The sequence below is a fragment of the Arvicanthis niloticus genome, chromosome 8, assembly GCF_011762505.2.
Source record: "Arvicanthis niloticus isolate mArvNil1 chromosome 8, mArvNil1.pat.X, whole genome shotgun sequence".
Taxonomy (NCBI): domain Eukaryota; kingdom Metazoa; phylum Chordata; class Mammalia; order Rodentia; family Muridae; genus Arvicanthis; species Arvicanthis niloticus.
The window spans coordinates 39,351,730-39,423,818 of record NC_047665.1 but is presented as its reverse complement, the minus strand read 5'-3'; the positions used below and the strand labels follow the sequence as shown (position 1 = coordinate 39,423,818).

General features: G+C 39.1%; 3 protein-coding genes across 4 annotated transcripts; all 3 read left to right on the top strand.

Moving 5' to 3' along the window:
• The first annotated feature begins 17,831 nt into the window (after positions 1 to 17,831).
• On the top strand, positions 17,832 to 24,267 carry LOC117714157 (putative vomeronasal receptor-like protein 4). 2 transcript variants are annotated; one of them, XM_034510822.1, is made up of 2 exons: positions 17,832 to 17,858; positions 23,377 to 24,267. In XM_034510822.1, exon 2 carries the CDS (start codon positions 23,377 to 23,379, stop codon positions 24,265 to 24,267), a length of 891 nt encoding a protein of 296 aa, XP_034366713.1. In that variant the 5' UTR covers positions 17,832 to 17,858. The 2 variants fall into 2 exon arrangements, with proteins under 2 accessions (XP_034366713.1, XP_076794940.1); XM_076938825.1 differs by lacking the exon at positions 17,832 to 17,858.
• A 26,667-nt stretch (positions 24,268 to 50,934) lies between these two features.
• Positions 50,935 to 51,894, top strand: LOC117714158 (putative vomeronasal receptor-like protein 4). The gene has a single exon (XM_034510823.1). The coding sequence runs from the start codon at positions 50,968 to 50,970 to the stop codon at positions 51,892 to 51,894; it is 927 nt and encodes a 308-aa protein (XP_034366714.1). The 5' UTR covers positions 50,935 to 50,967.
• Positions 51,895 to 61,851: 9,957 nt separating this feature from the next.
• On the top strand, positions 61,852 to 62,757 carry LOC117714255 (vomeronasal type-1 receptor 4-like). Its single transcript, XM_034510950.1, has one exon. It carries the CDS (start codon positions 61,852 to 61,854, stop codon positions 62,755 to 62,757), a length of 906 nt encoding a protein of 301 aa, XP_034366841.1.
• The last annotated feature ends 9,332 nt before the right edge of the window (positions 62,758 to 72,089 follow it).

The following is a 72,089-nucleotide window of genomic DNA, read 5'->3' as shown; positions in this document are numbered from 1 at the left end:
TAGCCTCTCTGGGCCTCTGATTAGCAGTTTAATTATCCTTAACAGCTAATATCCCTTTATAACTGACTATGTATCCTGTTTGTTTTTCTGTGTCTGGGCTATCTTAGTCAGGATTATTGTTTTCTAGTTCTATCCATTTGTCTGCAAATCTCATCATCTCATTTTTTTTCCTACCAGCTTGAAAAGGAGGAAGAAGAATTGTAAGAGGCAGTGAAGTCAAGGACACCAAGAAAGAACATGAGGCCCACAGAAATAAGTGGGGCTCATAGGATCTTGTAGAAACTGAAGCAGCAGTCATAGATCCTGCATGGATCCATGGTAAGTCCTCTGCATACACGCTATGGTTGTTTAATGTGGGACATTCAAGGGACTCCTTGCTGTGGCAGTGAGGATGTCTCTGACTCTTGCCTGCTCTTGGGACCCTTTTACTTCTACTGGGTTGCATCAGTTAGCCATCATATAAGGATTTGTGCCTAGTCTTACTGCATCTTTTATGGTAGGTTTGGTTGGTATCACTGGGATGCCTGCTCTTTCCTGAAGGGGAATGGAGGTGGAATGGATTTGTGGATGACAGGATGTAGAAGGGAATAGAAGGAGTGAAGGAGGGGAGGCTGGGGCCAGGATGTACTGCATGAGAGTAGAAAAAAATGTACTTTTGAAAATGTGCATAGATGTATATTTTGCCTACATAAATGTCTGTGCACTACTTGCATGCAGTGCCTGCAGATCCCTGGATCTGGAGTTAGAGACAATAACAGTTAGCTGCTATGTGGATGCTGGAAGAAACACCAGGGTTCTCTGCAAGAGCTACAAGTCTTCTTTACTCCTTAATCATCTCTCTAGCAGTTCTAGCTAGAAGGTCACTTGATAATGTCATTGAATAAGGAGGAAAGATTATCCATGGCAGGAAATTGGAGGTAATTAAACAAGGTTCATATTGCTCTTATGCCAATGTCCACATGGAACAGCCCAGAGAGTGAAGGAGAGATACTAGGAGAAAGTTGTACTAGGGTTCAAGATTACCAAGTAATTTTCTAGAAGAACTTTTACTTTCTCCTGAGCTTTGGAGTCCTCAGGAAAACACACCAGAAACACAGATGTCTTTTTCTATAGAAGAGGAATAAAAATAAGTAAATATATATAGAAGGCAAATTGTTCAATGTCAATACTCTCTACTTAATTCTTTTTCTTATGTACATCTCACTCCATATGTTAAAATGCAATAAGTTATCCACATTCACATTATTATTATAGTGATAATTATTTTTCATTATAGTGGTTTGGAAACAGAGATGAATTAGAACAAATTGGAGCCAGAGATACTGGATTCAAATTTCACCTCTGCACTTTCTATTTGTCTGAGTTGTGTGTGTGTGTGTGTGTGTGTGTGTGTGTGTGTATCTGTGTCTGTGTGTGGTGTGTATATGTGATGCTTAGGTAAATGCAGATTCTCATACATGCTAAATGCAAAATAGGATTGTTTTCTGTTGTCAGTTTTCTCCTAACATGTGGGTTCCAGGCAAAGGTTCAGGTGCCTCTACTTTCAGAGCCTTCTTGCTGGACCTCATGTTCTTTCTTATCCTGAAAAGCTTATTGGAAATTATGTCAAAAATTTAACAGTACTCAATTTATATTAATAAAATAAGATAATGCTGTATAAAATGATAATTCTTAATTATAAGATATACAAATTTGAAATCTTAAAGTGAAATGGATTTTATTTTAAATTATGCCAATTACACCATAACCAACATCACAGGAAGATCTGAAATATGATTGACAAATGTGGATGTGTGATTATAAAACTGTGTATGTCCAATTTGCCTAGTGAAGTTTTGAAGCAACCATTGCCCACTGCAAAGAGAAGATTCTGTTACTAAAACTTATAGCAAGTTTTTAAAACTTATTTTGTAATTTGACATGTGCATCATTGTGCACTTAACAAAACAATAGCTGTAGCCTTCATACTAGGACTATGAACATCCCACCTTTGCCACAGACTTCTGAGCAGGTTTATGGGATCAGATGTGAATTCCATCCTATATATTGGTTTCAAATCCAATCAGAAAGCATCTGCTTGCTTCAAAGTTTTGGTTTCATCAGAACAATAATACTCTGTTCTCTTATTGAACCTGAGATCAATCCTAGAAAAGATTCTAGTGTTTGCAAGATATGTATAGACATTGTCAATTGTGCTGAGGAAAAAAATAAAGATTATATTCTCTCTCAATTGACTTTCGGAAAAAAATTATCAAGTGTAGACTGACTGCAGAGCAACACAGGTTTACTATTTTCTATTTTCTTTTTAACTAGTAGACAGGGACATTAATTGTTACTTTGAGATACAAAATACAAAGGCGTCTGCTCATCATTGTCAGAATATATGACTGCAAGGCATTTTAAAAGATAAGTTTTTTTAAGGAGCACCAGAGAGTCAAGAAATGCTCTAAACACAGTCTTCTGTGTCTGCTGTGAGGATCAGGATGTCCTGGATTAAACTAGTGCCACAATATAACATCTAGAGCTCCTGGAGGATGCTTTTGATTGAAGACCTTCAGGAAGGAGCAAATTCTCCCCTTATACATCATTTTGCCTCCAACCTAATGCTAGAGTCTATGTTTTCTTACCAGAAATGTAAATTTCTGATTTCCACCTGACTTCTCATCACCTACTCTTTACTGTAACACACTAGTGCCTTTCCCTACCACACACCTTTCCTTTCAGTAAGAGAGTCTCATATTTTATTTCAGAATTCTGGAGATACCAGCAAGAGCTGAGTGTTTCCATTCTACCATCTTCCCCAGGATCGATGTTACCCTCATGACCAGTGAAGCCTTTGCTGTCCTAGCATCACACAGAGAGGGAACTCCACCCAGCACACTGAGGAGGAATGGCAGCAGAGGTAGTGTTTTCTTGCAGATTCCCTGCTCTTTTGTATAGATGCTTTCCTGGTATCTGCATTTGGGAAGCAATCAATATTTGATGTTCCTTCAGTAACATGCTAGAGTACATTTAAGAGAATCTAACTAAAGATGGAATAAAGACAAAGAATGTTTTTAGTAAGTAGACAGCTGTATTATTCCTGAGACCTGGCTATCACTGGAGGGTTCCACTGAAGACGTCATGTCAGGGTATGCTGTAAGTAATCATAGCAATTCTGCTTCAAGACGATAAATGGTAGAGACTGGAGAGGATGCACAGTGGTTAAGAGTCATGGCTATACTTGCAGAGGACCTGGGCTAGTTCTCTGCATTCACTATTGACTCACAATCATCTGCAACTTCAATTCTAGGGTATCTGATGCTCTCTTCTGGCCTCTTCAGGCACTGCATACATGTGGTACACTGACAAACATTTGGAGACACACATACACATACACATAAACATAAAATAAATAAATGAGTAGATATTTTAAAGAAGGTAAGAGGTAATGCCATGTAGAGGAAGTAGCTGTATAAGATCACTATGAAAATAGCAAACAAAGGTCATTTTGTAAATCATCTAAGGCTCCTTCAGGACTTCAAGGCCAGTCATGTCCAGTATTGCATAAGAGATACTGGGTCTCATGCAGCAGAACTTAGAGGTCAGCTATGTCATTAAGTGTTGGTCACTGTGAATCTCTGGATTTAAAATGACTGAGGAATCATGTGCATCAAAAGTGTGGCAGTTCAAATGATGACTTTGGGGTGAGCCCAGCAGGAGCATGGACACAAGTGTTCAAGCTTTCTCCTCAACCTTAGCCTGGTTTTCATGTTCTTGGCAGGATTTAATGTGAAAAACAGAGGCTTGTTGAGAATGGGGTGTGTCTAACTATCAGTTTCTCTTCATTGAGTCAAGTACTCACTTATGGACATTACATTGCTCAGAAAGACTATCTTAAAAAGCACAGTTGGGTCTATTGTTAGTGAAGGGACTCTAGACTTGAGCATAGTAAACAGGGGCTCTGGCAGCTCTTTCCCTTCTCCCATATTCTATCTGCCTTGGTAAAAAACCATTAGGTTACAGTCTTAATGCTAGTATTCAAAGTCTATTCTCTTATTCATCCACTTCCTCTTTCTGAGGCTGACCACCCAGGACCACCTATCAAAGTATTCAAAAGTACCCTTTGGTTCACCTAATTGACAAGCTCAATTAAAACAAAACACCTCATCCCAACACTGGGATATTAATCTTTACAAACTGCCATTTGCCTGTGTGCTATATCTCTATCCAAAAGCAGTCTTTTGTCCCTGTGATATAAACACTCTTTCCCCCTCTTCCATACATCTTTTCTCCCATCTCCCTTGTTCCTTTCCCCCCACTTTCCTGCTATGTCCTGTCTTTGTCCATTATCCCTACCCTTTGTTCTTCTAGGACAAAAAACATTCTCTTTGCTGAGAAGTTGGTCTTGGGGTGTTGTGACTCTGAGGCTCCCTACAGTAAGTAAAAATTCAGAGGATGGCTATCTCTGTACTTCATTGTATATGTGGACACTACATGGCCCTTCTAGAATCACTCTACATACTTAAAGCCAAGAACGTAATTATCTATCTATCTATCTATCTATCTATCAATCATCTATCTATTAAGAGATTAGAACCATATGGTCATCATTAAAAATATTCAGAAAAACAGATTGAGACCTTATTAAATACACCAACCTAAAGTACAAACGACTCAACTGGACCCTATAAAGAGGAAGATAGCAAATATTGTGATAGCAGTGGTCTACACCAACCTGTCATTTGACTACTTACTTAGGGACAAACATATTAAGAACTCTTCACTAACACTGGACTTCAGTCAGTTTGGTCACTGCTGCAGCCCTCCAAGCATTCATGTTTGGAGCCCTTGTCTTGCACCTTGCCTCTGCAGCACTTTTGGTCATATATCTTGCCTCTCTACAACTCACTTTAACCCTAAGGTCAGTCATGATCCTGAAGCTCCTCTAGGCTGGCACTTAATTCTTATATTAGTCAGGGCTCTTTAGAGTAACAGCACTTACAGAATCAATGAATCTCTCTCTCTCTCTCTCTCTCTCTCTCTCTCTCTCTCTCTCTCTCTCATATATATATATATATATATATATATATATATATATATATATATATATTCTACTATATAAAGTGAATTTATTAAAATGATATACAGTCTGGAGTACACCTCATCCAACAATGATTGACTGTGAGCAGAAAGTCCAAGAATCTTTTAGTTTCTCAGTCCACAAGGCTGGATGTCTCAGGTAGTCTTGAGTGTATCCTGAAATACCAAAGTAGGCTCTAATTCCAGGAATGAATTGTCTTGGTAGCCAGATTAGAGCAAGCAGGCAGGAATCAAAGGTTCTTTCTTCCTTCTTATATGCTTTCAGCAGAAAGTGTGGCCCAGATTAAAGGTGGGCTTTTCCAGCTTAAATTATCTGGATTAAAGGTATATTTTGCAATTCCACATGCTATGAAGGAGTTTTCCTCTTTTTCCACATCATCTTTAGCATGTGTGTCACTTGAGTTTTTTATCTTAGCCATTCTGATTGGCAAATGGTGGAAGGTGGGATCTCAGATTCATTTCCATTTATATTTCCCTTATGGCTAGAGATACTGAACATTTCTTTAAGTGCTTCTCAGCCTTTTGAAATTCTTCTGTTGAGAATTCTCTGTTTAGGTCTTTACCCCATGTTTTTTAAAAATTGGGCTATTTGTTTTTTGGTTTAGGTTTTTTTTTTTTTTTACTCTAATTCCTTTTGTTCTTTATATGTTTTGAATATTTGCCTTCTATCACAAGTAGGGTTAGTGAAGTTCTTTTCCATATCTGTAGGTTGCCATTTTTTAGTCCCATTGACAGTGTCCTTTGTCTTACAGAAGCTTTTCAGTTTCATGAAGTCTCATTTATCAATTATTGATCTTAATCATAGAGCCTGAGCCATTGATGTTCTGTTCAGAAAAATTTCCCCTGTGCCAATGTGTTCGATGCTATTTCCCACTTTCTCTTCTATTAGATTCAGTTTGTCTTGTTTTATGTTAAAGTCTTTGATCCACTTGGACTTTAGCTTTGTGCAGTATAATAAATAGTGATCAATTTGCATTCTCTTACATGCAGACTGCCAGTTAGACCAACACATTTGTTGAAGATGCATTCTTTTTCCACTGTATGGTTTTGGCTTCTTTGTCAAAGATCACGTTTGTAGGTGTGTGGGTTTATTTCTGGGTCTTCAATTCTATTCCAGTGATTAACCTGTCTGTTTCAGTACCAATACTGGTGCCTCAGAAAATTGGAAATAGTTCTACCTAAAAGTCCAGCTATACCATTCCTGGGCATATACCCAAAAGATGCGCTACCATGTTCCACTATGTTCATAGCAGCCTGATTTGTGATAGCAAAAAACTGGAAGAAACCCAGATGTCCCTCAATCAAAGAATGGATACAGAAAATACAGTTCATTTATGCAAAGGGAATACTATTCAGCTATTAAAAACAAGGATATAAAAAACCCAAGAAACAAACAAACAAACAAAAACCCCAAAACAACAACAACAACAACAACAACAACAACAACAACAAGAAGGATATCCTGAACTTTGCAGGCAAATGGGTAGAGCTAAAAAATATCATACTGAATGAGGTAGACCAGACCCCAAAGGACATGCACAGCATGTACTCACTGATAAGTGGATACTAGACAAACTACAGAATATCCATAATACACCCCACAGACCCTAAGAAGTTAAACAAGAAGGAAGGCCCAAGTCAGGATGCCTCAATCTCACTAAGAAGGAGGAACAAAATCATCATGGGAGGCAGAGAGAGGGAGAAATATGGGTGAGAGAGTGATTGGGGAAGGAAAAGGGGGAGCAGGACCAGGTATAGGGAGAGACAGGAGAGAATTCTTCACAGGGCCAGAAGAATGAATGGAGATATTCAGCTGTGGGGAGTTGGAGTGAAGGAGTAGGGGATGCTCTAGAAAGTCCCAGAAACCTGGCATGTGGGAGGCTCCAAGGACACAATGTGGGTTAGCCAAAATATCCAACAGTGGGGAGATAGAACCTAAAGAAACCACCTCCATTGGTTATAGAGGGCCCCAGTCGAGGAATGGGGATACTAACATACCTTCAAATTTTTGACCCAGAATCGTTTTTGTCTAAAAGAAATTCAGGGACAAAAATGGAGCAAAGATTGAAGGAATGGCAGACCAGTGACCTACTCAACTTGGGATCCATCCTATGGACAGGTACCAAACCCTGACACTATCACAGATGCTATGATGTTCTTGCAGTGGTCTTCTGATATGCTGTACAAGCAGCTGACTGAGACAAATGTGCATACTCAAAACCAATCATTGGACTGAGGTCCAGTGCCCTTATGAAGGTGTTAGAGGAACTGAAAGGGACGGCAACCCCAAAGGAAGACCAACAGTGTCAACTACCCTAGACCCCTGGGCGATCCCAGACACTAAGCCACCAACCAAAGTGCATACATGGGCAGGCACAGGGCTCCCAGCACACATGTAGCAGAGGATTGTGTTGAGGTTTTGTCTTTTACTATCTATTGTAATGCTAAGTGCAGAAAGCAGGAGGCAGAGGGCAAGACCTGGAGTCTGCATGTAACCCCTGTGACCCTGCCTCCACTTAATTCTGATTGGAAAACAAAGATGCCAACAGCCAATAGGTGGGCAGAAGAGACATAAATGGGGTTTATAAGGAAGAGGAGTACCACAAGGAAGAATGTGCAGGGGAGGAGGAAGGAGAAGCTGCCATGGGTTAAAGGTCAAGAGAGCATGGCCCTGAGTGCTGCCCAATTGGAGCTAAGAGCAGCCCAGATGGAGCATAGTAAATAGTAAGTAATAACTCAGGATTATCGATAGAAAAGTTGATTTTTTGAGAGGATTTTTTATGTATTTACATTTCAAATGTTATCCACTTTCTCAGGTTCACCTCAAGATCACCCCTTTCCCATCCCCTCTCCAAACCACTCACTCCCACTTCACTACCCTTGTATTCCCCTACACTGTGGAATGAAGCCTTTACAGGACCAAGGGCTTCTCCTCCTAGTAATACCAGACAATGACATCCTCTGCCACATATGTGACTGGAGCCATGGGTCCCTCCATGTATACTATTTGGTTGGTGGTTTAGTCTCTGTGAGATCTGGGGAACAGGGAGTCTGGTTGATTGATATTATTGTTCTTCTTATGGACTTCCAAACCTCTTTGGATCCTTCATTCCTTTTTCTAACTCTTCCATTGAGAACACAGTGCTAGGTCCAATGGTTTGTTGCAAACATTTGCCTCTGTATTTGTCAGGCTCTGGCAGATCTTCTCAGGAGACAGCTATAACAGGCTGCTGCAAGCAAGCACTTCTTGGCATCCACAATAGTGTATGGTTTTGGTGTCTGTATATGGGATGGATCCCTAGGTGGGGCAGTCTCTTGATGGCCTCTCCTTTAGTCTTTGCTCCACACTTTTTTCCCATATCTCCTTTAGACAGGAACAATTTTGGGTTAAGAATTTGGAGATGAGTGGGTGGCCCCATCCCCCAATGGGGGGCCTTGCCTAATCTCTGGATATGGTCACTTCAGGTTCTCTCTTCCCTTTGTTGGGGATTTCAGCTAATTTAATCCCCACTGGGTCCTGGGAGACTCTTGCTTTCCTGGCATCTTGGACTTTCTGGTGACTACCCAAAGTTCCCCTTCTCCCATTGCTACACACCTTTGTTCAAATTCCTGACCCTCTGTATATCATCCCAGTCTTCGCTGATTCCTGATCCTGGCCCCATTTTCACCCTCACCCTCTTTTCTTTCTTCCAAGTTTCTCCCACCCTCTACCCCATGTGTATTTTGTTCTCCCTTCTAAGAAGTACTGAAGCATCCACATTTTGGTCTTCCCTCTTCTCGAGTTTCATATAGTCGGTGAATTGTATCTCGGGTAATCTGAACTTTGGAGCTAATATCCACTTATCAGTGAGTACATACCATGTGTGTTCTTTTGTGACTGGGTTACCTCACACTGGATGATATTTTCTAGTTCTATCCATTTGCCTAAGAATTTCATGAAGTCATTGTTTTTAATAGCCGAGTAGTACTCCATTGTGTAAATGTTCCACATTGTCTGTATCCATTTCTCTGTTGAAAGACATCTGGGCTCTTTCCAGCTTCTGGCTATTATAAATAAGGCTGTTATGAACATAGTGGAGCATGTGTCTTTGTTATATGTTGGAGAATCTTCTGGGTATATGCCCAGAAGTGGTATAGCTGGGTCCTCAGGTAATGCTATGTCCAATTTTCTGAGGAACCACCAGATTGATTTCCAGAGTAGTTGTACCAGCTTGCAATACCACCAACAATGGAGGAGTGTTCCTCTTTCTCCAAATCTTAGCCAGCATCTGCTATTACCTTTTTCGATCTTAGCCATTCTGACTGGTGTGAGGTGGAATCTCAGGATTGTTTTGATTTGTTCATTTTCCTGATAACTAAGGATGATGAACATTTCTTTAGGTGCTTCTTAGCCATTTGATATTCGTCAGTTGAAAATTTTTTATTTAGCCCTCTACCTCAATTTTTAATAGGGTTATTTGGTTCTCTGGAGTCTAACATCTTGAGTTCTTTGTATATTTTGGACATTAGCCCTCTATCAGATGCAGAATTGGTAAAAATTTGTTCCCAATCTGTTGGTTGCCATTTTGTCCTATTGACAATGTCCTTTGCTTTACAGAAGCTTTGCAATTTTATGAGGTCCCATTTGTCTATTGTTGATCATAGATCATAAGCCATTGGTGTTCTGTTCAGGAATTTTTTCCCCCGTGCCCATGTGTTCAAGGCTCTTTCCCATTTTCTCTTCTATTAGTTTCAGTCTATCTGGTTTTATGTGGAGGTCCTTGATTCCCTTGAACTTGAGCTTTGTACAAGAAGATAAGAATGAATCAATGTGCATTTTTCTACATGTTGACCACCAGTTGAACCAGCACCATTTGTTAAAAATGCTGTCTTTTTTCCCATTGGATGGTTTTAGCTCTTTTGTCAAAGATTAAGTGACCATAGGTGTGTGGGTTCATTTGTAGGTCTTCAGTGCTATTCCATTAATCTATCTGCCTGTCACTGCACCAATATCATGCAGTTATTATCACTATTACTCTGTAATACAGCTTGAGATCAGGGATGATGATTTTCTGGCAGTTCTTTTATTATTGAGAATAGTTTTCACAATCCTGTATTTTTGACTATTCTATATGAATTTGCAAGTTGCTCTTTCTAACTTTATGAAGAATTCAGTTGGAATTTTGATGAATATTACACTGAATCTGTATATTGCTTTTGGCAAGATGTCCATTTTTACTATACTAATCCTGCCAATCCATGAGCATGGAAGACTTTTTTCATCTTCTGAGATGTTCTTCAATTTCTTTCTTCAGGCAATTGAAGTTCTTGTCATACAACTCTTTCACTTGCTTGGTTAGTGTCACACCAAGGTATTTTCTATTATTTGTGACTATTGTGCAGGGTGTCTTTTCCCTAATTTCTTTTTCAGCCTGTTTATCCTTTGCATAGGGGAAAGTTACTGATTTGTTTGAGTTAATTTTATATCCAGCCACTTTGCTGAAGTCGTTTATCAGGTTTAGGAGTTTTCTGGTGGAATTTTTGGGGTCACTTAAGTATACTATCATATCATCTGCAAATAGTGAAATTTTGACTTCTTCCTTTCCAATTTGTATCCCTTTGACTGCCTTTTGTTGCCTAATTGGTCTAGCTAGGACTTTGAGTACTGTATTGAATAAATAGGGAGAGAGTAGGCAGCCTTGGGTAGTCCTTGATTTTAGTAGGATTGCTTCAACTTTCTCTCCATTTAGTTTGATGTTAGCTACTGGTTTGCTGTATATTGCTTTATTTAATATTTAGGTATGGGCCTTGAATTCCTGATCTTTCCAAGACTTTTATCATGAAATGGTGTTGAATTTTCTCAAATGCTTTCTCAGCATCTAATGAGATGATTATAAGTTTTTTCTTTGAGTTTGTTTATGTAGTGGATTATGTTGATGGATTTCTGTATATTGAACCATCCCTGCATCCCTGAGATGAAGCCTACTTGATCATGGTGAATACTCATCAAAGGAAATATCTACCAAGATGAACTCTCACTTCTGAACATCTGTGCTACAAATGCAAGGGGACCCACATTCATAAAAGAAACTTTACTCAAGCCCAAAGGACACATTGTATGTCACACAATAATAGGGGGAGAGTTCAACACCCTACTCTCATCAACCACAATATCACGGAAACAGGAACTAAATTGAGACACAGTGAAATTGTTATCATTCTGTCTAAACTCCATACCCACAGTTACCTGGCAACAACCAGTTAGGTCTGGCCCACTATAAAAGGAACTGCTTGCCCCTCCTTCCTCTTTTGCACTCTTGATTGTTACGGGCACCTCTTTTGTGTCCCCTTCGCCCGCGAATAAGGACACGGAGGCAGTAATCGGGTATCACTACAGACGAGGCTTTACTTCTTGTAACAGCAAAAGCGGAAAAGACGGAAGAAACCGGAAGAGGCTCCTTAAATACACCCTAGAGTGACGTATTCACTTCTGATTGGCTGTTCGCTCACCACCCAATATTATGCCTCGGGATTGGCAGTGACTAAGGCACACCTATCTGCCTAGCAACTGCGCAGATAATTGTTTACATCTGGAGAAGACACACGGCCAGTGCCATCTTGGAAATGCAAATGTGTAGCCACTGAAACAGCGGCTCACTACACTTGATGACTTGATCTCCTGATCTTTTGCCTTCTTGCTCCCCCTCTGTTCATTCACCCCTTCCTCTTCCCCCTCTCTCCATGTGCTCATGGCCAGCCTCTACCTCTCTCTCTCTCTCTCTCTCTCTCTCTCTCTCTCTCTCTCTCTCTCTGTGTGTGTGTGTGTTTCTCTGTCTGTGCTCTACCTTCTATACCTTCTTAACTCCTCTCTACATGTTCTGAATAAACTCTATTCTATACTATACTGTTGTGTGGCTGGTCCATCATTGGGAAGGGATGTCTTGGCATGGGCCCGCTGAGACATCCCCTTCCCCATACCTCACCACACATCCATAGAACATATTCTATATCTCTTTATTATTATATAAATACATCATTGGTGCCATGACTCAGACTTAGAAACTCTACAGGTTTGCATCCCACCTCAGCTACCACAAGAGATCCACACTCTCTAGCCCAGAACTCGTAAGTAAGCCCCAATCCTCCACTTGTCAGAGTAACCTGATCCTGGTTCTAGGACTTATTCCCTTAGGTGAGACTTTTCCTCTTTCCTTTTGAGACAATTTCTTTCTCATGGCCGAGAACCCCAGGCCAGGCCTGGACAAACTACTCTCTCAGGAGCACCAGCTTTGAGCTTTAGTCCCCAGCCCTCACATGTCTTGCCCATGGGTCAGTCTTTTGCTTCACTTGCTATCAACCCTTAGTGTAGGCCTCTCCCTGTCCTTCCTCATTTGCTGCCTGCTGCATCCACTAGTTCAGTTGGTTTGCCTGAAGAGCAGGGTTTGGCCCCAAGCCCTGCCAGGGACCCTGCTTGTTCCTCCCCTCCCACCCCCCTGCCCCTCCATCTCTTAGCTCTGCTCTGGGTCTGGCCCTACTCCTGTGTCTTTTAAGGGACCCTGTCTAAGACTTGCTTCGCCATCTTCTCTTAATAATTTTTCTTTTTTTAATTAAACCCAGAAGGAAGAATGTTATCATTCTATCTAAACTCCACTCCCACAGTTACCTGGCAATAGCCAGGTAGGCATGACCCTCTATAAAAGGGGTAAGAAATTAGTCTTCTCACAACAAACCTAAAAGAAGAGAACCACACAAACATAATTCAACCTTTAATAACCCAAATAACAGGAAGCAACAATCATTGGTCCTTATGATCTCTCAACATCAATGGACTCAACTCCATAATAAAAAGACATAGATTAACAGACTGGATACCTAAACAAGACCCAGCATTTTACTGAATACAGTAAACAAATGTCAGTGACAAAGACAGCCAGTACCTCAAATAATAGGGTGGAAAAACAATTTCTAAGCAAATACTCCCAAGAAATAAATAGGAGTAGCAATTCTAGTGTCCAATATAATAGACTTTCAACCCAAAGTTATAAAAAAGATGGAGAAGAAAAATACATACTTATCAAAGAAAGAATCTACCAAGATGAACTGTCAATTCTGAACATCTATGCTCCCGATGCTAGGGCACCCACATTTGTAAAAGAAACATTACTGAAGCTCAAAGCACACATTGAGCCTCACACAATAATAGTAAGAGACTTCAACACTCCACTCTCACCAATGGGCAGACTATGTAAACAGAAACTAACCAGAGAAACAATAAAACTAACAGAAGTTGTGAGCCAAATATATTTAACAAATATCTGCAGAACATTTCACCTTAATACAAAAGATTATACCTCCTTATCAGCACCTCATGGTACTTTCTCCAAAATTGACCTTATAATCAGCCAAAAACAAGCCTCAACAGATACTAGAAGATTGAAATAATCTCATTCATCCTATCAGATCAACACAGACTAAGGCTGTTCTTCAATAGCAACAAAAATAACAAAAAGCCCAAATACACATGGAAGCTGAACTACTCAATGATAACTTGGTCACGGAATAAAGAAAGAAAGAAATTAAAGACATTTTAGAATTTAATGAAAATGAAGGCATAACATACCCAAACTTATGGGACACAATGAAAGAATATAAGGAACAAAATGTAAAACAATATCATGGATAAATGCAATCATGGAAACCAAGCCTAGGTGTGCATGTGTGAGTGTGATAAAGTTGAAGTGAGATAAATGCAAATTGAAGTAATGTATGAACACCTTAATTGTGATTGGCTAAAAGGTACCCATGGAAACTGAGCCTAAGTATGTGTGTATGTAAGTGTGATAAGGTAAACACCTTAGTTGTGATTGGCTAAGAGTAGCTTAAATATCCTATTCTGGTCACCACAATTCACTCATTCTTGGAGTCCCAAGGAGATTCCTACATGCTGAGAAATTGAGTCCACTGACCCTGACACTCTTCTCCAAACAGAGGAGCCCACACCCTGGACCAAGCTCCAGCTGAGTCGGAAAGCAGAAGGACACATCTCGAACCATACCTGATGAATCACCATCACATCAGGCTATGACATTGGGCCAGACCGGAGGTTAGCGAAGTGTGTGTGTTTGTCTGTGTGTGTGTCTGTGTGTGAATGAATATGATCCCATTTCTCTGTTTATTGCTATTTTATGAATAAATACCTTGTTATAACCTAACTTCCGAGTCTGAGGCTCTCTTCTTGCCTCTGTCCTCAACCACAATTCACTACAAAGCAGTACTAAGAGGAAAATTCATAGCTCTGAGTGCCTCCAGAAAGAAACTGGGGAGAGTATACACTAGCAGCTTGACAGTACACCTGAAAGATATAGAACAAATAGAAGCAAATACACCCAAGAGGAGTAGATGGCAGAAAATAATCAAACTCAGGGCTGAAATCAACCAAGTAGAAACAGAAAGAACTATACAAAATATCAACAAAACTGGGACCTGGTTCTTTGAGAAAAAACAACAAGATAGATAAACCCTTAGCCAGACTAACCAGAGGGCCCAGAGACAATTTCTAAATTAACAAAATCAGAAACAAAAAGGGAGATGTAACAATAGAAACTAGGGAAATTAAAAAATCATCAGATCCTACTACAAAAGCCTAATTTCAACAAAACTGGAAAATCTGGATAAAAGGGACAATTTTCTAGACAGAAACCAGGTTCCAAAGTTAAATCAGGATCAGATAAACCATGTAAACTGTTCCATAACCCCTAAAAAAATAGAAGCAGTCATTAAAAGTCTCCCAATCAAAAAAAGCCCAGGATCAGATGGGTTTAGTGCAGAATTCTATCAGACCTTCAAAGAAGATCTAATACCAATACTCTTCAAACTACTCCACAAAATAGAAACAGAAGGGACACTACCCAATTCGTTTTATGAATCCACAATTATGCTTATACCTAAACCACACAAAGACCCTACAAAAAAGAGAACTCCAGACCAATTTTCCTCATGAATATTAATGCAAAAATACTCAATAATATTCTTGCAAACTGAATACAAGAACACAGTAAACTGATCGTTCACCAGGAAAGTAGATTCCAATAGCATGGAAAGTAGGCAGCTGCTCAGTTATTGTGCTGCTTAAGGCTTATTAAAAATATAAAGCCTGTGTGTGTGTGTGTGTGTGTGTGTTTTATCCAGGAACTCAGTAACCAAAGGAGGGTTAGAAACCCTGGAGTGGAATTTTAAATACTTTTAACAACAGGACTGCCTTGTGTGGACTCAGTGGGAGAGGATTACCTAATGCTGTAGAGACTTGATGCCCCAGGGAAGGGGTTTGCTCAAGGCTGTGTACCCTCTCAGAGGTGAAGAGGCAAGGGTGAAAAACTCAGAGTGGGGGAGAGTCAGATGATGAGACAACATTTGGGATATAAGTAAATAAATAATAATAAATAAATAAATGTGTGTTTTGCCACCTAAAGATCTGAATTAAAGGTATTTCTTTTCAGCGCTCAAAAGATCTGGATTAAATCCAAATCTTCCCACCTCAATGATCTGGATTTGAAGTAGATCTTTCTACTTCAATTAAACAAAAATTCATCAAGATTATACCCTCTATTTAGGCGATTAGTTAATTCCAGATGTAGTCAATTTGACAACCAAGAACAGCCACCACAATCTCTAATCCTCACTCTCCTTTCTATTTTATTCAAACACTGCTGGGACTCTCATCTGCATCAGCTTTTTCTGACTTTTCTTTCTTTCTTTTTTTTTTTCTTTTACCACATTTTTTTATTAGATATTTTATTTACACTTCAGATGGCATCCCCTATACCCATTCCCCCCCCACCCCCCTTAGGAAACCCCTATCCCATGCCCCCTTTTCCTTTTTGCATTTATACATTTTTTTAAAAATAATGTTAATCATAGGCTTTATAAGTTTGGAATTGTTCAATCAGAGGTGTAACCCACTGACCAACCTAGATATAACGGCTATCTTTGACTGGTGGAGATACATGAATATCTGCCTCCCTGTCTCCCCCCTCTTTCTCTCTTTCATCACCTAGCTTCTCCTCTCCTTCTTCTTCTCCTCTTCTTACTCCTTTTCTTCCTCTCAGTACTACTCCTACCTTAGCTCCTCCTACACATCACCCTTCCTGTTAAAATGAAACTTTTCTCTCAAAATACAATTAGAGCATAATTATGCCAATTTGTACCAGTGAGGTACAGGATAGTCCTAATACCCAGTCCATCCTTTTGTTGACTAACCAGCTCCTCTGTCATCTATTCTAACTAAAACATTTAGTTCCGAACCTGGCTTTAGGATGAATGTCAGCTGATGACCATCCATTCAAATCTTTTCTCTTAAGGTCAATAGCTATATGTTTTCAACCCCATTCTTTCTTTAAGAGCCGTGAACTCTTGGAACCTCTTTAACCCTTTTGTTACCATTCTGAAACACATATGCACATAAAATTATATAAAATTTATAAAACATTATATAATAACTATAATGTATAAATTGTGATCTGAGTGTTAATATTAGTAATTAAGGTTTGATTAAAAAATTCATGCTTCCTAATGGCCAACTATTAAAAGAAATCAGAACTACTTGCTTAATTGCAGCCATCAACATTAAAATCTCTTGTAAATTTATTATTTTAGCATATACTTCATAATTATTTCAACATTTAGAAAAAGATATTGGCAAATTCATCTTTGATAAAAGTGACCTTTGTTTTAAGGCAATCAGGGGTAGGGAAAGTGGTTCAAAGAGCTGGCTTCATTGAACATCCTTTTTATTGCATAAAGAAGTGTCTAAATGGAAACCATGGGCTGATTAATTAGTTGTAGGACTGGGTTAAGTTCATAAGGCAGCTGTATTGATCTCATAGATTTATCAGATGTACAGAAAAATCCACACAGTTTAGCCCCACCCAAACCCTCTATGGAGACCAATTGGCAACTCTGAGTCATAGGGCTCAAGAATGCACATGTGGTCATCTGCATAAGCCACCATGTCTTACCTAAGCATAAATTTAAAACATGCCTTGACTATTACCTCATATAGTGGTATGAATGAGAATGGCTCCCATAGGGACAAATATTTGATTGTACTTTTCCTGGTTGGTGGATTTGTTTAGGAAGGATTAGGAGGTGTGGCCTTGTTGGAAGAAGTGTGCCACTGAAAGTGAGCTTTGAGGTTTTAAAAACCCATACCAGATTCAGCCTCTGTATTTCTTTCTGCTCTGATTGCTGATCAGGGTGTAAACTATCAGCTACTACTCCAGCTCCACGCTCTCTTATAAGTTCCCTTAGTCAGGGTATATCTTCACAACAGTAGAACAGTAAGACAATTTGCAACTGTTTCCTTCACAAAACTCTGAAATGGGGCTATGATTCTTTGCCATTTTAAACAGACAGACCAAAAGACTAATCAAATGATTCTCCTCAAAGCAAGTAGATAAATAAACACCTAATTTCTTTATGTTTCATTAGTACTTGAAGCCAGGTGCCCAGAAAGGATGCATACCTCTACCTCCACAGGCCCAGGGAGATACAACACTATCTTCTTCAATGAATATGAGTCAAAAGAAGAATTCAGAGATATAAGAAAACTGTCCCTGGGTTTTAAAATGTCAAGATCATGGCTTAGCTTTTAGAGCTATTTCCACTCATCTTGAAAGTAAAAGAAACAAACGTAGATTATATGATTTCTAGAGAAAATATCTTTAGACAAAATGGAGAGTAAACCACACCTTTGGTCAAACATGTGATTTTTAAAATTTTATTTGTGCTTATCCTTGAAAGTGTCATTGGATAACTTAATCTCACTGTGCCTGGATTTCCTCAAACAAAATTGGGTATGAAAATAGCAAAATATATGCATGTTTCACACACTTTGAAAATCAAGAGACCTTTTTTGGTACAAGAATACCTTTGTGCTAGGACAGAAGCATCTCTTAAAGGGGAAGCCGTGTGGTCTTGGAACAAATTAAGGAGTCATAAGGCAGACCCTGGATTGGAATGTGCCTCGGTACAGCAACGTCTTATCCTGCTTGGGTGTTCAGTTGGGATATGCTCAGAAGCAGAATATCCAATGTTGTGATGTCCCCAGATAAAAGGAAGGACCTGAAAAAGGAAAGTGTGGCTTACTCTGTTGTGTAAGGGTACTGGCTGGTTTTGTGTGCCAACTTGACACAAGCTGGAGTTATCACAGAGAAAGAAGCTTAAGCTGAGGAAATGCTTCCATGAGATCCAGCTCTAAGGCATTTTCTCAATTAGTGATCAAGGGGGGAGGGCCCATTGTGGGTGGTGCCATCCTTGGGCTGGTAGTCTTGGATTTTATAAGAAAGTAAGCTGGGCAAGCCAGGGGAAGCAAGTCAGTAAGTAACATCCCTCCATGGCCTCTGCATCACCTTCTACTTCCTGACCTGCTTGAGTTCCAGCCCTGACTTTCTTTGGTGATGAACAGCAATGTGGAAGTGTAAGCTGAATAAGCCCTTTCCTCACCAACTTGCTTCTTGATCATGATGTTTGTGCAGGAATAGAAATCCTGACTAAGACAGTAAGTATGTCTCTGATTTGCTGCTTTGGTATTTTAGAAAGGTTAACAGGCAACCAGAGACATGAAGATCACTAGACAAAGAAATATGTTTATATTCTCACAGAACTTTCTTTTGTTAAAATAACTAAACCCCAGAATCCACTCAGCTGCTCAGCTATCAGCCACTTCTTCTACTGCATAGCTATTGGAGAACTGAATTCTAATCTAATAGTCTAGCTAGAAACTTGGAGAGCCAGTCTGCATGTTTGTCTAGTTATCAGCCACCCATCCACATGGCTGATACAGGGCTGACCAGCTTCAGTTCCTGGTAGGAATCCCAGACCCAGTTTATCCTCTAAATAGCCTGTGCTGTACTTAAGGTCGGAGACTGAATAGGATCTTGTGTCCTGGACTTCAGATAACGAACCCCATGTGGCCTACAACTTACCCACCTCCACTTATAGTTGTTGTATCCTATGCCCTGTCCCATAACACCACCCACTCTCACTGTGATCCAAGCCCCTGCCAACCAAGTACAACCTATAGAATCTAGTGGGCCCCCCATAGACTTGTGAACTTGGCCAGAAATTTCTTCTATACTGTAGAAAGTTTTCTTCTAGTTTTTGCCTTAAGTTACACCTGCCCTAGCTGAGCTGAGACAATGCCTGATACCCCATTCACATATCAACACTATGTAGGCCCTAGACTGAAAACTAACACTGTTCAGCTGGCCCACAACCTGACACATGGAGGTAACAACAACCATATATCTAATACCCACTCAACAATGGAGAGAGCAGATATCTATTCCAAGAAACATCATCCATGACCTAAATCCATATGCTCATGTTCCATACAAAAGCATTAACTTGGGTAACTGAGACATGTCGCCTCCAGGAATCAGTGATTAACTATGACACCAGCACTTGGTCATCTTTTATTATAGGTATTACTATACTTGAAAACATTTAGAAATTCATTCCCTTGGGCTCTACAATGTTTCTTTGAAATCAGTTCCTAGCTTTAGCATAAAAGGAGAAGAGAAAAGAACTGGGACAGTCTGAGATACCAGCACGCTGAAGTCACTGCTTACTGTCAGTCCCTGTCTCATTACCCACAGGCTCTGTAATTACAATAATAATGATTTTAGATCACCAAATGTCAGGGAATCAGGGAGAGGGCTGGCCTTGGGGATGGAGATGGGCAGAAGGAGCCCTTTTCCCCTGGTGAAGCCAAATTCCTACAGCAGTATGAGCTGCTATGAACATGGGGACTAAGGAATCATAAACAGGGTCTGGCTGTGCTGGGAGGACACCCACCCTGAGCCCTGCACAGACTGAGCAGGTGAGTGCTGACTTGTAGCTGTGGATTGAGGCTGCCTTTGACTTTGGAAGGAGAGCTGTGAAGTAGGAGGCTCTAGGTAGGAAAAAGGAGGGTCTCAGCCATCTGTCACTGTGCAAAAGGAATCAGGATGTAGAAAGAAAACAGTTTATCACTTCCCACCTGTCATCCAGGACCTGGATTAGGGAATGTTTGCAGAAGTTTGTGGTGCACCATACCAGAACTGCTCGTTATATGGGACAGGCAGGGACAGGACACAGGGGCCTGATGGTATTTCAGTCTGAGTGTGAAGGAAGACTCACTTTCTCCAAAGCCTTACACATCTGACCCTCAACAGAATTAAAAATTTGATCTGAGCTGTGTATCCTATTTCTTATGTTCTTTAGTCTGTTGCAGATGAGTCTCTCTTGCTTTCTGATTCTGATTGCACTTTTTCTGAACTTTATAAACTATAATACAGTGTGTGATTGTACAATATTGGGAGAACATACCTGAAGACAGGTAAGAAGAGAGAAAATGATTTCTATACTAAAACTAATTCAATTTCTTGACACCTCACCGTATGCTTGCTTGGGACAAAGCACCATCCCTAGCTTACAGATGAGAACACTGGACATGCATGAGAAAGCTAAATAACATAATTGATGTGATACATGCAGAAACTGGGGGAGCTGGGTTCGTAGTGGCTGATTGTAAAGAACACTCTTGTGCATACAGAACTTTATACATGAATGTGTGTGTGTGTGTGTGTGTGTATGTGTGTGTGTGTGTGTGTGTGTGTGTGTTTGTATGAGAGGGGGAGTGGGAGAGAGCATGTTGGTATGTGCAGGTACGTGTGTGTGTGTGTGTGTGTGTGTGTGTGTGTGTGTATACTAGAGGTCAATTCCAGGTGTCTGAAGCTCAGTTTCTCCCCTGGCTGGCTAAAGACTTCTAGAGATCTTCCTGTCTCTGCATCCCCAGTGCTAAAATTAAAAGCATGATTTTTATATCTTGCATTTATATCAAGGTTATGGGCATGAAACTTGGGTCCTCAAGCCTGTTATTGAAACATTTTTCAAACTGAGGCATCTTCTCTGCACCTGAACTTTATACTCCTAAAGTTCGTGGACTTCTCAAGCATTTGGTATAGTTGTAACCCACTCCCACATTTCTTTATTCTTTCTTTATTTTTTGTTACAGGAAACCTTGACTTTATTAGATTCATACAGACTAAATTTATTCTTACATGCTTGAGGTGAAAACCTGTGAAAGCTATTAAAATATGCAATTAGCATCTCTGTGTTAGACATGTATTAATAGACATTAAACTTACAGTTCTTTTAGTCGAGGCCTTGCTAAGAAAAGCAAGGACTACTTTGTTATTACAAATTCTAATATTGGTGGCTCTAAGAACAGAGCAGTAACCGAAAACTTCGTCAAATTATAAACTAATTAATACAAAGATATTACAAGTAAAATTAAATCTTAATTTATTAAGGACTTATACATGCACTTCACAAGATTGGTGGAAGCCTGGAAGTCATTTGCCAAATGTGTCACCCAAACTAAGTTGACTTTTTCAAGTTATTCTGTTTTCTTATATCACACAAAAAAGACTCCCTCAAGTGTCTATGCAAGTTGGTTGCCAGCTTTCCTCTGTGTTTAGTGTGAGATTTTGAGAAGAGCCTCATTTAAGAACGTATTCAAACACTATTTTTGAGTATGCATTAGCAGCAATGTAAATCACTGAAACTCTGCAAACAAAAGCAGTTTCTCCGAGGTGTGCTCACTATCTAGGGAGGAGGGAAGCAGATATATAGACAAATAGCCCAGAGGTCAAAGAAAGCTGATATATGAAAGATGGATAGTAGGTAGACCTGACTCATGGTGATGTGGCAAAGATCAACCAGGGTATATGTGTGTAATCCTGTGGCAAGGTAAGCACCAAAGTTATATTTGAGGCAGGGACTGGGCTAAAGGTAATTCAGAAAAAGCTTTGATAAGAAAAGGACAGTAATTATGAAGGAGAAAGTCAGTTAAGGTTGACATGTTTCTGAGTGTTTTGTTAGATGTGAAGCAAATGGAAGAGTTTTCTGCTTCAAACAGATTATATGTGCTGTGTTAAGGGGAGTTTACATGCATGTGTGTACATTTAATCTTGCACATATATATGTGTAAGCAGAGGAGAGACAGCATTGCTATCTGTTTCAGTTGCCCTTGGCCTTAAATATTCAGTTAGGGCCTTTCTCTGAACATAGTGCTCATTGAATCTGCTAGGCTAGAAAGCCAGTGGGTTCCAAGAAACTGCTTCCCTCTACACCAAACCCCTTACCAACCACACTGGGGTTACCACCCTGCACTTCTTTGACCAGCACTTATTTGGGTGCTGGGCATTAGAAATTAGGTCCTAACACTTGTACAGCAATACTTTTATGTAGTGTGCCATATCCCCAGCCTCTAAAGGAGTATCTTAACTTAAACATAATATATAAGAATAAACATTAAACAGGATACAACTGATAAGTTTTTACATATTAATGTTGAATATTAGGGAGAATTTATTCATAAGTTGGTGCATTTCTGACTGAGGAATCATTACACTCAACAAACCTTAAAACATATAATCAGCTGCATGTATCTTTGGTTAGAATTTATAAGGCCAGTGCATGAGCTAGAAAATGTTTCCCTGGTGTTTTGTTTGGAGCAGAATCCTCAGTAGAAACAGACAGGGAGAACAAGGTAGTTGGGAGGAAAATTAAATCACTTTCAATGAGATTGGACACATGTAGAAAATTGATAATGCAACACAAATTTTATTAGAGTTACTGCTACCTTGATGTGAAAGGACTATGTTTTGCTTCCTAATTCCTAAAAAATACTAGCTTTTGTGCCTATTATAGAAAAATTATATAGGAAGTAGAGTATATCATAATATTCTGGGAGAGATGAATCCATTTGGCCAAGAACAATTTTCTGGAGAAGCTGCAAGTGTTTTATTAGTTCGACATCATTTAGTGATGGTTGCATCAGTGGAGAAGAGGATCAGAGATGAAGCAAAAACATAGCCCAGTAGCCTGAGGTCATATTGGGTGACATGAGGGAAAAGAAAGGAGCACACTCAGGACTGTGTTGATATGAATACTGACAAAATGATGTCAGTATTTTGTCTGGGAATTTCATGATCATATGGATGTGAGGGATGAATGATCGTCGTGAAAAGCAGGAAACTATCAAGTCTATTCCTGATTATAGCTATTATCATTTTTGTGTAAATAAAAAAAATACAAAGCAAAACAAACAAACAACAATGAAAATCAAGTATCTGGTCAGGAATCATTAAAGAAAGAACTGTATGTGTTTATATCCTTGAAAACATCCCCCCCCCATAGGCATAAACAGAGAAAAATCTTACATATGTTTCTCAAATGACTTTTTCCCAGTGCCATGTGTGAAGTGAAAAGATGAACTTGAATAACATTATCCAGACAATAGCCTTCCTTTCTCTTACTGGACCCGGAATTGTGGGCAATATCATAATGTTTGTGAGACTTGTGTACACTTCTGCCTTCTGGACTGAGAAAAAGCCTATCAACCTTATTCTCATCCACTTGGTATTTTCTAATATGATCATTATTTGTAGCACAGGGATCAGAGATGTAGCCACAGTGTTTTACTTCAGAAACTTTCTAGGACACATTGGATGTAAAGCTGTGGTTTATCTGGCAAGGTTGGCACGAGGCCTTTCTATCTGCACCACCTGTCACCTCAGTATGGTCCAGGCTGTCACCATCGGTCTCAGGACATCCATTTGGAAAAAGCTCAAACCACAGACCTCGTGGCAAGTTCTTACCTATGTCTTCTTCTTTTGGATCCTTAATATTCTGACAAGTTCCAACCTGTTGTACTATATAACAACAAGCAGTAGCATGAACAGATCTGAAGTTACTGGGTACATTGGGTATTGCTATATGCTGCCATCCAGGCAAGTAGTTAAGTGGCTTTTCCTCTTGCTCATGGCTGTTCGTGATCTCATCTTCCAGAGTCTCATGGGCTGGAGCAGTGGATACATTTCTTTTCAACTGTATAAACATCACAAGCATGTCCTCTATCTTCATAGCTGCAGATTTATAAAGAGTTTCAGTCCAGAGATCAAAGCTGCACAAAGTGTTGTCATTCTCATGATCTGTTTTCTTTTCTTTTATTGGGGAGACTTCATTTTCTCTGTTTATACAGGTTCTACGGTGACTCATGATTCCATTATACTAAATATTAAAACATATCTAATACTTGGTTATGCTGTTCTCAGCCCCTTTGTCTTGATAAGCAGAGATGTTCCTGTTGCTAAATCCTAGAGTTTTCACTGAGAAATGCTAGGATTATATTCTTCCCTGAGCTTAAGATACACACTATCATTTATTTCCCTTAATATTTTGGAGACTATGTGGAGGACATGTAGCTTTGCTATATACAACTAGCTGTCCTGGATACCAATTAATAGCCCAGGCCTTGGCCTGGTAATTGATCTGCCTGGGCATTTCCAACATTTTCCACCTCATCATACTTTGCCCTGATATTCTAATATAGCCAAGCATTAAATCAGTTAAGCATTATAATAATTTGCATTAATAAATCAGACTAGTACAAAACCACCTAAGGCTAGTTCAAGGTTTCTAGGAAGGCAGGAAATGGATTTTTACCAACTTCCTATTCCACCATGCTTATCATGTGACTTGTGGCTTCTCATTAGCACTGGGAAAAATGCTGATATCCCCTCAAAAGCCAGAGAAGGAGAACAAGATAGGGTAGGTAGAGGTGAGGACATCATCATTTTCTGGGGTGGCTTGCACAGCAGAGTAGAGTTGATACTGAGACAAGTGATGTAATCACAACTCAGCAGACTTTGCTACCAACTGATTGATGTTGCCAGATTCCATAAGACAATAATGTGGACAATTCTAACCATGTCAGATCTTAATTAATCACCATGGGAAGCTCTGGCAAATAAGCTTTCTCAAATGATGCCATCTCAGGGCTGGACAGCCGTCAGGAGCCAACATAGGACAAGCTAATAAGTAGCAGGTGATCTTCCTGAGATTGTCTGCTTTGGATTAAATTTCCAACACAGATTTTCTCTAATAGGCAAGGCCCAAGAGAAATTCATTTCAGGATAGATTCCTGCTATTAATATGCTTCTCCTGGTATTATTAAGTATATTTAGTAATCACCAGGTATTATCCCACTCTTATAAGAAGATCTCTTCAGAACTACAAGGGTATACTTTCTTGTAGTGATGCTATATAGACAAATAGATGACTTTTTAATTCTTAATGATGATTCTATAAGAGTTCTTAAAATTATGTCAGTATTTTTAAAGCTGTTTTATAGTGGGACTGCTATTAGTTCCTTTCTGACAGTCAAAACTGGAATGAGAACTCTGCCAGTTCCTGAGTGTCACCAGTTAATTGCTTCTGAGCTAGTAAGCAGTTATTCTATTACTCGGAGCATATTCCATAAGATTGTAAAACCATTAACCAAAGGTCCTAAAAGGGGAACTAATGATTTATAATAGGTGGTAGGACAGAAGATAGATTGTTTACTGGATTTATCTATACAAAACTTCACTAATAACTTAGTTATGATTTTTAACTTTCCATGAACCTGTGGAGCTGTGACAGATAATGAGTGATTAATCAGATAATTGCTCCTCATGGACATGCATGTAAACATTCTTTGTTGTAAACTTCTTGTTTATTTTATGATTTGAATTTATGTGTAAACCTGTGCCAAACTTTTTACCATGTGATCATGTATTCTGAAAGATGTAAAAGTGCTGAGGACAAATTTCTCTTTCTTAGCAATTCTCTTTGTTCCCACTTTTCTTAGCATTATTCTCCTTATCTCTCTGTTCTTAGCAGTCCTTATCCTGCTTTTCTTAGATCCCACTTTCCTCTTTTTTCTAGATTCCTTATCCCCCTTTTCTTACAAGCCTGTTTCCTGTTTTTTTCTTAGAGAGCTGTAATAGGAAACTTTTTACAATTTAGAAATAAACACCAAAATCCCTTTTCAAAGTGTTCCTTTTTCTTCCCAAGACTTCTAGCAAGGTAAAAGAGCCACACAATCCTATGAAAATAGAACAAAAGCTACTTTATTTAATCTTCTGCTGTTTTAAAATGAAATGCTAAATAGTATCTCTCCTTATAGAATCTCTGAAGGCAGGCCATAGTGCCTCAGCATATGTGACTCAGAATTGAGGTAGGAAAATGTTTTATTATTTATACAGCAACCCTAAGTTTCGAATAAGACTAAGTCTTACCACTGCCAACAATCACCCCGCTCTGCTGCCTCAAGGAGAACCAAGCAAAAAAGAAGACCCACCTGGGCTGGCCTCTGGCAGAGAGCATGTGTGCTCCAGAAAAGGACCTCACCAGCACACTGATGCTTAAAGACCTCACTAATAGATTGTTAATACTAGAACTTCTACCTCTCAGGATTTGTCACTCACAATGACTGACACTGAACATCTGGTGTTTGTTAAGCCATTTGGCTTGAAATTCCAGGCTCTATCTTTCCTGCTTAGCTATGGGCTAGGAGACCTGGGTACTGAGGATGCACAGAAGATCATCTTGATGCAATCCAAGGAGTGAGGCCTTGTCAATTGGAAGGATATTGGTGTTGTTGAGAACTCACAGAGTTGGGCCCAATAGGACAAAGACAGTCCAGAAAGAGCTATGACCTGGTTTCTTTCAGGATCACTGTGCTCCAGCCTTCCCCTGGAGCCTCTGTCAGTACAGTATATGCATTGCATTGGACAATACTGTCCACCAACTGACTACAGTTCCTACTAGAAGAGAAATGAAAACACCTGAATAGTTCTTGAGGGAACTCTCTGCAGCTGAGTAATGAACAAGAAACTGGCAGGAAAGAACAGTCCTTCCCATGTCTCTCCCAGGTCTAGGAGTTGATATTCTCCAGAGCAAAGCAAGAGAAAGGCCAGGCCATGAGTCTCTGAAATACTGCTCTTAGCTAAGGTTTTAAATATTCTCTAACTAGGTTAAAGACCACCTTCAGAGTATTACCAAGTAGATGCATGGCTAAAAAGGAGAGTTCTTTTTCCAAAGAATTTGTATTTATAGGATATATCTATAGTCTTTCTTATGAGTGAACAGTATGAACCAGAATAAGCAATCTCTTCTTCACCTAGCATCTCTATCCGGATCTGTACATTATTGCACGGGTTTCTTTTTTGTGTTAACATGACACAAGCTAGAGTCATCACAAAGAAAGGAGCCTCAGTTGAGGAAATGCCTCCATGAGATCTAGCTGTAGGACATTTTCTCTATTGGTGATTAATGGAGAAGGGCCAAGCCCACTGTGAGTGGTGCCATCCTGGTGTAGTGGTCCTGAATTTTATAAGAAGGCAGGCTGAGCAAACCAGCAGAAGCAAGCCAGTAAGCAGCACCCCTCCATAGCTTCTGTATCAGCTCCTGTCTCCAGGTTCCTGTTCTACTTGAGTTCCTGTCCTGATTTCTTCCAATGATGGATTATGGTAAGCCAAATGAACCATTTTCTCTCCAACTTGCTTTTTTAGTTATGGCACTATGTTGCAGCAATAGAAACCATAATTAAGACAACTGTCTATATTTTCACATGCATTTTTAAAAGTAAAAGTGATACATCTCTAATCTTCAGTAAATGTACCTTAAACACACATTGTGTAACGGTTCTCATAAGATAAAAAATTAACATATTCATTTATTCCTGAGGTATCAGTTTGTGATGATTATTATGGGGTTCACTTAAATCCTGTAGAAATCCAACAGAACTCTAATACCAGGTCAATGCAGATTAATCAGGGATGTAGAACTGACCCAGAGACTGAACTACAACTCTAAAAAAACACTTTACAGCATATGTGAAGGATGAAACCATGAAGCAAGAAGGAGTTAAGTGGGTTGTAGCACTGTCTAATCATATTTTGACATAAAGTATTGAACAAGGAAGATTCTATCAATCAGGATAAGAGTAGGTTTCTGGGCCTGGGAACATAATCTAAGTTTGACCCTAGTGGCAAGGTAAATAAGTTGTCCTTTAGATGTCTGGACTCAGATAACTGTTTCCTTATAATAGAAGCTATTCAGCTATTGAGAAGTTTTCAGCTTCCCTAGGGTCTGGGACTGTGAATTTAGTTTCTCCTCATGATTAAATGGAGCCTGAAAATGAAGTGGTAGTATTTAAAATGAATTTATTTTTCCAGCAGGTATAGTAAGAGCACTTGAATATTCTCTTAGCAAATTCTAGTGTACACTACTATAGAAACAGTTTTTCTCTTGCTCTGCACTAGGTCTTTTAAAATAAAGAACATGGTTGTCTATGTTTTGATCTCCACAATAGGCTTCAATAATTATGTTAAGTAAGTTACTGGAATACTTCCTACTTGGCCATAGGTTCTCCTAGGAGTCATGAGCATGAGACCAACAGGGAAAGAAGTGTTGGGAGAGCAAATATTTTAAAGAGAAATATTTGTCCCCTCTGTTTAACTATCAGAGTACTGATACAAGAAATTCAAGGAATTAACATTTACCTAGGAGTCAGTCCCACACCTTGGGAGGAGAAAGGCTGAAGCCCTGGCACTGTCACAGGAGGAAATCACCTCCCCACAGAGGCATCATGCAACTCTAATGACATGCACACATTTTTCATGCATTTTCTTTCTTTGTTATAAAACTGTGACATTGCTACAGAGAAGAGGGGAAGGAAGGAGGAGTCTTTCATTCCCTGGTTTAGCCAAACAATAAATAAATCTGTTTTGTCAATTTGCTTCCTAATTTCCTTAAACAAGTAAAGGAAAATTATTTTTTGTTTCAATTTTCATGTCTGTATGTTTTGAATCTGTGTGTGTCTGCTTGCATGTGGGTGGGCACATGTGTATGTGAGGTGGTACACATGCACATTAGTACACATCAGCATGCATAGAAGTAGACGTTAGGAAAAGGCCAAACCTAAGAATAATAGGAGTAGAAGAGGAAGATTCCCAGATCAAAGGCCCAGAAAACATCTTCAACAACATCCTAAAAGAAAACTTCCCTAACATAAAGAAACAGACACCTATAAACATACAAGAAACTTCCAAAACACCAAACAGATTGGACCAGAAAAGAAACCTCCTCCACCCACATAATAATCAAAGCACTAAATGTACAGAACAAAGAAATATTAAAAGCTGCAAGGAAAAAGGCCAAGTAACATATAAAGGCAGACATATAAGAACTTGACTTCTCAACAAAGACTCTAATAGCTAGAAGGGCCTGGGCAGAGGTCTTGCAGACCCTAAGAGCACACAGATGTCAGTACAGACTACTAACTATACCCAGTATAACTTTCAATTGTTATAGATGGAGAAAAAAGATATTTCATGACAAAACCAAATTTAAACAATAACTTTCCATTAACTCAGCCCTCCAGAGAATACTGGAAGGCAAACTCCAACACAATGAGACTAACTACACTCAAGAAAAAATAAAAAATAAATATTTCCACATCATTCAGATCAATAGAAGAGAAACACACACACACACAGAGAGAGAGAGAGAGAGAGAGAGAGAGAGAGAGAGAGAGAGAGAGAGAGAGAGAGAGACAGGCACTATCAATTTCAAAATAACAGGAAGTAGCAATGGTTGGTCCTTAATATTTTTCAGTATCAATGGACTCAATTCCTCAATTAAAAGTCACTGGCTAACAGAATGGATAACATAAACAGAATCCATCATTATACAGTATACAAGAAACACATATCAACAACAAACATAAATATTACCTCAGAGTAAAGGACTGGAAAATGGTTTCTAAGCAAACAGACCCAAGAAACAAGTTGAAGTAGCCATTCTAATATCTAAAAACCTAGACTTTCAACCAAAAAGCATCAAAAAACATGGATGGGTAAGGACACTTCATACTCTTCAAAGGAAAGTTTCAAGAGGACATCTAAAATCTGAACATCTATCTCCAAATTTAATGGCATCCCCAATCATAAAAGAAACATCACTAAATACTAAATCACATATTAAACACCACACATTAATAGTGTGAGACTTCAACACCCTACTCTCAGCAATGGACAGGTCATCAAGACAAAACTAAACAGGAATAATAAACCTTACGTAGGCTATGATTCAAATGGACCTAATATGTATCTACCAAACATTTCACTCAAACACAAAAGAATATATCTTCTTCTCAGAGTCTTAGAGAACCTTCTCCAAAACTGACCATATAATTGGTCACAATGCAAACCTCAACAGACAAAAGATGATTGAAATTACTCTTTGCATCTTCTCAGATCACCATAGATTAAAGAGAGACTTCAACAACAACAGAAAGACTACATACTCATGGAAAGTGAGCAACTCACTACTCAATGATCACTGTGTCAGAAAAGAAATAAAGATAGAAATTAGAGACTTTCTAGAATTCAATGAAAATGAGAGGACAACATGCCCAAACTTATGGGACATAATGAAAGCAGTGCTAAGAGGAAAGTTTATAACACTAAGTGCCTCCATAAAGAAATTGAAGGGTTCTCATGTAATTTGAAACTACACCTGAAAGCTCTAGAAAATAAAAGAAGCAAAAACATTTAAGAGGAGTAGATGTCAGGATATATTCAAACTTCAAGCTGAAATCAATCAATTAGACACAGAGAACAATACAAAGGAAACCAGGAGCTGATTCTTTGAAAAAACAAGTAAGACAGACAGACCCTTAATGAAGCTAACTAAAAGGCAGAGAAACACAGTATCCAAATTAACAAAATTAGAAATGGAATGAAAGAGATAACAACAGATCAGGAGAAAATTAAAACAACCATTAGGTCTTACTTCAAAAGCCTGTACTACACAAAATTGGAAAATCAAAATGAAACTAATGATTTTCTAGATAGATGCCAATTACCAAAGTTAAATCAAGATCACATAAACTATATAGATGGCCTATAACTCCTAAGGAAATAGAAACACTCATTAAAGTCTCACAACCCCCAAAAAGCCAAGGGCCAGATGGTTTTAGGGCAGAAATATACCAGACTTTCAAAGAAGAGCAAAGATTCCTCAGACTAGTCCACAAAAATAGAAACAGAAGGAATATTGCCAAACTGATTCTATGAGTTCACAGTTACCCTGATACCTAAACCACACAAGGACTCAACAGAAAAAGAGGATTTCAGGCCAATTTCCCTTATGAACAGTGATGCAAAAATAATAAAATGCCTGAAAACCAAATCCAAGAACACATTAAAGGCATAATCCATCATGATCAAGTAGGCTTCATTCTAGGGATGGTTCACTATATAATAACCCATCAATGTAATCACAATATAAACAATCTGAAAGAAAAAAAAGACAACACAGGAACATTAGATGCTGAAGAAAAAAAAACATTGACCAAATCCAACTCCCTTTTATGTTAAAAGTCTTGGACAAATCAGGGATAAAAAGCACATGCCTAAACACAATATAGGTAATATACAGCAAGTCAATAGCCAACATTAAATTAAATGTAGAGAAACTTATAGCAATTCCACTAAAATCAGGGACAAGACAAGGCTGCACACTCTCCCCCTATGTATTCAATATAGTATTTTAAGTTCTAGGCAGAGCAATAAGACATCCAAATGAGATTGAGAGGATACAAATTGGAACAATTTGGAAAGAAGTCAAAGTATCACTATTTGCAGATGATATGATAGTATACATGAGTGATCCCAAAATTTCTACCAGAAAATTTCTATGACTGATAAACACATTCAGCAAAGTGGCTGCATACAAAATTAACTCAGAAGATCAGTAGTCCTTCTTTATACAAACAATAATTAGGCTGACAAAGAAGTTAGGAAGACAACATCCTTTAAAATAGCCATAAATAATATAAAATATCTTGGTGTAACTCTAGCCAGGAAAGTGAAAGACCTGTATGACAAGAACTTCTTATTTCTGCAGAAAGAAACTGAGATAGATATCAGAAAGAAACATCATCCATGCTCATGGGTTGATAGGATTAACATAGTGGAAATGGGCATTTTACAAAACAATCTACAGATTCAATGAAATTCCCATCAAAATTCCAATACAATTCTTAAAAATCTTGAAAGAACAATTTGCAATTTCTGTGGAAAAATAAAAAACCCAGGATAGCTAGACAACTCTGAGCAATAAAAGAACTTTGGGAGGTATCAACCATTCCTGACTTCAAGCTATACTACAGAGTAATAGTAATAAAAACTACATGGTGTTGGTATAGAAACCAACAGGTTGATCAATGGAATCGAACTGGAGATCTAGAAATGAAGCACATACCTAAGGATACTTGAATTTTGATAAAGAAACCAAAAGCATACAATGGAAAAGAGAGCACATCTTCCACAAATGGTCTTGGTGTAACTGGCAGTCTGCATGTAGAAGAATGCAAATAGATTCATGTTTATCATCCTGAACAAAACTCAAGTCCAAGAGGATCAAAGACCTCAACATACCACTGGATGCATTAAATCTAGTAGAATAGAAAGTGGGAGATAAAGCAGGGCAGTGGTGACACACGCCTTTAATCCCAGTACTTGGGAGGCAGAGGCAGGAGGATTTCTGAGTTCAAGGACAGCCAGGGCTACACAGAGAAACCCTGTCTCAAAAAACAAAAAACGACAACAAAAAAAGAAAGAAAGAAGGAAAGAAAGAAAGAAAGAAAGAAAGAAAGAAAGAAAGAAAGAGATAGGGAGATAGTCTTTAACTCATTGGTACAGGAGACAACTTCCTGAAGAGAACACCAATGGCTCAGGCACTATGATAAACAATTAATAGATGGGACTTCATGAACCTGAAAAGCTTCTATAAGACAAAGGGTACTGTCAATAGGACAAAACAACTTACAGGTTGGGAAAAGAGCTTCACCAACTCTACATCTGACAGTGGGAATAATATCCAATGTATATAAAGAACTCAAGAATTTAGACACCAGCAACCCCAAAGAGAAGAAACACTTAAAGAAATGTTGAAAGTCCTTAATCATCAGGGAAATATAAATCAAAATGACTCTGAGATTCTATCAATACCTATAAGAATGGCTAACAGCAAGAACTTAAGGGACAGCACATTTTGACAAGGGTATAGAGCAAGGGTAACATTCCTACATTGCTGGTGGGACTGCAAACTTGTACAAGTATTCTGGAAATCAATTTGGGAGTTTCTCATAAAATTAGGAATAATTTTACTTCAAGTCCCAGCTACAACTTCCTGGGCATATACCCAAAAGATGTTCCATCATACCACAAAGACACTTGCTGAATCATGTTTATAGCAGCTTTATTTGTAATACCACAAACTGGAAACCTATATGTTCCTCAACTTAAGAATGGATGAAGTAAATGTGGTTCATTCACACATTGAACACTACATAGTTATTAAAAACAATGACAGTATGAATTTTTCAGGCAAATGGATGGAACTAGAAAACATCATCCTGAGTAAGATAACCCAGATCCAAAAATATATTCATGATATGTACTCATTTGTAAGCAGGTATCAGTCATAAAGTATAGGATAACCGTGCTATATAATCAACAGACCCAGTGAAGCCAATTAACAAAGAAGACTAATGGGAGGATAGTTTTTCTCAGAAGGGGAAATAAAATAGCTATCTGGGGTAGATGGAAGGAGAGAACTGGATTGAAGAAAGGATTGTGAGGAGAGTGGGATGGGGAGACAGGATCAGATGTAGGGATTGTAGAGGAGAGAAAATAGAAATTGGTGGTGGTGGGAGTAATCTCTAGGATGTGGGGAAGTGGTCCCAAGGTGTCTATGGGGGTGACTCTATCCAAGACTCCGCAGTGTGGAGGATATGTCCACTTTCTTTAATCAGGCAGGATTCTCAGTGAAGGGATAAGGACAGCAACCCACCCATACAACCTTTAACCCAAAATGTCTCCTACCTATAAGCTGTGCAGGGATAAAGAGCAGAGATGGATGGAATGGCCAACCAATGACTAGTCCAAACTGAGACCCATCCCACAGGCAAGAACCAATCCCTGAGGCTATTAATGATACTCTGTTATGCTTGCAGGCAGGAGCCTAGCATAGCTGTCCTCTGAGAAGTTTCACCCTGTAGTCAATGGAAAGAGATGTAGAGACCTCACCCCTCAGCCAAACATGTGATGAAGCTTACGAAATCTTATGGAAGAGTTGGGGTAGGGATTGAGGGGCCTGAAGAGGACAAGAATTCCATGGGAAGACCAACAGAGTCAACTAATCTGAATCTTGGGGCCTCCCAGAAAGTGAAGCACCAACCAAAAAGTGAGCATGGGGTGGACCTAGGCAGCTGACACATATGTAGCAGATGTTAAGCTTAGTCTTCATGTGGGCCTCCCAACAACTGGAGTGGGGTCTACCCATGAATGTGTTGGCTGACTGCCTGTGGGTTCCGTCCCCCTAACTGGGCTACCTTGTCTGGCCTAAGTGGGAGAGGAAGCACCTCATCCTGAAGTGACTTGATGTAAGGACTGGGGGTAATGGGGTGATATTTAGAGAGGGATTTCCATTCTCAAAGGAGAAGGGGAAGGATGTATGGGGCAGGATCAGTATGAGGGGGTACAAGGAGGAAAGGGGGAGCTGATATTGAGATGTAAATGAATAAATAAATTAATTAAAATAAATCATGTGACTGCAATCATACAGGTATTTGGCAAATGACTCTATCCTTTATTCTGTGGAGTTTTTGTGGGCTATTCTGCAATCTCATATGTTTTCTAGATTACTACTACTCAAACATCTATTTTCTTTTCAATTCAAAATGTTCATTAGCTTCATGCCACCTAGAGGAATATACTTATTCAAGTCCTCATACAGATAATTGTGAGAGTCATGTCCTTGAACTACAAGCTAAATAATCTTTTTTTCTTTATGAAATTAACTCTTCTCAAATGTTGTCATAACAAATGTAGACTAATAAACACCAGGATTATAGACTTTTTCTCTAGCACATTCCTTTTCTTTTTTTAGATCATTGTCTATATTTGTTGATAAAGAAATTAACAAACACATGGTTAAGTGAAAATTAGTAGGTTAAAAATTAAAGAGAGTTGTTAAGAGTTTTGGTTTAGAAGAAATGAATGTTCCAGCAAGCTAGGGACTAAGACATTAAAAAATACACCAGTAGTATGAATATATCAAATATTAATAAAAATGAAAATAATTGTGATTTCTATCAGAAAGCTACATAATAAAAGAACTTTTAGCCAGCTAGTGGTGGCGCATGCCTTTAATTCCAGCACTTGGGAGGCAGAAGCAGGCAGATTTCTGAGTTCCAGGCCAGCCTGATCTACAGAATGAGTTCCAGGACAGCCAGGGCTATACAGAGAAACCCTGTCTCAAAAACAAACAAACAAACAAACAAACAAACAAACAACCCTTTCTTATAGTGATTCTGAGAGATGCCTGTGGCTCTTTGGCTATGTGGTATTTCTGCTCCAAGAATGCTACCAGTGTGTCCTCTGTCTACAGACAATTAATTCTGTCTACAGAACTCAGCCCAAATGGAAGCTGCATGAAGGTCTCTCTTTCTGATATGTTCTTGTGTTTTACTCAATAAACCAGTCAGAGTACTACAAGCTTTAAACTGTTTTATTGGTTTTTATATTTCAAAGGTAAACAAGATATTTAGAAAATTTCTAAACAAATAAAGACAACAGAGGTTAATCATTGTTACACCAGAGATAATTATTTTATTTTTCAATTTTTATCAACCTTGACATATGTAATGTATAACTAGTTTCTCTGCACTTGGATTCTCCATTCAGTCGAGAGTACAGAAATCCTGGTTTACTCAAAAGCTGTCCTCTCGTATACAGAAGAAGCATTTTCAGCTTTTGTCATGTGTTAGTTGCACCTGGATGTATGGAGACACCATCACACAGGGCACAGAGGGAGACAAGTGATCTTGAACTCATCTCTCAAGATAACTAATAGTGCTTTCTCTTCAAGAACAAAATGACAATTTTATCACTTCTAATCTCAGGCCTGCACATTTATTTACATCACCTTGTATCTGGGATAGGAAGAACTTCCTAGGAACCAGAATGAAAAGTACATAGGACCATTCTTTGATACACACAAATTTTGGAAGTATACTTGATGTTATAATAAGTAAAGATTGCTTTAGAAATAAGGCCAAGATGGGGTTGGGGGTGGTGAGAGGACATTGATATTTAGAGCACAAAAAGATACTTAATGTACAGGAATGAAAAGTCAGATAAAGCAAAGACCTTCACTACTGATAGGCACAGGTTGAATAAGCTTATCCTGGTCCATGGGACTTGTGCAGGAAGCAGAATTCCCAGGGCTGCACATCATTTATTCTACTTCTGTCTAACAAGGAATTTAAGAAAGAGAAGGAAGAGACTTAGTCTGTCTGTAAGAAGCTGGTCCCCTGCCAGTTCAGAATCTGGCACTTTGGGAAGGTGAAAATAAGTCAGGAGATGTGGGAAGCTCAGTACACAGAACTTGGTTAGTTGTTCATTTTCTCACTTCACATCTTTCCTCTCAAAATAATTAACCCCCAATTAAGCTGTAAATAACTTCTGAGCAAAACAGATGCTGTAACTGTGGGAGAGAGGAAAGCTATACGTCAGAGATTGAGGTCCTGTAGTGGCCTTCCTTCCCCCTGACACTGTGACAATATGAAACCTGAAGTCTGCAGACAAAATGGATGCTAAGAGTCCCACAGATCCAAAAAGTACAAATATGACCTGGCAAGTGTCACCTTCCCAGTGCTGTTCCAGAGCCTGTCTGCATCCCAGAGGTCCAGACACTGCTTACACACAGCTGTGTCATGGAGAGATTCATTAAAGCTGAAGTCTTTCTCTGACTAAGCCAGGGAGTTGTTGAGAGGCTCTTTGGGACTTAGGTCCTCCCATTTACTTTTGACTCTGACAAGGCTAGTCCCTGGCTCCAGAAAGATCAAAGGATTTAAGTTCCTGGAAGTACAACATTAATTGTCCCGGTAATATCGAGGTTTTACTTTAGTAGTTCTGCTGTCTTGTTAATCACAGCTGAGTCTTCTGTCCTACCTAACAAGAACAACAGAATCTTAAATCACAATGGCAAATGGCCCTTATAGTCTTTCAACTTTGCTCTGAAAATTGACAAGCCAGGCATCTTCTGCACTGCTCTCAACATTTTTATCATCCAAACTCCTAAGGAACATCCTACAGAGGTCTCAAACTCAATGGCTTTTCTAGTCCAAAGTTTCAAAGTCCTTCCACAATCCTTCCCAAAATATAGCCAGGTCTGTCACAGCAATACTTTACCACACTCAGTACCAAATTGTCTTGGTGATGGTGTTTCGTTAGAGCAATAAACCCTGACTAAGACATCTAATTTTAAAGCTTTTTAAAATTATTATTAAAGGCCTTAAAGTATCTAACATAAAAAACTAGATCAAACAAAACTTTTCTAAGACAATAATTGAAATCTGACTTAAAAGAAAGTGATGTAAGAACCTGGGATGGTGTGAAGAGCAATATGTTCAATCTGAACTACCAGAGATGATTTCTCAGCATTACGAATAGAAAGGACATACATGATCATTGATAAAATGTGAGAAAGGACAGACTGGAATTTGGTAGCTTAAATTGGTGCTATTCTGGACTTTCCTCTGGAAAGTCAGAATTGAATCTAAGTTAAAATGGATTTAAAGTTATCATCTAAAAATAAATGAAACTAAGGAAATATATTAATGCTGTTGTAAATCTAAATGAGTATAAGCAACAGAATTTTAAAATATAGAATTCTTAGTAGTTTTATCAACTGACTTTTATTTCCTTCTCTTGGTAGATTTTGTTGTCAGTAAAATAAGAATATAAATACAACTCCTACAGTAACTTTTGCATGCAAAATATTTCATAACATTTGATGACTGAAAAAAGTTTGAAATTTGGGGTATGAACCTACAAATCTAGCCATTCTGGCACATGTGGATGTGCATACCTGCAATTCCAGGATTGACAGGTTAAAGAAAGAGAGGAAGGGAAGGGTGTAGGATAAAGAAGGAAGAAGAGAAGGAGGAGCTAGGAAGATGACTCTACCAGTAATGTGCCTGCTGTGCATGCATGAGAAACTAGGACCCATGTAAAATAAAACTAGCCAGGCATAGTGACCTATGGAACTCTAGCAGAGTAAAGATAGAGAATGATAGATCCTGGCAGATCACTTACTGGCCAGTCTACCCAATCTATGAACTCTGAGACAGACCCTGTCTCAAAAGTCAAGACGTAGATGTCAGGTGAGACGTCTCATCAGGTAATGGTACTTGCCATGAGGCCTGATGACCTGAGTTCAATCCTTGAAACCCATATAGTGTAAGGAGAGAACTGACTCTCATAAGATCTACTTTGACCTCAATGTGCATGCCATACATACACACAAATGTAATTTTAAAAGTTAAAGACAATGTGGAGAGTCATGGTGGACAATGACACCTGATACCAACCTTCATATTTATGTGGGAGAGAGAGAGAGGGAGAGAGAGAGAGAGGGAGAGGGAGAGAGAGAGAGAGAGAGAGAGAGAGAGAGAGAGAGAGAGAGAGACTTTAGGAGTAAACTAATAAGGTCAATCCTAGGCACATCATAAGTTGCTAAAAAATGAAACAATAAATTAAAATTTTGAAAGTGTTCTGAGAGAACAAGACACTACTTATGAAGAAACATGAATTATCAAATAACACTGGAGTTTTCACAAGCCACTGTGAATTTTATATAGAACTTGCTTGCAATGATCATCTCTCATCTTATGAAACCTCTACTCATATTGGTGGGGCACAGCAACATTTTACACCTCTAAAATCTAGCGTTTGGTGCTGGAGAGTTGTCTCAGTAGTTGAGAGCACTGAATGCTCTTCTAGACTCTGTTTTGATCCCGTGTACCTACATGGCAACTCACAACTGTCTGTAACTCCATTGCCAGGGGTTCTAATGCCCACTTCAGATTCCCACCGACACATGCATGTGGTGCCCAGATATACATACAGATAAGTATTCATACACATAAAATAAAAATAAATTCTAAAAATCAATTTTTTAAAAACTTGTGTCAGTTTAGACTAGAGTCTTATCAAATCTGAAATGTCTAAATCATTTAATTTCTTACCAAAAAGTAGCCTAGAAAATGAGTACAGTTGATTTGTGCAAGAAGGGGAGACTGACTGCCAACAAATATTTTGGCAGCATCTATGAAAGGGAAATTGACTTCATGTTCTTTGCAGGATTTTTGAGTCTGAGCACTGATTCAAAGCTAGGAACTCACTAGTGAACACTTCTAGGGTTCAAATCAGATGAATCTGGATCTGGTGGTTTTCTCCTTATATAAAGCAGGTAGAATCTGTTAGAGTTCTAGGATGCTTGAGTTTTACAGTGATCTGATACCATTATCAGCCTATCAATATAAAACACTCCTCTGCATTGAACTATTCTGTTCACTGTTATTTCCATGACCACAACAACGTTTTCCATGGTGATTAAGTCTCACCACTTGTTCCCTTGAAATCAGATCATCACAATTCCATGGAATTTGATGCCCTCACACAGACGTACATGCAGTCAGAATATCAATATATGATATATGAATTAAAGGCCCAGGAGATACTAAATTTTGTTCAAGGGATCACACTTGAGAAGTGGTTTGAGCCATGGAAATTTGATCTTGTAAAGCTGTGGAACATTGCAATTTCAGTGTACAAAGTGACATTCTGACACACGTACACATGCAAGTACCCTCACATGCAAGCATATTGTGAATCATTAAAAATAAATGGTCAGCATGTTTATGTAGATAGAGTCTTCATTTCTTTAAAAATCCCAGTTATGTTATGTGAATATGTTTTTGTTTTATTCTCAGGTGTGGAATATGAGGCTGCTTCAGTTTGTCCACAGCCCTTAACTATGATTATCCTATGCTCTAGGAGGGATATAATTTTTGCAAGCTGCAGACAGTTCATTCTGAGGACTCTGAAGAGGGTATAAGTGATAGATGCCAGAGAGGGACTGTGGAAGCTGCTGCTCCTGGTTGCTTTTGTCAAATGGTTGTAAACAGAGATGAATTGGATATCCTGATGACAAAGATTGGACTTACCACTAGGAACCTGATGACTTGGTCAGCAGAGTGTAGTCTAAATAGATCTAAGCCTCCTTTCTCCTCTAACTTTTTTCTCTCCTACCTAGTGCTGAGGGGTTGGAAGAGATTAGGGTAGAATAAAGGTGGTAAGGATGGTTGACATAAGAATCTAATAAAATAGCTGAAAATAATACATCAACATGTTTATAACTTCAGTGTCTCTTTCTCTAGTATTAACTAAACTGTGTTTAAACCAGATTCAGAATCTTTGAATCGCTCTTAATTCCCCTCTCCCACATAATTCCAAACTTAAGTTGTTCTTGGGAAGGCTCTACACAGATTATGTGAATTCACTGAAATCAAAGCCTTATGAAGAAATCTGCTAAATATCAAGAGAAGAATGACTTAGTTAATGGAAACTACAAAAATATCTGGAAATAGGATCATTTAAAAATTAAATGTCTAAGCAAGAAACACATGGGGAGGATGATGGAGAGAGTCCAGATAAATAACACAAGGGAGGTCTGAAAAAAAGGGAAAATATTACTTTATAAGCTAACTTAACATAAATATTATTTATCTGCATCTGTGTATATGTATGTGTGCAGAAATACATATCATATATACACATATACATGTGTATTTATGTATATATACGTATAAATACATGCATATATACACATATATGTAGACACACATATATGTATAACAAAGGGGAGAGGGTAAAGAAAAAGAGAGAGTGAAAGAGAGAGAGAGAGAGAGAGAGAGAGAGAGAGAGAGAGAGAGAGAGTAGAGGATAATATTTTTGGAAACTATGTATGAACAAAAATGGTAGTGCTTAGCCAAGGACACTACTCTTTGAGTTATTGGTCAAGGGTATCCAAAGATCTCCAAAATATTATAGGCTATAGCCATTGTCCTTGGTTACTTCCCAGAACTTGAAAGCAAATTCCTATTTATGAAGCTATGACAGACCTTACATACAGGACTAGGATGAATCAAGGTTATATTGACCTGGATGGCCCCTCCTTGAGGGCTAGCTCTAAATAGTATTATAAGATGATGTGTAAGCTGCTAAGGGAGTACAGCAAGCATTAGTTATGATCAACTGTAACACATACAAACCATAATAGTTGGCCTAGCTAGATAACTTTTATGGTCCAATAGTGGAACATATACTTTGGGGTAACCAACAGCTCTTTAATTGTATTTCAGGGCTTCTCAAAAAAAGACTTCCCATGCCTGGCCCTATCAATAAACCTGGCCAAGATTCCATGACTTGATAGAGCATAAACTGTAGAAAAGAAACCTAGTACTGCCATTTTCTTAAAGCAATACAGCTTTCAATTATGTTTCAAGTACTTACAATCACACACACGTGAGTGCAGCTCTTACCCCTATGATGGTTTGAGTGAAATTTATCTCCACAGGCTTATAGGGAGTGGGACTATTTGAAAGAATTAGGACATGTGGCCTTGTTAGAACACAAGTGATCTTGTTGGAGGAAGTATACCACTGAGGGTGGGCTTTGAGGTTTCAGAAACTCAAGCCAGGGCCAGTGATGTACTTCTTGCTGCCTGCTGATCTGCATGTTGCACTTTCAGCTTCCTTTCCAGCACCATGTCTGCCTGTGTGGCCCAATGCTTCCCACCATGAAGTGTAAGCCATCCCCAGCTAAATGTTTTCCTTATAAGAGATGCAGTGGTCATGGCATCACTTCACAGCAATAAAACTCTAAGACACCTCTAATTAAAAAAAAAAAAAAATCATCCTTTGAGGCAGACAGAGGCCCGTACAGAGATTTATAACTGGCCAAAACACGTAGAATAGGTGTCAATGGGCTCCTATCTCCAGTTGTTATATCCTGTACAGCTAAGGGTCAAGGAACTTTGCAGTAAAGGGGCAAATAAATTGTAAATATTAGAGGATCCCACATCCCCTGAAGGTAGCATATTTTAAAGTGACGAGGATATTACACCCATGAAACCTCAAAACTATGGCTGCCCACACAGTGACCACACCAGTAAACATGTCAACCTGGACCAGAGAAAATTTCTCACAAGGCCCCACCGTTAAATCAAGAGTTACAGACAACGAAGGAATGAGCACAAGAAGAGAGAAGTAAAAATTGTGTAAGAACATGTATGGAATTGTCACAAAAAAAAAAAAAAAAAAAGAAACACCATTGTTCAAAAGAGAAAAAAAGGCAAAAAGGAAACATGAAAGTCATACTGAGTGGATGGGAGCAAGAGAAAGACTCAATGGGCTGGGCTGCTCCTAACAGAGCTGTGGGCCCCCATGAGACCCTAGGAGGAAGCTTCTAAAAACTTAAAACATAACTACCTAAAGCAAAATTTAGATCCATAATCAAGTCACAGTGCATCAGTAGCTGATTGCATTACATATGGGAACATCTGGTCATAAAATGACACTCTGGAGTTTGCATGGAGTTGGAACTCAATGGTGTTCTTGGACGATGCTTAGTTGTGCTGAGGACATCTCTGTGTGTTTGTTTGGGCCTGTACGCACATGAATGGTCACTGGAGTGGAGGGCTGTAGGCTGGAAGTGAAGAATGGATTGGGGATTCACAACACTCACAAACATGGTTCAGAGCTGCCAGCAACATGGGTGCTTCTCCAGGTTCTCAGAAAGCTGCCTCTCGTTTTCCAGACTCTGCAAGAGGCAGTTTGTGCAAAATTAACAAAGTAAAGAGAAAAAAAGCACCAAAAAAAGTGTCACCCCATTTTAGGTGAGGGGACCAGTGTGTTACGCACTGGACCAAGTCAGGATCTAACTGCCTCACTTCCTGAGATATTATTATTGACAGCTACATGTCCCAAGCACTTGTCAGGGCTGGGAGAAGGGTGACACACTCCATCATTAGGGGACAGTTACATGTCCCTAGCACTTCTCGGCTGGGAGGAGGGTGGCATGCTCCTCCTTAGATGCAGTGCTTTCTACCAAGTGACAGTCAAACCATGCTTTGCCTGTACATTTGTTTACTTCCTTCATAGCCTTTTCTTGACTGTGAATGTAGGTGTGTGTCTACAAATAAGGTCCCTCTCTGACCGATACCATTTCAGTATCTGTCCTTCCAAGGCAGTGAGACATCATTAGATGTCCTGCCTCATCCTCAGCTTTCTCCACCCTGCACATATTCACCCATCTGACTTGTCCTCCTCTATCAGATTCTCATCTAGCTACCACCAGAATGAGGAGAACCAAGAACCCTAGCACAGGTGTAGAGAAATGGGAAAGCCTGGTATAGACACTTCAGTTGTTGTTTGCTGTATCATTTCATATATGTCTATAAGTACGATTAAACCCTAATTAATGCTGAGGAGATTCCTGAGGCAAAGTAATGAAGTAATTGTGGAGGGAGAGGAATGGCTATGCTTCAGGGACAGATCCTTTAGAGACATTCTTCTCTGTGACAGCATTGTAACTGTGACAACTGAGGTGCTAGAGACAAGTTAAGACAGTCAAGGCTCTACAACACTAAGGAACAAATGCAGTTTCAGGAGGCGCACCTTCCAGGACAAACTCAGAACCTGACTGCACCACAGATGCCAAGGTGAGTAGACCTGGAGCTCTCTGGTTTACACAAATGCCAAGTGAATTTCCCAAGGAAGCAAAAATGTTAACCTCTTTCATAGTATGTCAGGGAGTCAATAGAGCATTTGAAAGACTTAATACCTTCCCTCTACTGCCTATACCTAAATTTATGTGGCTGAGCCAGAGAGAGAGAGAGAGAGAGAGAGAAAGAGAGAGAGAGATTATTTCCAGCACCTGTCACCCCACCATTGCTTGAGCATCTTTTTCCAAGTCCAAGATTGTGTATCTTTAGAGAGCTCTGAGGTTTTGTCATAAGTCCTCATCATAGGCTTTTTTTGGAAAATAGAAAGATGTCTGAGTTTCTGACCATAACTCAATTTGGTTTTGGCATTAATTTGCACCTGAATCATGGCTCTTTTGCCTGAATTAGTTACATACATTTTTTTCACCTGATGTTTGGTGTATTACAATGTTTAGGATGGACTTTCCCTTTTTATTATTTTCCAAAGTCCCATGTGTATTATGTTTAAATTGAAGGTAGTATTTGTGCATCTACCCCTAACATCTCCCTGTCTCTATGCATATGAATGAGTACACATATGCAAATCAGCTCCACTTGTTAGATGCCTATTTCTTAAGAGCTCTGTTGTCTAAAAGTTGTTCTTTTGAGAATTCTTACTGTTCTGCCAGGCTGTTTGTTTAGTATCATTTGAGGGTAACTCCCTTAAATTCAGCCCAGTACTGTGTTCAAGGAGCTCTAATCTTAAGCTTATTTGAGGCGCCAGAGCCTGGGATGGGTGTGCTTACCTGCCTCTAATGCCATGTGTTGTCTGAATGGTATATCATGCATAGATCTGAAAGCAAAACTTCTAGAACAGTTTGCTGTAGGGTTCCAAAAGCAATTTGGAGAGCAGGGTTGCAGCTCAGAGGTGGGATGTTTGTTGATTGTGTAAAACCTGAGACTGAGCCCCTAGGGCTACAAAAAAAGAAAAGAAACTGAGAAAATTAGGGAAATTCTTGTCCCTCTCCCCTCTGAAATTCTTCAGTTTTATTCTGTGTTAATAAAAAAGTAACTTCATATATATATATATATATATATATATATATATATATATATATCAAGTTAATAATAAATCTGATTCTGGGCTATAGACAGTTGGTAAGTCGAGAGAGCTGGAAAAATAGTAACCACTAGAAAGGCAGGAAAAAAAATAAAACACAAGATAACATTTGGTTAGTACATAGGAGCATCAAGGTACATGGACTGATAAAATATTCATTTTATAGTCCAGATGTTTTTCTTAAATTGGATGTGCTAGTTAATGCTGGTAAACCTCATTACATGAAAGATTTAGGGTTGGGGAAGCCTTTCATAGTGCACTGGTGCAGGCTTTACTCTCCCCATTGGTCAGAACAAACAAAGATCAAAAGGCAGTAATTGATGTACCAGAAGCCAGGGGCTACCTACTAACAAGCAGGCAGGGAGCTGTGTTGCCAGAAACCTTCAGGGCAGAGAATCTGAGACACTTGTTTAATAATGAGAAGGCAATAAAGGCCAGGAGATCAAAAAGGCAAAACAGGATGATTTGTATACTCTCTATCTAAACATACAGAATGCAGGCAAAGTGAGAAATCCTAGGGATAACCTCAGACATTCTGATGTCTTTGATTCCCAAGAAATAGTCCACAGCCTTGCATGACGTCATAACTGAGTGACCTGTAGTAGTTTCCTCTGAGATTGAAACATTCCATGCTGCAAGGAAGCTCTTTAAGCAAAAAAGTAAACAACTACAATAGCTTCAGAAAACCTCTAAAACTGACCAGATCTACTAGGGCCCTCCTAGCCAGAATAGACTAGACAAAACAAGCTGCGGAGTCCTTTTCAGACTCAGCTAAAGTAAAAACAAACAAACAAACAAACAAACAAACAAACAAACAACAAAGAAAACCACTCAGCCATCTCAAGACTAACACCAAACCAACTGCCTGGAAAAAGCTGAGAGTCAGTTTGCACTGATCATGATCAAAACAGTCCATTGCTAACCAGATTGTCACAGAAGCTAAACAGATTTCACTAAAATCATAGTTTGTAACAAATTCATGCAGCAGGTACAGAATCCCACTAAACTTTATATCTGCTGAACACATCTAGCAGTGAGACCCCAATCTTCTTGATACAAGAAATGGTTATTGAGATCCCTAGCTCATGTTTTGTCCTCATTTCAAAACAGCCAGTAACAACACTGAAAGCTTTTTCCTGCTCCAACTAGATAACTCACTCTGAATTGTTCAGGATGCCTTAGCTTTCCCAAGGTTACTCTTTGAGAGCTCACACCTCTGCTAATGACCCTCCCAGACAGTGCAGTGTTCCTCTGGTGTTTGTAGTCTTGATTATTTTGATTTTCAGACTAGAGACTTCTTCCTGGATGCTTGACTTGGGCTTTAACTGTTGAATCCTGTCTGCAAAAGTTAGAAATTTCAACTTAGTACTGTAAGATTCCACTTAATATTTTTAGCAGTGAAATCATACAGTTAGTTTATAGCTTATAAATAAATCTCTTGGAAACTCCATTATAGATTAGCAAAGATTTAAAACTTAGACTCTGAAAACAACTCTGAAAATTTTGGTACTCCAAAGGCAAGATCAAAAGGAAGACTGAACAAAGTATGAGATGCTATGGAAGTTGAGATGTGCCCGAATATGTGAGAGGTCGACATTGAAGCAACAGGGTTTCTCACGTGTCTGTGAGTACTGTAGAGAATGGAGAGAGGAGAAGCTTGTACCCTGGACATTTGTAACTCAATAATGAGGATTTGATAGGGTGAGATGAAACAATGACAGAGATATTCTGGTTGGCAGAATTTGGGTTCTGTTCAGCCATGCAAAGATTGACTATAGATGAAACATAGAGGTTTCCACAAGTATATTGGATTTGCTACTATAAAGAAAATTATATGATAACAATAATAATAATAATAATAATAATAATAATAATAATAATTCACTAGACTGTGTTTTGAGACTTTTAAATACTGGATCCAAGGACAAAATTTGGGACTAGTGCAATAACTTACAGAATCCCACCAATGTAGAAATGAATCCTCAGGGAAAAAAATCTCCACTACTGAACAAGTCTTCATTTTCTTCATATAGCAGGAAAAAAAAATCATGATATGAAATGTGTTTGCAGATGCATATTATTATTACTGGTAAATTGTTTTAAAAGATGGATGCTGGAACTAATTATTCTGACCATAAAGGAAGAAACCAAGAGTTCAAAAGTCAAACCCATCAGGGGAAGAGTCTAAGCTTTCTGAAAGAACTACGTAACATAGCAAGCATATCTGTTTTGTGAGTTTTCTTTGACTGGGGGCAAAGTGCTGGCTTATACTTTTTACTCACATCCACTCACCTCTTACAAATATCATAACGTTCTTTTCAATTTTATAGATGGCATAGGCTGTAATATTGTTATAATTTTTAGAATGTACTTGTTTTTAATGTATATGGTGTTTTGCCTGCATGTACACCAGCTGTCCATAAAACCTAAGGAGATTAGATTATGCACCAGATCATAGAGCTGAAGTACAGATAGTTGTGAGCCATCATGTGGGTGCTGAGAACCAAACCACGTCTCCTGCCACCATAGAACTGTTATTCACATGACCAGTGTAGCTGTAAGCCTTTCTGTTTGCACAGGCACACTCCTCACAGTAGTGCAGGCTATTACCATATCGTCCTGGACCTTCCAGTTTGGGCAGTCTCACAATGAGGTCTGCATGGCATAAATTTTCTCCTGTTCTTCTTTTGTATTCTCAAATTCTGCATCATCCTGAACATCATCAATATTTCATCAGAAATGCCAGAATTAACACAGCAAATTAGTAAAATTAACAGTGTTGAAATTCTTTTCCTCAATATCATAAAATAAATAGCTTTTTCCTCATATTCATAATATTGAGAACTACTGTGCTTTAGTGTGTTTTAAGTTCCTTCTTTAGAAAATAACTTTGTAATATTCAATATATACATATATACATGCACATAAATACACACACACACACACACACACACACACACACACACACACACACAGCTTTTCCAGAGAAGTTTTCTTTGTGTACATTTGGCTGTCCTAGAACTCACTTTGTTGATTATGCTTGCTTAAAACTCAGAGATCGTTCTGCTGCTGCCTCGAGTGCTGCATTTAAAGATATATACCACCACACCCAGCAGTAATATTCAATATTTAAGAAAACTAACTCGTTATTTGGTTATCATCCCTTTCCTGCCGATTCTCAGAAATGAACACATGGTTGAATGCTGGCCTACTCAGGAGGAGGCAGACTTTGCTGAGACTGGGTCAGTCATCTCTTGTTAAGGGAAGTTAGTAACAACTGTGAGTTCTGTCATGCTTTGTGGAAAGGATAAGCATTTGGCAGTAGCTTTAGTTCTCAGGCAGCAGTCTTAGTGACCTGACACAGAGGTAAGAGAAAACTAGGGAGATTACAGAAACCACATTCTCCATCCTGCACCCCTACAAAGTGGATTAATTCTGCTGTTTATGAGGCTGTTCATTCATCACCACAATTCAAGTAGCAGGGACCAGGACCTGGACTTGTAAACTAGCAAATTCTATGTAAATGACTGACATGTTTATCATCTGTCCTTTTATTTCCGTTCTTAGGAATCAATTCAGCTGATACACTTGCTATTTGAAAGTTGCAATATAAAGACTATTACAATGCTGGCTCATTATTTTGTTGATAAAACTAAAGTGCCAGCATTAGAGGATAATTTCTGGCTAATTAAAATATTGGTAACTATCCATTTTCATTAACAGATTTTATGGAATTTATGAAAAACAGTGAGTTTAAAACATTCATAACAAGTGACATACATAGCTCAATTTAAATCAATAGAAAATGAGACAAGAATAATAGATTTATGTGTTTTTGTGACTTTTCTATTGCTGTGATAAAACATTATGACCAAAACCAACTTGGGCAGGAAAGGGTTTGTTTGATCTTACAACTTAAGGCAAGTGATTATACAGGTTAAGTCAGGGCAGGACTCGAGGCAGGAACCTGGACAGAGGAACCGAAACAGGGACCATAGATGAATGCTGTTTACTGGATTCCTCCCTCATGGCCTGCTCAGCCTGCTATCTTATAGCAGCTAGGACCAGCAGCCCAGGGATGGCATTGCATATAGTGAACAGAGTCTTCCCAATCAGTCAATGTGGAAAATGCACCACAGGCTTGCCCACCAGCTAATTTGATTGAGGGAATTTTCTCACCTGAGGTTCCAGCTTCCCAAATAACACTCTGGCTTGTGTCAAGCTGACATAAAACTAGCCAGCACACTGGGGAAGATGGCCCTATGCTCTGAAAGAGAGGTGGCTGAGAAAACCAAAGGGTGCAAAGAAGTAGGCAGTGTTCCTTCAGGGTCTCTGTTTCTGTTCCCACCTCCATGTTCCTGCTTGAGTTCCTGCTCTGTATTCCCTCTGTGTTAGGCTGTGATGTAGATGTGGAAGCAAAACATTTTCCTCCACAAACAGTTTTTGCCAGTGGTTTATCGCGGCAACAGAGAAACAAACTAATGCAGTAGGTTAACCCTAAATTAAGGATGTATATGAAAACCTTATTGAAATCCACTATAAGCGGTTTTGGAAAAGCTACAGTTTATAATTAACTCCAAAGTGATTTGTCCAGAGTTTAAACATAGGATGGCAGGAAGGATCTAGACTTAAACAAAAAAGTAGCAGCCAGTTTTTGTCATTGGTGTGTGTCATTATCAGACACTGTTCCTGGAGAAATGATAATAAAGGTCTACTTGCCCTGGGTAGGAAACCAGGAACAGACCAAACTATAGCTTCCACCAAAGTCCAACTTGGTTAAACAATGAATTGTATTATGGCTCCTTATAGGAATATGGGTGAAGAGTTACTTATAATGCAGAGATGGCTCAAAGGCAACTACATCACTAAAGCCCACTTTAGCAGGAACGGCAGCTCACAAATGCTGAAAACCTGAAATATACTACACATCTGCAAACAACTCAACAGGTTAGAGTGAGGGTGTCTTGTCCAGGTAGCTCACTTGGTCTGAGCCTGTTCTTAGCACCTGGGCTGATCTCTGCATCTTTCACACATCTGGCTTATCTGAAAGTGTCTTTCCCTGGTGGTTCTGTTATAGACATGTTGGTAAGGAGGGAAAGGTCAGTTTCAGTAATTTGCTGAAGCTACTGGGTTATCTACATCAGAAGAATGAGCTGCCCTACAGGATGAAATGTTTTATACTGCCCCCTCCCCCGAAAACATCCTGTTGTTCTACCCCTCTTTTAACATCCTGTGTTAAAGGAAATTCCCTCCAAAAAGGAAGGTTTTAACATTGGAGAATCTGCTACCTCACTGGATGAAAGGGGAAAAGGTAAGAGACTTCTGAAGCTATTGCTCAGGATCATGTTGCCTTTGAAACTGTGACACTGTCCATATTTAGCATTTTTCTGGGAAGGAAATTGTCATGTTGTTTTGGGTCTGAGGCACTCAGACATTCACCATAACCAGAATAAATTTAGTAAGAAGACTGGCCTGGATGAACCAGAAAGTTCTCTGGGTTAGGCCTCAGCTATTGTTAGGCAAGGATTTTAAAGACAAAATCCACAAAGTTATAATTTTGGGGAGCCAGCTTCACTCATACCCTATTTGGCTTCGTACACGCACAGCTTAGATTTGTAGCAGATGTCCAGCAGGTGCCTGAGCCTTTCCAGCAAGCAATCACTTCCTACAAATGCAGAATTTAGGAATTTGCCTGTTAATCTTGTGACCCATCACCTTGTAAGAATAGTGGGGCAGTAAAACATTTTACAGCAATTCAATGGTTTTAAGAATAACCCCAATGCACTGGGAAGTTGTCCATCTTGGGCTAGCTACAGGGTACATTCAAGAGAGGAGTAATTTCCTCATGGTTTACAAGTTAAAAACAAGTCTGTTTTTACTAGCCTTTGGAGGACAGAGAATTATACTCTAAACAAAATGTCCACCATTGGAATGTAAATTTTAGACCTGAAAGACATAAAGAAGTATTTGGTTTTGGAAAGGTAAGTATATTCATTATCATGGAATTTATGTCTAAAATATCATTATCATCTCCCATATCAGTGAAAATAAGAAAATGAAAAAGAAGTAAAGCAAAGAATGCAATTCGATGGTTGCTAGAAAAGAACCATGTACATTTTCATATTTCAGAAATTTCTCATTATTCATAGAGACAATCCATGGAGGTGATGTCAGCCACTCATCTGTGTTCCTCAAAGTGCATTTTGGTAGTTCTCACCTGAGGTTAAAGGATGATTTGGAGTGACCTCATCCAGCAAATAATCTTCCTTTCTCTTATTGGACTTGGGATCTTAGGAAACATCCTTATGTTTGTGAGACATGTGTACATATTTATCATGGGTTCTGAGAAAAAACCTATAGACCTTATCTTCACTCATCTGGTGTTTTCAAATGTAATCATTATTTGTACTTCAGGGGTCAGATATATAGCCACAAAACTTCATTTCAAAAATGTTCTGGGTAATGTGGGCTGTAAAATCGTGGTTTATCTGGGAAGGATGGCCCGTGGCCTCTCCATCTGCACCACCTGTCTCCTCAGCATGTTCCAGGCTGTCACCATCAGTCCCAGAACCTCCTTGTGGAGAAAGTTCAAACCACAGACAGCATGTCAAGTTTTTTCCTGTCTCCTCCTCCTTTGGATTCTTAATGTTCTCATAAGCTCCAACTTGCTTCATCACATCACAGCGGGCAGCAGTTTGAATGGCTCTAGAGCTGGTGTGTATGATGGGTATTGCTATATGCTGCCATCGAGGTATCTAGTTAAATGGCTTTTCCTCTCTCTCATGACTCTTCGTGATGTCATCTTTCAAAGTCTCATGGGCTGGAGCAGTGGATACATGGCTCTCCATCTGTATAAACATCACAAGCGTGTCCTCTATCTTCACAGCTCTAGGTCTGCAAATAATGCCAGCCCAGAAATCCGAGCTACATGGAGTGTTCTCATACTTATGGCCTGTTTTCTCTTCTATTACTTGGGGGATTTCATTTTTTCCTTTTACGTTGGTTCTGTCTTGACTCTTGACTCCATAATACTAAATATTAAAATATTTCTAGTAATTGGCTATGCTGTTCTAAGCCCCTTTGTTCTGCTAATAAAGGATTTCCATCTGTTTAATTTCTGGCATAATCATTGGAGAGTTGAGGAAACAGCTTTCTAAAGCTACCCCTCTAGTAACTAAAGGTTTATCATTTACTTAGATTTTACCCAGAAAAAAAATCTGTTTCCAGCATAATTGCTATTGGTTTTTGAGAGTAGAATGCTGTATTGGGTGCTTGGGAATTGAAGGCTAAGAAATTTGGACAAAATGCTGTGAAAAAAATTAAAAAGGATCACTAGACACCACACAATGTGATCTGAACAAAGACCAGAGAGAAGAGTAAGAAGCAATCCAGGACCTCTTGCAGTGCACATGGAGTGAAATGAGGCATCCTACACCTATATTTACTTAGAACAATAGCAACAAAAGTGATCTGGGGTGGTGGTATATGCCTTTAATTCAAGCACTCATGATTTAGGTGTATTACAGTAATTTCAAAGCTTTCAAAGCTAGCATGTTTTACATACCAAGAAGTTGCAGGCTAGTCAGGGAATAATAATAATAATAATAATAATAATAATAATAATAATAAATGAAAGAAAAAATTCAAAAGGTACTCATGTGATGGCTAATATTACATTTATAGCTAACTTTATGTTTAAAACTTTAAAATCTTTGTTCATAAGAGAACTATAAAGCAAAATTAGACTTCCAAATGATAATGGCTGCTAAGGGTTAATTTAAAAAAACCTGCTGTTTCTGCTTCTATAAATACAATTGCTTGTTTTGCAGGTGAGGACTTTCTGTTGGCAAGGAAACAAAATGTGCCTTTATAAACTCCTGACTGAAGTGGCTGGGCCCTGCATCAGAATCATGGATAGACCTGCTGCTGGCATATGAATAAAAGCCTCCTCTTTGTTGAAGTGTATTCATGGTCAGACTGATAGATCACTGAATGACCCAGACCGAAATTAAGGTTCATTCCAATTCCAGTGGAAACACAAAGGTCTCTTGATAGGAAGTGATGTTGGACAATGTAGGGAGCATCAGGTAGTAGAATAAATGATACACAACATTAAATAATGTGAAGTTTCCTCTGTATTCACAGAAATCAATTTCCAGAAGATAGTTCCATATCTAAAAAGCAAGGAATATAAGCATTGCATAGTTGGTACTGAAGGATAAGGTGAATTTCAGATTTCTAAAGGAGAAAATATGCATGTGGTAACATGAGTTAAATTGGGACCTGGAGAAATGCAAAGAAGCAAGAAAGAATTATAAGCAAAAAACTGAATCAGGCAAGATGCCCCACAGCAGATGAAAATATAAGGAAAATGTATATATACACAATGGAGTTTCATTCAGATGTAAAGAAAATAAAATATTGGCATTCGCAAGAAAATAGGTGATAAGCAAAGTAATCTACATCCAGAAGAATGCTTTTTCTCATATATGAATCCTATATTGTAATTTTTATATTTGTATATCTATGGGGGTCTTGAAATTAGAGACAGGGCATGAGAAGGGAAGAGGTCTTAAGAGAGGGAGAAAGGGGGAGGCTAATAGAACACAAGGCATGAGAGTGAATTAGGTTAGCTGGTAGAAGAAGAAAAGCAGCAAAAAGTGGACAGGAGGGACAGAATGACAGAGAGGGATCAACAAAAAGTATAGAAATGTCATGTCGAAGTTCATTTTTTACAGGGTTCAAAACTATCTGATAACTTGAATGAATAATGTATTGAAAAAAAAACTATTTATATTACCATAGCCTACATGAGCTGGTAGTCTTTATGTCAACTTGACAAAGACTAGAGTCATTTCGAAGATGAAACCTCAATTGAATAAATACCCTGACCATACTTGTCTGTGGTGCACTTTCTAAATTGATGATTGTTGTGGGAGGGCCTCTCTAAGGCTGATGGTCCTGAGTGCTATAAATAGACTGGACAAGTCATGAAGTGCTTATAAGCAGCACTCTTCCATGGCCTCTCTATCAGTTCTGCCTTAAGATCCTGCCTAGACTTCCCTTGGCGATGAACTGTTATTTGCTGGAAATGTAAAATAAACCCTTTCCTCTCCAAGTTACTTTTGGTCATGATGTTTTATCACAGTAATAGAAACCCTAACCAAGACAACACATCCAGAAATATCCCTGGAGATGAACTGACAGAGAATAGGACATGTATATCACAATATAAAATTTAAAATGTAGACCAGACATATTCTTCTGCCCTTCAGGTGGTCCAGCACTATTGCCAGCCAGACATAATGAAAGGAATAAAGCTTGTGCAGAGAAGTGGGTTTGCTGGGTCTCTGTCCCATTGAGTGAGTGTTGGCAGAGGAGGGGAAGAGAATAGGAAAGGGCCTTCTCAGAGATGGTTTTCAGGGTTGCAGCTCCTCTTTATGGGTGGGGAACTGAAACAGCTCTTCTAGATGATACTCAATGAAACAGCTCCCTTAGTCAATATTCCAGTCAAACAGCAACACTCTTTATTCAAGGGTATGTAGTCCTCTGACAGCTACATCTGTCCTTGAGGAAGTACCATAGCCTCCTGGCCTGGGATCCCTCTTCATGCAAATAAAGCATTCCTAGCACCTCAACCCCAAACAATAATGCACAGTCTCCTTGGAAACCCCTATCAGTGAGTGCTTAAGCCTAGAATAGGGAGGGAGTGATCCTTACTCCTCCTGGTCTCAAGATAAAAATTTTCAGGAATTTTAGAGGTTTCTCAACCTCACTCTTCTTTCGGGCCTGTTCTCCCTGGTCCAGTTGCCTCACACAGATGAATCATTTGGAAGAAAAATGTACTTTACCAAAATTGTTGAAAGAAGTATTAAAAACCTGAAACACTGGTGGACCATGACGGTGCATGTTCTTAATTCCAGCACTCATCAGGCAGGGCCAGATGGATGTCTGTAAATTCAAGGCCAGTTTGGCATACTTGTCGAGTGAGAAACAAAATGCAAAACAAAGAACATTTTTTTTTTAATAGGAAGCTTCCTTTTATTGAATAGCTTTAATATTTATACGCAAATGTTACTGCATGCAAAGATATGAAAATAAATTCTGAACCCAAGAAAATTTTGTTCTTAAGACTTCCAAACATTTATTCAGGAAAAAGGCCAACCCGATACATTGGCTTCACCTTGGCATGAAAAAGAAAACACCTCCAAACTTATTTGCTAAAGCCAACACACAAAGATCTGAAGAAGAAATCCTTGCAAAACAAAAACCACTAGCAAACAACACTCAAGAAAGCAAACACAACAGTTACAAATTATGTGTGAGTAAATAAGAACCCCTGTTCTCCACCTTGACAGTCAAGCATGCTCCAACGTGTTTTGTTACTGAAGTGGATTATAGTTGAATAAATCCAATGATATAATTAATCTTTAAAGGCAAAAACACATTTATTTCACGAGAGTCAAAAATGTACTTGACATTTTTTTCTTTTCTTTTTTGTATTTGTCTTTGTTGTTTTTTCTTTTTCTTTTTTTTTTTTCAATTTACTTTACATGTCAATCACAGCTTCTCCCTTCTCTCCTCTCAGTCCGATCCTTACAAATCCCTAGTCCAACCTGCCCCTTTCCTTGAGATAAAGGAACCCCACCCCCTTGGCTATTGCTCCACCCTGGGGCATCTAGTCCCAGCATGACTAGGCACATCCTCTCCTATTGAGGCAGAATCAGGCAGTCCAAGTAGGGGGAAGAGGATTCAAAGGCAGGGAACAGAGACTGAAAGAACCCCCACTCCACTTCTTAGGAGACCCACATGAAGATCAAGCTGTACATTTGCTACAAATGTATAGGGAGTCTAGGTTCAGCTCCTGCATGCCCCTTGGTTGGTGGTCCAGGGTCTGCAAACCCACATGGTCCCAGATTAGTTGACCCTGTAGGTCTTCTTATAGCATTCTTGACCCCTCCAACTTGTTTACTTCTATCCCTTACTCTTCCACAAGACTCCCCAAGCTCTGCCTGATGTTTGTCTGTGGGTCTCTGTTTCTGCCTCCATCTACTGTTGGGTGAGGCCTCTCAGTAGACAGTTATGCCAGGTTCCTGTGTGCAGTTATTGCAGACTATCATTAATAGTGGCTTTCTCACATGGGATGGGTCTCAAGTTGGGGCAGTCATTGGTTGGTTGTTTCTTCAGTCTCTGCTCCATCTTTATCCTTGCACATCTTGTGGCCAAGATAAATTTGGGGCTGAAGATTTTGTGGGTTGGTTGATGTTCTGCTCCCTCCTCTGGAGGTCTTGCCTGGCTACAAGAGGTAGTCACTTCAGTCTCTATATTTCCCTTTGGTAGGAATCTCAGCTAAGGTCACCCCCATAGAGTCCTGGTATTTTCTTTAGTCTCTCTAGTCCCAGGCCTCCACATAGTCACCAGAGATATGCCCCCACCTCCTTACCCCAAACTGATTTCCATTCTTAACTCCCAGACCTCTCCTGCCTAGTGTCTCCCCACTAATATCCAACCCCATTCCCATTTCCTTCCTCACCTACTCTCCTACCCAATTCCTTCTCTCAATCTACCTATTTAGTTACCTTTCTGAGTGAGATTCATATATCCTCCCTTGGGACACCCAGTTTCTTTGGGTCTGCGGATTGTAGCATGGTTGTCCTGCACTTTAAGGTTAATGTTCACATATAAGTGAGTACATACCATACATGTATTTCTGGGTCTGGGTTACCTCACTCAGGATGATATTCTATCCACTTTGCCTGCAAAATCCATGATGTCTTTGTTTTTAATAGATGAATACTATTTCATTATGTAGAAGTATCACATTTTCTTTATCATTCTTCTGTTGAGGGATATCTAGATTGTTTCAAGTTTCTGCTATTATAAATAAAACTGCTATGAAGATATTTCAGCAAGTTTTCCTGTGGAATAGTGGGACATCTTTTGTGTATATGCTCAGGAGTGGTATAGCTGGGTCTGAGGTAGAGCTATTTCCAGTTTTCTTAGAAAACATCAAATTGATTTTCAAAGTGTTTGTACAAGTTTACACTTGCCCCAGCAATGGTGGAGTGTTCCTCTTGCTCCACATCCTGGTCAGTATGTGAGATTACTTGAGTTTTATATCTTAGCCTTTCTGTTCAGTGTAAGATGGAATTTCAGGGTCATTTTGATTTGCATTTCTCATGATTAAGGACATTAAGCATTCATACTTGAATAGTTTTTTATGGGTAGCCATTAAGAAAATAAAACTCTTTGGAAATTCATATCAGGATTTTCACAGCTTGATATGAAGTAACTAGAGTAAAACTGATGATGTACTCCATCCTGACATATGAAACTCATCTACATATTTAAATAAGTTCAGATGTTTACATTGACCTTTACCCTCCCTAGCAGAGAAGGATCTTTGTTGGTGCTGGGTCTGTCACATAAGCCACTTGCACGGTGTTCATCAGTGAGATGTATGGAGGTGGAGACTGGACACAGACATTGGGGTCCCAGGTACTATTTAATGAACAAAGAAGGAAACAATCATTTTGGAAGACTTTGAACCATCATAGGCCTAAATAGATCAAGAAAAAGAACATGATATTGCTTTTTCTGTGCCTATAAAGCAGGTTCCCTTCTGATGCGTGCCTTTGGAATTTAGTGAAAGATAAGAGAGGACTAAAGACACAGAATCTTGCTGCTGTTCCTATCTTAACTGTACACCCTTCTGTTAATTAAATTCAACCCTTCAAGGATTATTTCTATAGTTTGTTACATAAGTAATTAATTTTTAATTAAGTCTGAAACACCCTCTAAAACAAAACTCTGTAGTAATTGTGGAGGGAGAGAGAGTTGTACTTTAGGGACTAAGTTTCTACACAGGGCTTCCTTCTCCACACTGAGAACAGGAAACAAGAACTCTACAAACCCAGAAGCTTCAAATACAGCCCTGCAGTGCTCACCTACCCTGAGGATAACCCAGAGCTTCTCTTCTGCTGCAGCTGTTGCAGTGAGCACACCTGACCACTCTTTGATGTTCCTCCTCAGAGCTGTAACATTTCTCTCAGAAGCACATTTGCTGGTTTATGTTTATGAGGCATAGGGCTTGCTGAGCCTGATCTCCAAAGGTATGTACCACAGGCTGGAAAGATGGCTAAGCACAAGGCTTCCCCACTTAGTGCCTTTGGGGAGCACAGACAGGGAGGATGGTCTTTGCATGTGTTCCTTCTTTTCCTTTGTGGGAGAATAAGAATGATTCAAGAGCTTCTCTGGTTTCTAGGGAAACACAAACCAAAAGCATCAATTTTTCCTAAGCCTCTGCTCTTACCTGTATCATGACTGACAGGATGATCACTTTTCACAAAATCTTCACTGTCTCTTACATAGGGACAAACTTGGCCTTTACCCATTAAGTTCTTAATTCCTCTCTCTCTCTCTCTCTCTCTCTCTCTCTCTCTCTCTCTCTCTCCTTCCTTTCCTTCCTCCCTCTCTCCCTTTCTTTTTCCTTCTGTATGTGTTTAGGTTTTTCTGCACTCATTCTAATCATATATAAGAAAGAAGCATCTCAGTCAGCAGCATCATTATAGACTAAGTTGATGGAAAAAACCCAACACCCATTAATATTGAATTATAGTTCTCTTTTGGGGGGGACAGGTTATAAGATAATATAAACCACTGACTATCAGACTTTGTTTCATGTGGCATCAAGTACTGGTGCCACTTTTATTTGGGAAAACAGTGTCTGAAATGGACACAGTTGCCTGCCTGCGTTACATAGCTCACTGTAAATCATGCCCTTTTAAGTAGTTTTCAGTAATACTTCAAAAGCTACTTAGGAAGGTCACTTCCTTTATCCCTTGCTACTGTTCCAATTGATCAGTCAAAAAAAATAGTTAGATTATTGTAATAGGTATTTCAAAGCTCACCACAAATCTGATTTGTGGCTTTGGGCCCTTGCTAAGATTAAGGTAGAGATCCTGGGAAGAGAGGAAACCCTAGACCTAAATCAGAAAAACAGAGTATTTGTTAATTGCTTGAGGGTTTTGAAGAATATTTTGAACATTCATTCTTTTACAACAGATTTTGAGTTTCTGACTAAATTTTTAGTCAACTTATTTAAATATATTAATTATAGCTGTTCTTATGGATATGCTTGGTGCTTTATTGCACTATGGGCTGTGAATGTCAAATCACAGCATGATTTCTTTAATGCATGGGGATAGACCATAATCTTTCCTTTTGCAGTATAGGAAAGCGAGGCTGAAAGGCAGTACCTGATATACCTACTTGTGAGGCTGCATCATCCCAGACATGGATACAAGCCAATGTTTACACAACGTTCCTGAGAGTAATCTTGAAGAAAACAAAACAAAAAACACAAACAAACAAACCAAAGACAGGCATAGTGGCACACACCTGTAACCTTCATACTTCTGCTCCAGAAGTAAAAGCAGGAGGACCAGGGCTTCCAAGTCTTCTCAATTACAAAGAGTGTTTGAGGCCAGGCCAGCCTCCATTACATGAGACCCTGTTCCAAACCAAACCAACCAAGCAAACATACAAAAAAAAAAAAAACCCAACCCCCATTTCCCCCACAAAAGTGAAAGACGACTGAATGGAAGTGGGACAGGGAAAAGGAGTATGAAGCATCCCAAGTACAACAGCACGAGCCAATCCTGAGTGCTTTTGTTCTGGGGAATTTGTGTAAGAGTTAGTCTTCATGATCAGCCTGATTGACTTAGAATCACTGGGTGCTTCAGTGAGAATTTCCAGTGAGTTTTAACTAAGTGAGAGGACCTGCTTGGATGTGGGAGGATCTGCCTGGATGTGGATAGTAACAATCCATGGTCTAGGGCACAGAATAAATAGGACACGGAAGCTGAGCTTCACTCTCTCAGCTTCCAGTCTGTTGATGAATGTGACCAACTGTCCCACTCTCCAGTTGCCATGCTCTCTGCTGAGCTGGACTAACTTCAAGCTGGGAGATAAAATGAGCCCTTTCCCCCTTCCACTCCCTAATCAGGAGTTTAACTCAGCAATGAGAACTAGTCATGCACCTGTGCAGTTTGATATATATCCTACAGGTGAGAACTGAGGTTGGAGTGGAATTGTGAGTGTGTAAAATCTTATCCATGCCTAAAAGTGTGCAAACTCAAACACAGAACTCTGAAAGATGAAGGCTGGGGAAGGGCTATGGCTGGAAGTAGAGGGAAGTCAGCAATCCCCCAAAGACAGTCATAGAAAAGTAAGATGTAGTGCCCCTCAGCACAGCAGATAGCGGGTCTTCATGATAACAGGAGACCTTTGTCAAGAGCTTGAAGAATGGAGCCTGGAGACTTACAAGAAGGTTAAAGCAGTAGTGACAGTGGTATCCCTAGATGATCAGCCTCACCTAAGACTCTGTGGCAGTGATTACTCTAATTTGATCAGTAAACAATGTGTTGCAGTATTGCACTACATTTCACAAATGTGTTGTCATTGCACATTGATTAAAATTTTGCAAGACATACTATTACTAAAACAGGAAGAAGGAAAGAAAGAGAGAGAGAGAGAGAGAGAGAGAGAGAGAGAGAGAGAGAGAGAGAGAGAGAAAGAAAGAAGGAAAGAAAGAAAGGAAGGAAGGAAGGAAGGAAGGAAGGAAGAAAGAAAGAAAGAAAGAAAGAAAGAAAGAAAGAAAGAAAGAAAGAAAGAAAGAAAAACTGGGACTGATAGAAATCGAAGCACCCTTATTGTATTAACAGGCTGAGAGAACAGACATGGGTAAATCTAGCTGCCCTGACTATGGGGATATGATGACATGGCAGCTGAAGTACCATAATTAGTATGAAGGTTAACACTGCCTTTAGCTTAGAGCCCCAATGCACTGAGTAGGCATTACTAGAGAGTCCAAACTCATAAACTGCATTTATACTATGGCATCACATAACACCTGAGAAGACTTCCTTTTTTTCTTGATCAACAGCAGTTCATTCAGATCTATTCCATGTTCTCTCAGAAGCTGTGAGATCACTCCATGGGAAAACAGCCCTCTCCTGAGCCCTTCTTGACAGCATTCTACGGTTGTTCCAGCATATAGTCAGGCTGCATCCTATCAATGTATGATTTGTTCATATCATAAGCTCACACCCCGCCCTCCCCCCGGGTCTTTAGTTCAACATTATCAGCTGCACCGAAAGTGAAGCACTGTGCAGGTGGGTTTGGTGTTAAGGTATAAGATAACCCTTTGGAACTTTGTAAGCAGTAAAATTAACAAAATAGTTTGAGTTTAAAAGAACCCCTCTGGGTTATAAATATGTATGTGTATGAATCAAAGATACAGTAACTAGAGACAGGACATAAAGCAGGTCTTTGACATATTCATTGAAAAAGAAAAATCACAGTAATAAAACAAAAGGCACTCAGAAGAAAGGTCTTGCTCTGAAAGATGCTAATGTCGATGCAGTAAGTTAGGGTTGTTTTGATTTGTATTGATTTTTGTGTTGCTTTTGAGGTGTTCTAGAGTTTTCTTGGAGTGGGATTCAGGGTCTTGTTATATGATCATGTCTGACCTGAAGCTCACTATGTGAATCCACAGTAATATTCCTGCCTCACCCTTCTTCAAGTTCTGGGATTATACATGTGAACTGCTATTATTGACACATTTTTTTAAAAATTGTCTTTATCCTAAGTGTGCAAGAGGTAGCGAAGCTAAGAAAGGTGCAGGCTTGAGAAACTGACTGATAGGAATGTTAACAATTTTAAATAGAAAATATAAGGTGACATTCAGTTTGGCAAACTTTTGAGTTTATTCTTACACATGCTGAGATGCAAAATACATGGAGTATATCAACATGTGAACACACACTTTAGTTTTGCTAATATGGAAGTCAGGGAAATAAATCTGTCCTGTAATTTCAAATCTTTTTTTTTATATTCTCTCACAGATACCACAGATAAAGTACAAGATGTTCCATAAAGTCAAGGAAAAAGAGTAGAATTCTTTATAAAGAAAAGAAAATCTATTCCATTGCACATCAGGGCTGTCTTTTATATACCAGAAGCAAGCTATGATGTAAAATGTGCTTTACAGGTATAGATCAAATCAGTTACTTTCCTCAAACTCTACTTGCAAGAACCTAAATTTTCTGCCCATGAAGTTAAAAATAGTTTTGAATATTAGTGAAATAACTCTATTTCTTTTTCTAACTGGACTTGGCACTGTAGCAAATATTTCCATTTTTGTGAATTATATCTGTTCTTTTATGGGCTCTGAAAAGAACTCTATACACCTTATTCTCATCCACTTGATGTTGACAAATACTATAGTGCTTTTTTCCAAGGTAATGCCAACGACAATTGCAGCTTTAGGGTTGAGACATTTCCTAGGTGATGTAGGCTGTTACATTATTGTTTTCCTAGAAAGGATGGCCCGGGGCCTGTGCATCTGCACCAGCAGTCTCCTCACAGTGGTCCAGGCTGTTATCATGAGCCCCAGAGTCTCCTGGTGGGGGAGGCTCAGACTAAGATCTGCATGGCATGTGCTTCTCTCTCTGTTCTTCTTTTGGATTCTAAATTCATTGATCAGCATGAACCTCCTTCTTTCCATCAGAGACACAGCTACAGATACCTTACAACTGAGGAAGAATAGCGAATATTGTTATTTCAAAAAAGAAAGTCAAAAAAGAAACAACATTTTTCTCATCCTCATGGTCCTCAGGGATGCAGTGTTCCAGGGTGCCATGGGAGGGGCCAGTGGCTCTATGGTATTTCTTCTCCACAAGCACCACCAGCATGTCCTCTACCTTCAGAACTCCAAGCTTCTCTACAGAACTCCCCCTGAGCTGAGAGCTGCCCATAGTGTCCTCCTTCTGATGCTCTGTTTTGTTTTCTTTTATTGGACAGATTGTGCTGTTTCTTTGTATTTATCTTCCTCTTTGAAGAATGACTCCTTAACAATGCATTTTCAAGAATTTCTGACTATTGGTTATTCGGTTATTAGCCCATTTATACTGATTCACAGAGATGGACATCTGGCTGAATATTGCCATGCTTGTTAACGTTTGAAAAGCCATGTTGCTTTGATCTCTTCTGAAAAGGAAGTTTGAAATGGCTATTAGTATTTTCCAGGATGTGTATATATATGTATATATATATATACATATACATACATATATGTATATATGCTTTTTAATTATATATATACTTTTAATCATATATATATATATATATATATATGTACTTTTCAATCAAGTAAGAAAAGCTTAAGCAGGTAAATATAGGTTCACACTGTACAGTTGGTGGCAAGCAGCCTCTGTCTGATACAAAGATCCTGGGAGGCTAGAGAGACCCAGGAATCTTCTCATTTTCTGTCACCTCATCTTCAACATTTAGTGTCAGGAGCAGCCTTGCTAATGCACTGAAGGCCTAAATTGGCCATGGACCTGAGTCAGCCATGCATGCCTGCTAACACAAAGTCTTGGTCTCTGTGGAAAAACACTGACCCTGGAACAGATAGCTATAGATCTTGTAGACAAGCAGCCTTAATGGAAAACTACCAGCCTGGATAAGGTCTTATGGATAGGTAGCCTTGGTGGAAAGTACCAGCTTAGATAAGAACAAATGAATTATAAACAGAGTCATAGTGACCTGTTCCCTGCTTCTTTACCCAACCAAAACCTTGTTCTGGAAGATATCTGCACTGCCCCTGAGAACACCTACGATCCTGCATCATCCCCTTCCCCACATACTGACTCTATGTGTATATAACCCCTGTGTGAAAAAATTCAAATTGTGGTTTGATCAGACTATAGACAAGCTGCCATTCTTTGTGTCCCCTTTCCTCCAGTTCTCTCTTCCAGGTCTTCCGATCCCAGTTCAATGCCCCATGGGACTGGGGCAATTTAGTGTGACTGCTGTCCATACTGAATACATGGAACTTTTCCCACACCAGACTTCTCTACTGAGCTTCAGGCAGTGAAGATCAGCAAAGCAATATGTCAGTATCTGGGTAATTACTAAAGTGAATCCATTTGACTCATACCATTTCTACAAGCTAATTTTTTAGATACACACGTTCACTGATGAGATGCAATTAAAAAACAGTATACATCATTCCAAACACATTGCCTAAATACCAAAACAAGATATGCATGCGTTAGCTACTTGAAAATACCCAAGGCCTGAGGGTATATTTCAGTGTCAGTGTGACTTTTTCTATGGACAAGGCCCAAGTCAATTTTCAGAACCAAAACCAAGAGAAAAATACAAAACAAAACAAATCCCCAAGTATCCACATTTACAACAGAGTTCTATAGCATTTAGGAATGGTGATGTAGCTCATCAGGAAGATACCACTAAACCTGACAACCTGAGCTTGATTCCAAGGACTCACATGGTAGAAGAAGACTGACTCCTTTAAGATGTCCTCTCAATTCTACATGTGTGCCATGGCACGTGCATGCCCCCTCCTACAATTTCAAAATTTTAATAACTTTAAAGATTTTGGTATGATATTTATAAAGTAATGAATGAGCTCAAACTGTATTGATACGGAATGAAGGGCATTTCAATTTAATAAAATGCAAAGATGATAGAATGTAGTAACATCAATTAAATTTTCTCTTCATCATTTGCGAGAATTAAAAAAACTGTAAGAATTATGCTTGAGAAAAACAAGGTAAACAGAAGTTGAATAACTAGTCTTTTTTTACCTCTCTATCTTTATTTTCAAAAAAATAATGAGGACTCTGAAGAGATGGGTGAGCAGTAAACAGCACATACTGCTCTTGGAAAAGACCCATGTTTGATTCCCAGTATATCAATGGTTCGAAGTAGCTTATCTAGGGGGATCTGACACCTCTGGTTTTTTTGGGTACCTGCACTCATGTAAATAGACACATACATATAACTAAAAACAAAAAACATTTTGGCTATTGAGGGTTTTTTTTTTCCTTTTTGTTTTTTTGAGACATAGTATCATGTAACCTATATTGTTCTCAAACATTTAAGGCATAAATGTTTAAGGCAGAGGCTGGCCTTGAACTTTTGATCTTCTTGCCTCTTACTTTCCAATTGCTGTGATTTGAGGCGTATGTCATTATACCTGGCTCAAATGTCTTTTGATGATTGTGGCGAAGATCTGAGGGATGCAGGAATGGCACTGTCAGTGCTCCTATTGACAGAATAGTATGTCAAACCGGTAAGAGGTGGGGAAGAACTAGGGTAGGTCTTTCAGGAGAGAGAATTCTCCTGCTCTGTTGAGGTACCTGGAAAGAAGAATAGAAGGGCTTCTGGCTCACTGTAAACATTTGGGTGTGGTTTTGTAGATATGTACCGTTTCTAAGAGTCACTGACTATATTTAAGGTACGTGTAGTCTTCTTTAAGATCCAATAACCCCACTAGAATAGCCATGCAAAGGAAATGAAATAGAATGCTAAACACACTTGCACTTCTATGTTTAGTCACAGAAGCATTCACTATTCACATAGACTCAACCTAATTGTCTGTCAGTAGTCAAGGAAAAGATAAGTTGAATGATAGTCTGTAAGATAAGAGAAAGTAGAAAGAAAGGTAGAGCAAAAAGGGGGGTTAGCAGAGGATATTTACAGCACTGTCTGGACCCCCTCTGCCTGCCTAGTTGTCAGGGACAGCCTGAACCCCCTGAGGCCTGTCCTAGGATAGAGCTGGGAACATGGGCAGCCTGCGCTCTGGAAGCTGGAAACCCAGAGTCTAGCCCCAAGCCCTGTTGCAGTCAGGGGCTTCCAGCAACCACCACCTTAACCTTCTTGTCACAAAGCCCAGTCTGTGCCAGCCCCCCCCCCCCCATCCACTCACTCCACTCTTTGAGATCCCCAACAGGCCACTCCCGTAAGGAACTTGCTGGGAAAGAACGTGAAGGAAAGGCTCTGTCTCTCTGGGAGTGGGCCCTGCCTTGAACCAGGCCATGCCATGCTTTCTTTCCCCTGTATTTCTAAGTGGCTGTGCTCATGGGGGAGGAGAAGGGAGAGGGCAGCACCTGGAAGAAATGTTATTCCAAAGGCCCCTCTGAATTTTCTATCACCTTCAGGTCCCAGCAGTGTGGCCCCTGGAACCCTGGCTCTGAGGCAGCGCCTCAGAACGTGTCTTACTGCCATCCACTGCTTCCCTGAGGCTCTCTTGAATGATGAATGCGCCTTCTACACTAGCCAAAGCTCACCTCCAGGACCTACCTGGGTCTTCACCAACACTGTGGCCGTGATGCTTGAATGGCAAGATGCCCTGTGTTTCATTCCAGCTGGCCCTATGGTCCCACAGGACTCCATCGTGACTCCAGCCTTTACTGGGCTTCTGTTCTACTGTACTCACCCCTTCATTTAGGCTTATTTATTGTTGTCCTGCCCATTGGACTGGGAGCCAATGGCCCTTTATCCTTTAATAAAGTTTCCAAAAATTGTTTTTTGGAAAAAAAATAAGAAGACAGAATGATCAAGATTTAAATACTCCTCAAATGCCTTATGCTAGTTAGTTTTAACTTTCAACCTGTTATAACCTACCTTCCACTAGGAAGAATTTCTTGATAAGAAATTATCTAGATCAGATTGTCCCATAGGCATGTCTATAGGGGATTGCTTTTGTTATTGAGGTGTGAAGACCTACTCTGAATGTGGGTGGCATTTCATGTGCTGGGCCCTGGATTGTATAAGAACAGAGAAAATGCCAGGCATGGTGACACATACCTCTAATTCCAGTGCTTAGGAGTCAAAGGCAGGCACATTTCTATAAATTGAAGGGTAAGTCTGCTCTACATAGCTAGTTGTAGGTCAGCTGGGGATACAAAGAGACATGCTACCTCAGACAACAATACCACAAAAGCAGCAGCAGCAACAATACAATAGAGAAAGTTAGTTGAACAGTAAGCAACACATAAGCATACAGGAATTCATATATCCCCCCTTATTCTTGATTGTGGATGTGAGTTCCTGCCTTGACTTTGCCCAAATGATGGACTCTAACTTGGAATTGTAAGTCCCCAAAGCCCTTTCATCCACAAGTTGCTTTCTGTCAGCACATTTCATCACAGAAGCAGAAATGAAACTACTAAAAGCCTCATCTCTTAGTATTGTCCTCACAGATTAGGTTTCAGTCTATGAATTTTGGGAAGACACAAACAATTATGACACAACATCCACTATACCTAAGATTAAGACATTATTCTCAATAAAAGTTCTCTATCAAATAAAACAACACACTCATTCCTTTTCTGATAACCTCTGTTATATTTTATATCTTCAGGAATTGCCTATTTAAAGTACCTTATCATATAATTATGTCCTATAGTGCCAGGCTTATTTCACTTAATATGATGTTTTCATGATTCATCCATGTTGTGGCATATATCAACATGTCATTTTTATAGCTGAATAATATTCTTTAAGTAGTTATATTTATTTTGTCCATTTATGTGTTGGTTTGGAACATTATTTCCACATTTTGTCTTTTGTGGCTAATAATGCTGTGAACATTAGCTTGCATGTATTTGGAACTGTGTAATTGAAATTCTTTTAGATATAGTAATTTTTATATATGAAGGGAATTGTTGCCTCATTTTTAACTAGCTGAGTAACCATGGAACTATTTGCAAGTCACTACAGGTTTCTCTGTGTAACCCTGGCTGCCATGGAACTCACTATGTAGACCATTGTAGAAGTATCATATCCAAAGACCTTCTAGGTCTGTGTGATCCAACTGGAATGACATACCTTTAATCCCTCTGGCTGGAATACAGACACACCTTTAGTACAGACCTTTAATCTCAAACAAGGTTAAGGTTAATTTGTAGAGGGAAGATATTTGAAAGTAACATCTAATTGGTGGAGGGAAGTTCACTGAGTGCAGTTCAGTTGAGTTGAGGCAATGCAGTGAAGTTCAATTCAGTGTAGTCATTTCTGTTTAGTTCGTGGAATTCAGAGTTAGTTTCTTCAAGCAGAGCAACTCACGAGAGGCCAAAGAGAAGCCAATTTGAGCCAGTCAGTTTAGAGAAGAGTTTTGAGCCAGAACAGTTGAGTTCAACCAGCTAGCCAAAGTTTAGAAAGAACTAGAAAGGGTGAGCTTACTCAGCAGTAAGTTTCCAAGATGACAAATTATATCAGGTGAATAAATATTACTTTTACAGTGCAAACTGGTCTTAAACTCACAGAGATCAGCATGACTCTGTTTCCTTGCGTTAAAATTTTGGGATTAAAGGTATGCACCACCATGTCTAGCAGACTGAACTAATCTTAATGTCCTAAAGGATATGTACCATTTTATAAGGGTATTTACCTTAATAGAGGGGAAGAAATAGATCATTGTGACTTTGATTGCATTTTCCCAATGAATAAAAACAATTTAAAAAAATTCATGTGCTTTTTGAACATTTACTTATTTTTCTTACTTGTTGCATCTTAGCCAGCAAGGCTATTCAAATTGACTAAACATTTAGACCTACAACATGCTAGTAATTGTTTCTAAATAGATAAACACAATTTTAATTTTGGGGAGACAGACTGAGACCTCCCTATTGTATCCTTTGCTTGTGAATGCTCATTTGATTTCTCAATTTACTCAATAACTATAGACTTTTCCCATTCTAGCAAAATACCAGCACGAACAGATGTTGGAGTAGGCAAAGTGACACTTGTTGCTAATCCCAGCATGAAAGTAAGAAAATAGCATGTTCTTCTTCTCACTGACCTGTAACACATTGCATTTCACGGGTAATTGACTTAATCAATCACTACCTAGCATCTTACAGGCAACATCAGTATGTGCTTCAAGTTTCTCCGTATGCCTCACACCCATGAAAGCTGTTGAAAGTGACCCTCTTTCCATGCTTTTTCTCCTTCATCTTGTTTGACAGACTAGAGTTCTAAGTTTCCATTTAAAGAAAAAAACTCATGCTGTTAAATATGTGATAATTTCTTTTCTTTCTTTCACATTATATCCCAATCATAGCCCCCTCCCTCCTCTCTTTCCAGTCCCACCCTTACAAATCCTTTCCAACACTACCTCCTCCCCTTTTTGTTAGAGAAGAGGAGCCCCCTTCTGTGCCACCCCACCCTGGGGCATCTAGTCCCAGGAGGTCTAGGTATATTTTTGCCCACTGAGGCCCAACCAGGCAGTCCAAGAAAGGGGAAAGGGGATCAGGAAGGGGATCCAATGGCAGGGAACAAAGATCAAGACAGTTCCTGCTCCATTTTTAGGGGCCCACATGAAGACCAAGCTGCACTTTTGCTACAGATTTGTAGAGGGTCTAGGTCCAGTTTCTGCATACTCCCTGGTTAGTGACCCAGGCTCCGTAACCCCCATGGTCCCAGGTTAGTTGATTCTGTGGATCTTCTTGTGGTGCCCTTGGCCCTTCCAATTTGCTCAGTTCTATTCCTGACTTTTCCATGAGACTCCCTGGGCTCTGCCTGACATTTGGCTGTAGGTCTCTGCATCTGCCTCCTTTTGACTCTGGATGAAAACTCTCAGGAGATAGTTATGCTAGGTTCCTGTCTGCAAACATAGCAGACTATCATCAATAGTGTCAGAGGTTGGCTCTGTCACATGGTTTGGGTCTCAAGCTGAGGACATCATTGTATGACTGTCTCTGTCATCTATCAGTCTCTGCTCCATCTTTATCACTGCACATCTTGTATGCAAGACATATTTTGGGTTGAAGATTTTGTGGGTGGAATGATGTCCCATTTTCTCCTCTAGAAGCCTTGCCTGGCTCCAGGAGAGCCACTTCAGTCTATATATTCCTCTCTGGTAGAAATCTAAGCTAGGGTCACTCCCACAGACTCCCATCCCAGACCTCCAACTAGTCACCAGAGATGCTCCCTATACCTATTTCCATTGTCCCAGCCCTCTCCTGCACCCCCCACACTTGATCACCATACCAAGTCCCCTGCTCCCCTCCTCTCCTACACAGTTCCCTCTCTCCATCCACCTCTGAGGACTTCTTACTTTCCCCCACTGAGTAAGATTCAAGCATCCTCCTTTTAGACCTCCTTTTTTTAACCCATTCTTTTGATCTGTGTTAGCATGATAGCATGGTTGTTCTGCACTTTATGGCTAATGTTCACTTACTAGTGGGTACATATATGTATTTCTGGCTCTGGATTACCTCACTCAGGATAATATTCTCAAGTTCCATTGATTTGCCTGCAAAATTTATGGTGTCTTTGTTTTAAATAAATGAATAGTATTCCATTGAGTAAATGTACCACATTTTATTTATTCATTCTTCAGTTGAGGGATATCTAATTTGTTTCCACTTTCTGACTATTACAAATAAAGCACTATGAACATAGTTGAGCAGTTTTGCTATGTTATAGTGGGGCATCCTTTGTGTATATGCCAAAGAGTTCTATAGCTGGGTCTTGAGGTAGAACTGTTGCCAATTTTCTGAGAAAGTACAAAGTACAATTTTCTGAGAAAGTACAAAATATGTCTTGCATATTTTGATTTTCAAAGTGGTTGTACAAGTTTGCACTCCCACCAGCAATGGAGGATTATTCTGTTTTCTCCACATCCTTGCAGACATGTGCTATCACTTGAGGTTTTTATGTTATCTAGTGTGATGAGTGTAAGATGAAATCTCAGAGTTGTTTTGTTTTACATTTCCCTGATGACTAAAGACTTTGAAATTTTCTTTAAGTGCTTCTCAGCTATTCAAAATTTTTTGGTTAAGAATTCTCTGTTTAACTCTGTACCCCATTTTTAATTGGGTTATTTGGATTGTTGGTGTCTAATTTTTGAGTTCTTTATTAATTTTAGATAGTAGCTCTCTGTCAGATATAAAATGGTGAAGATTCTTTCCAAATCTGTAGGCTGCCATTTTGTCTTATTGACGGTGTCCTTTGCCTTGCAGAAGTTTGTCAGTTTGACAGGGTCCCATTCATCATTTGTTGATCTTACAGCCTGAGCCGCCGTTGGTGTTCTGTTCAGAATTTTGTCTCCTGTATCAATGCATTCAAGACTGTTACCCACTTTCTATTCTAGTAGATTTGGTATATCCAGTTTTATGTTGAGGTTTTTGATTCACTTGGATTTGAGTTTCATGTAGAGTCATAGATATAGATCTATTTGCATTCTTCTACATGCAGACTGTCTGTTAGATCAGCATCATTTGTTAAAGATGCTTTTTTCTATTGTGTGATTTTGAATTCTTTGTAAAATATTAAGTGTCTGTAGGTGTGTAAGTTTATTTCAAGGTCAGTGATTCAATTCCATCAATCAATCTGTTTGCTTCTATACAATTAACATGCAGTTTTTATTATAATTGCACTATAATTCAGCTTGAGATCAGAGATGGTGATGCCTCCAGAAGTTCTTTCATTGTTCAGGAGCTATCTTGTTTTGCTTTGTTTTGTTTGTTTGTTTGTTTTAATATATGAAGAAAAGCATTGTTCTTTAAAGGTCTGTAAATAATGTGTCAGAAGAATTTTGGTGGGAATTGCATTGAATCTGTGGATTGCTTTTGGTAAGATGGCCATTTTCTCTATGTTAATCCTACTTATTCATGAGCATGGAAGATCTTTCCATCTTCTGATATCTTCCTCAATTTTTTTCTTCAGAGACAAGATGTTCTTGTAATTTAGGTCTTTCACTTGCATGAATTTTATATTATTTGTGGCAATTGTAAAGAGTCTTGTCTCACTAATTTTTTCTCAGACCATTTTTCATTTCTATAAAGGAGGGCTACTGATTTCTTTGAGTTAATATGCCTTGACTTCTTCCTTTCCAATTTGTATCCCCTTGATCTCCTTTAGTTGTCTTATTGCTTTAGGTTGAACTTCAAGTACTATATTGAATACATAGGGAGCCTTGTCTTGTCCCTTTTTTTAGTGGAAATGCATTAAGTTACTCTTCATTTAGCTTGATGTTGGCTATTGGCTTGCTGTATATTGCTTTGATTATGTTTAGGTATGTGCCTTGTATACCTGATATCTCTAATACTTTTAATATGAAGGGGTGTTGGATTTTGTCAAAGGTTTTCAGCATCTAATGAGATGATCGTGTGACTTTTTTCTTTTTCTTTTATTTTTTTTTGTTTATGTGGTTGATTATGGTGATGAATTTTCATATATTAAACCATCCCTGCATCCCTGGGATGAAGCCTACTTGTTAATGGTGAATGATATTTTTTATTGAATATTTTATTTACTTACAGTACAGATGTCATTTCCCCTCCCTAGAACCCCCTATCCTATACCCCTTCTTCCTTTATGCGTTTATACCATTTTGATTACAGGCATGTAATAAGGTCAGTTCTAGGTCAATACAATGCAAATAGTCTAGGAACAAGCAATATAATAAACACAAAAAGTCATAGAATATGCAAGGCATTAAACCCAGTTACGTGAACAGTCTCATGATCACTGT

Excerpts from the sequence above, each read along its gene's own strand:
- LOC117714158 (XM_034510823.1), top strand. The coding sequence starts at position 50,968 with ATGATTTGGAGTGACCTCATCCAGCAAATAATCTTCCTTTCTCTTATT.
- LOC117714255 (XM_034510950.1), top strand. The coding sequence starts at position 61,852 with ATGAAGTTAAAAATAGTTTTGAATATTAGTGAAATAACTCTATTTCTT.
- LOC117714157 (XM_034510822.1), top strand. The coding sequence starts at position 23,377 with ATGAACTTGAATAACATTATCCAGACAATAGCCTTCCTTTCTCTTACT.